At 39.9% G+C, this 72,089-nt stretch overlaps 3 protein-coding genes and 1 long non-coding RNA gene across 5 annotated transcripts in view; 2 read left to right on the forward strand and 2 right to left on the reverse strand.

Moving 5' to 3' along the window:
* LOC145413390 (sulfotransferase 1E1-like) overlaps positions 1 to 5,246 on the forward strand; it is an 8,638-nt gene extending 3,392 nt beyond the window's left edge. The window contains exons 5-8 of the mRNA XM_080283077.1: positions 113 to 239; positions 570 to 706; positions 4,324 to 4,465; positions 5,073 to 5,246. Coding sequence (XP_080139203.1) covers positions 113 to 239; positions 570 to 706; positions 4,324 to 4,465; positions 5,073 to 5,194 — 528 coding nt within the window. The 3' untranslated portion in view covers positions 5,195 to 5,246. The remainder of the gene's footprint in view (positions 1 to 112; positions 240 to 569; positions 707 to 4,323; positions 4,466 to 5,072) is intronic.
* Positions 5,247 to 28,794: 23,548 nt separating this feature from the next.
* Positions 28,795 to 39,371, reverse strand: MAPk-Ak2 (MAP kinase-activated protein kinase 2). Its single transcript, XM_080283060.1, has 7 exons — positions 39,180 to 39,371; positions 36,594 to 36,733; positions 35,811 to 35,983; positions 34,449 to 34,547; positions 32,794 to 32,869; positions 30,261 to 30,471; positions 28,795 to 29,040 (listed from the first exon to the last, which is right to left on the reverse strand). The coding sequence occupies exons 1-7, from the start codon at positions 39,369 to 39,371 to the stop codon at positions 28,837 to 28,839; spliced, it is 1,095 nt and encodes a 364-aa protein (XP_080139186.1). The 3' UTR covers positions 28,795 to 28,836.
* An 18,885-nt stretch (positions 39,372 to 58,256) lies between these two features.
* On the reverse strand, positions 58,257 to 65,459 carry LOC145413541 (uncharacterized). 2 transcript variants are annotated; one of them, XR_013899733.1, is made up of 4 exons: positions 65,432 to 65,459; positions 63,130 to 63,187; positions 62,860 to 62,923; positions 58,257 to 62,595 (listed from the first exon to the last, which is right to left on the reverse strand). It is a non-coding gene; the product is annotated as an uncharacterized LOC145413541 (long non-coding RNA). The 2 variants fall into 2 exon arrangements; XR_013899734.1 differs by lacking the exon at positions 65,432 to 65,459 and adding an exon at positions 64,006 to 64,028.
* A 2,437-nt stretch (positions 65,460 to 67,896) lies between these two features.
* Positions 67,897 to 72,089, forward strand: part of LOC145413374 (prenylcysteine oxidase 1-like) — a 10,541-nt gene continuing 6,348 nt past the window's right edge. Inside the window, exons 1-3 of the mRNA XM_080283053.1 lie at positions 67,897 to 68,064; positions 68,312 to 68,427; positions 69,025 to 69,231. Of these exons, the coding sequence (XP_080139179.1) occupies positions 68,325 to 68,427; positions 69,025 to 69,231 (310 nt within the window). The 5' untranslated portion in view covers positions 67,897 to 68,064; positions 68,312 to 68,324. The remainder of the gene's footprint in view (positions 68,065 to 68,311; positions 68,428 to 69,024; positions 69,232 to 72,089) is intronic.

Raw genomic sequence — 72,089 nt, forward strand, 5'->3', positions numbered from 1 at the left:
CTTGAAAATACTGATAGGCATGTCATGTAAACCTCAGAGGGGATAAAAAGAGGTACCATTTTATTGTTTCATTGCTGTTATATAATAATGACAACTGCATTTTGCTTTGCAGCTGATTTATATATGTCGGAATCCCCGTGATGTGGCTGTGTCCTACTACTACTTCATGAGGCTCCTAACTCAGTGTAGCTACCAGGGCAGTTTCTCCAGCTTCATCAACATGTTTCTGGCCGACATGGGTAAGTGTTCATATTCTCACTAAAATGATAACTCTTTGTAGTTTAGCTTTTCCTGCTGCTGCCATATGATGTATTGGAGATCTCTGAAGGAGTGATTATCACTTTGACTCTGGCATATGTCCTGTTTAGTTTATTCTTTGAGCTACCAGATTAAATTATCTAATGTACAAACAGCTGCTCATATTGAAAGGGTTTATTAAGGCTAACCCTTGTTGAGAGTTGCCTCTTTGTATTAAATGCAGTAAATGTTATCTCACAGTGCTCCTCCCATGTGTAGGTAAGTTGACATCTATTACAACTCATATCCATAACAAATCTCTTTTGTTGCAGTGATGTACAGTCCTTTCTTTGAGCATGTTCTGGGATACTGGAGGGCTCGACACAACCCAAACATCCTCTTTCTGTCGTACGAGCAGCTACATCAGGATCCTGTGAAAGTTGTTAAGGAAATTGCAGAATTTTTAAATGTAAGCACAGTATTATTTTATGAATTAGTACCTGGGATATAGTTTCTGCCTAGATCTACGTTGTGTTGTCATCTATTGTGGCCTGTCCATTATGCAACAAACTTACTGGTACAGTACAGCATTTGTTTTTAATCCCTTGACTGCAGTTAAGGTAGTGAGATTGATACCCCTATTTCAGCAGTCCACACAAAAGTACCCTTTACAGTGCAATAATTATGATATTAAACACAAGACAAAAAAAAAAATAATAATAAAACTTGCACAAGGAAGCAAAACCTTTCTTCTTCTCTATGAGCACATCAGTGAATGTTTAGGTGCTCCTATGATGCTGTAGAGAGAGGTGGAAGCAACGCCATTGTTGGTGTTTTTTTGCATCGGTGTAGTTGTCCGTCACACTCCACCACACTGCCGCTCACCACATTTCATTTCCTGACCACACACCACTATATGCATCATTTTCTTTGCATTATCTTAAATGGTTCACTTAGCATTTCCAAATCATTATTTTACAAACATTATACCGGTACAATAAAATGGTGTGATACTAAACCGTGAATAGCTACTCAGTAATAGTAAAATGCTAAACTCAAGAAAAGATATATATACATATATATATATATAGATATATATATATATACATAGCTTACACCAGACACTTTCATTTGCCTTATATTTTAGTCACTTACACTTACTCTCTATCACTTACATACATTTGACGAGTGTGTGAAAGTCATGATGGTGGGTTGGTGTCACTTGGAGCATGGTGTGCTGGCTTGTTTTTTTAGAGGTTTTACAGTATATTCCACACTAGAATCACTAGAATCGCTGTCACTAATAGGTGCATACTTCCTTTTCTATGGAATATGACCTCTAGCACCTCTTTTCTTGGTAACACCGAGCGAAGTTGAGGGCTGGGGCAAACGCAGTGGACCACTTGGAGACCCCGTGACTTCTTGAAGCAAACTGGACTCATGTGGTTACGTAATGTGTGATGCAGTGTGGAGGATGCAATAAGGACGAACCGGCAACCTCAAGCATGGGCGGATGAATACACAAAGTTATCATCATCATCATCATTTGGACCTCCTTTCCCACCCTAGGACAGGGTGAGGGGTAGCAACGTCCAGACAGCCTAGGTTTGCCCAATCCAATGGGCCACGCATCCATTCACTTATTATTCAAGCACCCAGAATCCTGGCTTTATCCGATAAACCAAAAACTTTCACTGCATTCTGTAGCTTCACATAAACGTATCCGATGGAGTCACTCCGGACGCTGTCACGTTAAAAAGGGGTGCCAAATCCGTGATCATGCACTTCTCGCAGCATTCATTCAGCCAGCTCGATCTCTTGTCAATTCCCCAGCCTCACCGACTTCCATACCTCTCTTCCTCACACATCCACCATACCCCTTCACCTTCTCCTTGGCCTACCTCGCCTTCTGTCTTCTTCAGATTCACCCAGATATACCTTTTTCACCACTATTGTTATCCATTCTCTCCACATGCCCATACCATCTTTGTACACTCTTCAGTTCTGGTATCCACAGACTTCCTCACTCTGCATCTTTCACAAATCACATTACTTTGTATCCCATCCACCCTCTCTACTCCAAATACATTCCTCAGCAGTCCCATCTCCACTGCTCTTACTCTTGACTTTTCATTTTCATGCCACACCACAGTCTCTCATCCATTTGTTAAACTTGGCACTAACACTCCAACATGTAAGCCTCGCACAGCTACGACACTCAAGCCTTTGTTTCTTACCAAGGCCTTCATAGCATCAGCTATGTTCCTTCTTTGTGTCACTCTACTTTCCACTTCTTTTGCACATTTTCCTCTCTTTTCTGTCACTCTACCCAGGTATTTGAACTCTCTCACCAATTCCAGTCTCTCTCCATTCATTGTAACATCACACTGGGAGTCACCTTTTCTCTCAGTTACCATCACTTTACTTTTCTACATTTACTCTCAAGGAACAACGTTCACAGACATCAGCAAAACTCTTCACTAGTCTACCAAGTTTTTGTCCAGTATTTGCAAGTAGCACTGCATCATCAGCAGACAACAAATTTGAGATATTCCATCCATCGCCATTCATTACCAATGCCATCCCTCTCTGAATTACTCATGTTTTTACTTATCACCCCATCCTTATATATATATATAAAACAACCATGGGGACATCACACAACCTTGTCGCACCCCCACATTAATTGTAAACCATTCACTTAGATGCCCATTTACCCTTACACATGCGTCAATGCCATCATAAAAATTCTTGATGGCACCTAGCAGCTTACCATCAACACCGTACATGTGCAAAACCTTCCTCAATCCTTCTCAGTCAGCTTTGCCATAAGCTGTTTCCAGATCCATAAATGCCATAAACACTTAAAGTCCTTCTCACAAGCCTTCTCCACTTCTGTCTCACAGCAAATATTTGATACACACAAAAAGTGCACAAAGTACAGTACTCACACCAAAATCCAGGGTGCAATTTTTGAAATCGATTCGTGGATTTTAAAAGCAACAACGCAGCCCCCCAATTGGACCTTTTAAAAGGAAAGTTGCAGCCAAGGGGTTAAACCCTTAAATTTAGCATAATGTTCTTTGATGATCTTGCTACTGGTACCTCCAAACTATTTTATTTGCCTTTGTAAAGGTTAATAATTGTGAAAGGATTTATTAGTTTTATGTCTTTCCTACATAGGCCCAGCATGGATTGGACAGATTCACCTTGCAGCAATTTTCCACCTTGCTCTGTTCTGTCAGCTTATTAATTATACCATAGACTTGAAGGTGTATCTGTCCTATCTGTACAAAAAGTTTCCCCTAAGCTGAATGATCAGTATAGAAATAGGAAGAAAAAATATGTACAGGTATACCCCAGTTTAACGATGCAATTTGTTAGGTAAAAACCCATTGTCAGGCTGGGTATCATATATTAGGGTAGATTTAACATGTAAAGTAATGGGATGCTTTTTTCAGCCTTGGGCTTCCTCCCCAACCAAGTCCCAAACCCACCCAAATGAGCCCAAAAACAAGCTTAAAGCCAATCTAAATGGCCGAACAGCTGTAAAACAAGCTAACCTAAGCTTATCACATGTAAATAACTCACTAAAACCAACAGATCTGAAAATCATCAAATATAAGTCTGGAAAAAATCAGGCTTAGTAAACTGTACCCCAAAATGACTATGTTAACCTTGTCTATGGCTGAAACACATTATATAATCAAAGTCTAAAAACAGTTTATAAATCAACATAGACACACAATTTTAGTCAAAAATACCATCAGAATCGGTTTTAAAAAATCAAAATGCATGGTTAAACCGGGGTTCAGACATCATTAGGCAGGGTATGGTGATATATCTACCCCCATCGTTAAGCCGGCATATTGCATCTAGGGGTATCGTATTTCAAGGTTTACCTGTATGTGTGTGTGTGTGTGTGTATATATATATATATATATATATATACAGTATATATATGGGATTTCAACTCACTTGAGGTCAGTGGACTGAAATATGTATAGTAGTACAGTACTCTGTCTGAATGTTATAAATTAGAACACTCACTATTACCTACAGTACACTACTTTCTTCTCTTACCAGGTTGATGCCAATAGTGATGAGGTGAATTATGTGACAGCCTGCACATCCTTTGGCTCCATGTCAGCAAACCCAAGTGTCAATTATGAGCACTGGAAAGATCTTGGATTTGCTCATAAAGATCAAGGAAAATTCTTGAGAAAAGGTAATGCCAACTAAATATGTATGGTTTTAGTCATCACTTTGGCATAAACAGAAAACATTTTACATCCATCCATCAATGGGTGATGGAAAACATTTTACATTATCAAAAAAATATACTGTATATAATTTTGAATACCTTGCCAAAGTCATCTCAGAATGTATATATATCTGAAGCTGTTGTTGTGGCCCCAGACTTACTCATCTGAACATGAACCTGATGGACAGAAGGTTGACGTTGCCTATCTCCTGCCATCTGTCATCCACCATTCAGGGGACAGGGAGAGAGGTTGTGGGATATTGTACAAAAGGATGCACTGCCTAATTTTATCAACTGTATTGTGTGAAGACATTCCTTTTCAGAACTAACTGAAATAGAGGATCAGTTGTGAAGATTAGGTCTGGTTCTGTAGCAACTTTTCTAAGTAGAAAAATTTGATTCCATAAAACTCCATCTTTAAAATAGTATGCTGTACTTAATTTTAACTACATAAATGTGTTATGTTTCACTTGTTTTCAGCCACAAGTGATGTGTATTCATAAGTACTGGTTAAGGATGTACATTAACTGTTTTTAACAGAGTAAACCTTATTATTTCTATCTTTTCACAGGTGAAGTTGGAAACTGGAAGCATCACCTCAGTGACGATGAAGTTGTAGCATTTGAGAAATGGGAAAGGAAGAATTTACTTAATACTGGTCTTGATTTTATGTATGAAAAATCTTCAGTTTAAAACCAAATTAGTTTTGTATACAGTATTTAGTTAAATTGATTATTGTTTCATACTAACTACAGAAAGTGTTTGGAGAAATACATTGAGGTGGTTTGGCCATCTGGAGAGGATGGAGAGCAAGAGACTAATGAGGAGAACATATGCAAGTGAGGTGAAGGGGGGGCGAGGGAGGGGGAGGCCAAGGATGAGATGGAAGGATGAAGTGGAAAGGTATATGAGAAAGGGGGGTGTAAGCTGTGAGCAAGGCAGAGAAATGGTGTCAGACAGGGTGACATGGAGATCATTTGTTTGTGGCCACCCCTTACGGGATTGAGGCATATGGCAACAGATTTTGTGTGTGTGTGTGTGTGTGTGTGTGTGTGTGTGTGTGTGTGTGTGTGTTCTTACCTAATTGTTCTTACCTAATTGTATCTTTACAGGAATGAGTCAAGCTCGTACTGTCCCGTGTCTTAAACCATATTTATCGTACATATCCTTAAATTTGTGAATTGTTTTGGCACACACTATTTCATTCGGTAGTGCATTCCATTGATCAATTGCTCTGTTTGGGAAACTGAATTTCCTTACGTCTTTATCACCTCTCTTCTTATGCAGTTTTTTGCAGTGTCCTCTTGCTGATGCTTCTCCATATGTTAAGTAATCATTTATGTCTATTTTCTCCTTTCCTGATATGCACTTATATAGCATTATCATGTCACCTCTTTTCCTTCTCTCCTGTAGTGTTGGTAGATTCAGTTTATTTAGTCTTTCTTCGTAGCTTAGGTCCCTTAAGCTTGGTATCCATCTTGTAGCGGCCCTTTGAACTTTTTCAATCTTGTCTATATGCTTTTTGAGATGAGGACTCCAGACTACTGATGCATATTCCAGGGTTGGTCTAATGAATGTTATTATCCTTCTTAGCATGTCTTCATTTATGTATATGAATGCTATTCTCATATTTGCAAGCAGTGTATACATGTTACGTACCTTCTCGCTGATGTGGTCAGCCGGAGATAGTCTGTTATTGATAATCACACCTAGGTCTTTCTCTCTTTCTGATGTGTATAGGGTTTTATTTCCTAACTTATAATCCCAATCAGGTCTTTTTCCACTTTTACCAAACTTGATTACATGACACTTGTCCACATTGAATTCCATTTGCCATGTACTACTCCATTCATGAAGTTTATTTAATTCTTCTTGTAGCTCCCTACAAGAGTCTGTGCTAGTAATTCTCCTTTGTATTTTTGCATCATCTGCAAACATATTCAGATAGCTCTCATTTCCAGTGTTACTGTTTATATCATTTATGTACACTAAAAACATGATTGGTGCCAGCACCGAACCCTGTGGTACTCCACTAGTCACTTCTTTCCATGATGAGTAGTTTCCTCTTAGTACTGTCCTCATTTCTATTTTTATGAGAAAGTCTTGCATCCAACAAAACAGTTTGCCTCGAATTCCTCCTTGATGGTACAGCTTCCATAAAAGTCTTTGGTGTGGTACTGTGTCAAAAGCTTTCTTGAAATCTAAATAGATACTGTCCACCCATCCTTCCCTTTCCTGTATTGCGTTTGTTACTCTGTCATAGTAGCTCAACAAATTAGTAACACATGATTTTCCTTTTCTGAAACCAAACTGTCTTTCTGTTATCATACTGTGTTCTTCTAGATGATTTACCCAAGCTTTTCTTATAAGTTTTTCTAATACCTTGCTTACAACACTGGTCAGTGATACTGGTCGGTAGTTGAGAGGATTTTGTCTATTTCCTTTCTTGAATAAGGGGACTATATTTGCTTTTTTCCAAATATCAGGTAGTTTCCCTTGACTCAAGGATTTCTTGAAAATTAAAAATAATGGTTTACTTAACTCCTTTGCACATTCTTGTAACACCCAACATGAAATTTCATCAGGACCACTTGCTTTTCCTCTGTCTAATCTACTTAACTCCTCCTGTATTACTTTTTCTGCTATTTGTATATCTGGTAGTATGTGTGGACATGTGTGTGTGTGTGTGTGTGTGTGTGTGTGTGTGTGTGCGTGTGTGTGTGTAATTCACCGGGTCGGTCAGGATCACTTGATGGTTGTGATCGTCAGCATTTTACCCTCCCGGAAGGGAGCTGAGAGCTCATATAGTCTGATCTAAGGGCAAGGCTGTGACCTTCACACACCCACACACCCATCCCCTTGCTCAAGGGGGACAATAACCACCCACTTCGTCAGTGAAACTTTTCGCAACCTGAGCGAGGCACGAACTCCCGTCTACCAGATGGCAAGCAAGAACGTTACCACTGCACCAGCGAGCGGTGTGTGTGTGTGTGTGTGTGTGTGTGTGTGTGTGTGTGTGTGTGTGTGTGTGTGTGCGTGCATGCTTGCTTGCATGTGTGTGTGTGTGTGTGTGTGTGTGTGTGTGTGTGTGTGTGTGTGTGTGTGTGTGTGTGTGTGTGTGTGTGTGTGTGTGCGCGCGCGTGCTTGCATCCGTGCATCCATGCATGCTTGCTTGCATGTGTGTGTGTGTCTGACTTTGGGCAAATGCTTCAGGGCCTATCCCAAGGCACGGTAGTCCTCCTACACACCTCCACATGTCACCACTTAGGTGCTAACACCCACCATTCATATTGAATACATGCTAGGGCTGTCTCATACAGGACTGGTGTACGGGTATTAGCGTGGGTATTTTGATGACATGGCGGGTCTTCTTGTAGATCAGTACAGTCTCCTTATACCTTAAACTGTTCCCTGCCCCAGCCAGGATTCGATCCTGGGTCCATTGGGACTGCAGGCTGCCTCTCTACTGATTCAGTATTATATTGAAGCAATATAGTAGTCTTTCAGATTTGCTTGAAACAAACTATCCATGTCAGTCAATGATGTGGGAGGTGTGTGCAAGATATTCACAGAAGAAATCTGTGCAGCATATGAGGTGATGTGTGGGGTGAAGAGAAGATGAAAAGGGATGCAAGGAACAGCATGGTGGAATGAAGAGGTGAGACAGGCTGTGGCACAAAAGAAGAAAGCAGATAGTGAGTGGATGAGAAACAGGGGTGTGGAGGAAGGTGAGAGATGGAAGAGAGAGATATATATGTAGAGAGGAAGAGAGAGGTGAAAAGATTAGTAAGAGTAAAAAGAGAAAGGATGAGGAATTTGAGTGTAAAGTGGAGGGAATGTAAGAAAATGTTCTGGCAAAAGGTAAAGAGAGTTATACAGGGTGTTAAAGGAGTTAGTCGGGGAGTGAAAGATAAAAATAGATTAATAGTGGAGAAGGGAGAAAAAGTGAGCAGATGAAGAGAACACTTTATGGAATTGTTGAACATAGAGAGATGGTATGGGGCACAAGGGTTTAAGGGTAAATGCAGATAAAACAAAAGTGATGATATCTAGGGTTGGTGGTGGTACTGTCAAAGACGAGGGAGAGTGGCCATGTGCAGTTTGCCACAAGGGCGTTGGAAATAATTCCATCTTGTGCTGTGTGTGTGATAAATGGGTGCATAAGAGATGTAGTGATATCAGAGGTAGACTGCGAGATAATGCTGATTTTATGTGTATGGCGTGTCGGGGTGAGCAGGTGGAGATTGTCTGACGTGAAAGGATTGAACTTGCTGGTGAATCTCGTGAGTGTGTGGAAGAGTTTTGTTATTTGAGAGATATGTTGTGTGCTGGAGGTGGGGCTGGAGCTAGCTCTGTGGCTAGGGTGAGAAGTGGTTGGAAGAAGTTCAGGGAGCTCTTGCCTCTCCTGACATTGAGAGAACTCTTCCTACGGGCTAAGGGGTCTTTGTATGCAGCATGCGATAGGAGTGTAATGCTGTATGGTAGTGAGACCTGGGCAGTGAAGGAGGAAGATATTCGCCGGCTCAGACGTACAGAAATGACAATGATTAGGTGGATGTGCAGTGCGTCCCTGCGTCCAAGGCCTGGAGGGGCTGGGTTTATAATGGAAGAGTTGAGAGGTAGGATGGGACTGGAGTGTATTGGTGTTGTGATGAGAGGTAGATTGAGATGGTTTGGACATGTGGAGAGGATGGGGGATGATAATTGGGTGAGGAAGGTGAGAAGTGTTAATACTGGGGGTGGGGTTATGAGGGGTAGACCAAGAAAGACATGGGACGAGGTCATTAAGTGTGACCTCAGGGTTAAGGGACTGAACAGGGAGGCTGCAATGGATCGTGCAGCATGGAGAGCCACCATTAGGTGACCAAGGCCGACACATGCAAGTATGTTGGAGCCTTTAAAAACGAAAACGAAGAGAGTGAAAGTAATGTGAGTATAAGTGGCTGGTGAATGGCTGGGAGATGGAGGCATGTGAGGAGAGGAAGAAATCAGTAGGATGGACATTGTGGAAGCAGTAACTAAAGTCAAAATGGGGAAAGACCCAGGAATTGATGGAGTGTGTGGTAAAATGCTGATGCATGGGGGGAGAAATAGTAGTAAAATGGATGTGGAAGATGTGCAGATTGGCCTGGGAGGAGGATAAAGTCCCAGTCCCAGAGGATAGGAAGTCAGGTATAATTATTCCCCTGTACAAAGGAAAGGGGGGGGGAAAGAAGTGTGTGGTAATTATAGGGGCATTTGTCTTCTTAGTGCAAAAGTATATGGTAGGATACTTATTGACAGAGTTAGGAAAATAACAGGAATTAGTTGCAGAAGAACAGGGAGGTTTTAGGACAGGAAGCGGTTGTGTAGATCAGACATTCATAGGTCTTTAGTGGAAAAGTTTTAAGAGGAGGGAAAGAAGTTGTATGCAGCCTTCATGGATTTGGAGAAAGCATATAACAGGGTGGATAGAAAAGGACTGTGGAAAGTATTAAGAATATATGGAGTAAATGGGAAGTTGTTGAATGCTGTGAAGAATATGTATGAGGATGCTAGGGCTGCAGTGCATGTGGATAGTGAACTGAGTGAATTTTTTTTATATTTGAAGGTTGGATTGAAACAGGGATGTACCATGTCTCCATGGCTCTTCAATCTGTAAATAAGTGGGGTTATAAAAAAAGATACAAGGTAGGGCAGTGGATGTTGGAATGGCCCTAATGAGAGGGGGCAGTGTGGGGAAACTCCCTGTACTCTTGTTTGCAGATGATACTGTGTTGTTGAGTGAAGATGAAGAGGAGCTGCAAGGCTTGGTGAATGAGTTTGGGAGAGTAAGAAATGGAACCTAAAGGTGAATGTAGGGAAGAGTAAAGTTATGGTCTTCGAGAGAAATGAAGTCACTGAATGTACAGTGAGGTTGGATGAGGAGGAAATGAAAAATGTGAGTGCATTTAAGTACTTGGGTAGAATGATGAGTTATGGTGGAAATTTAGAGGGTGAAATGATTGAAAGGGTACAACAAGGAAGAAAGGTTACTGGTTCTTTGAGAGCAGTGATAAGAAACAGGGAACCGAGCATGGAAGTGAAAAAGTTACTACATGACAGTGTTGTGATACCAACTCTGATGTATGGAAGTGAAGCTTGGACCTCGTTGGAGGGACACAAGTCAAGAGTGAGAGCAGTGGAAATGAGTTATTTGAGAGGAGTATGTGGAGTCACATAGAGAGACAGACTGACAAATGAGGAAGGAATTAAGGGATTAATCCCCGAGCTAGACCTCATCAGATCATATAGCCCTGCTAGGGTTACAGGAGAGCGCTACCCCTCCTAGCACAGCAGCCACTGGGCTGGGCGCGAACTCGCAACCTCACGATTACGAGCCCGACACCCTACCACCGAGCTACCGTGCTCCCCTGACAAATGAGGAAGTGAAGTAGCATTGTGTTGTAGATGTGATAGGAAGCATTAGGGGAAACACACTGAGGTAGTTTGGCCATGTGGAGAGGATGGAGAGCAAGAGACTGGCAAGGAGACTGTATCCAAGTGAGGTGGAAGGGGGGAGGCCAAGGATGAGATTGAGGGATGAAGTGGAGAGGTATATGAGAGAGGGGGGTGTGAGCTGGAAGCAGGGCAATGAAATGGCAGGGGACAGAGTGACATGGAGGCAATTTGTTTGTGGCCACCCCTTATGGGATTAAGGCATCTGGCAGTAAATAGATAGGGATCTTAAGTTACATTACCTTAATACAAGAATACTGGTGCTTTTTGTAATAAAATATTGATACTGAATATGGTATACATTTGCAACGTATAACCAATAATTAGTGCTCCCTGTGCAGTGGAGATTGTGTGGTTCAGCAGATAAAGGATAATAATGTTTTTTTTTTTTTTTTTTTTTTTGCTTTAGTGTGTGTACAGTATATGAATTTTGAAACACTAGGGTGATATAATTAGTACAAGGGGGGGGTGTTCATGTGGTTGCAAGAAATTTTGAACTGTTGGCCCTACTGGCAACAAAGGGAGTTTGTGTATGAAATACACAGGCAGGATTGGATGAATCAGAGAAAGATAGATTTTGGGATGATTTAATACGTGTAGTGGGTGGTATGCGGGATGATGAGATAGTGATTTTGGGAGGGGACTTAAATGGACTTAAATGGTCATGTAGGTGAAGCAGCCCAAGGTTATGAAGGAGTGCATGGGGGATGTGCATATGGTCTAAGGAATGCAGAAGGGGAAAGGATACTCGAGTTTGGGGAGGCAACGGACATGATTGTGTGCAACACATATTTTAGGAAAAGAGACAGTAGGTTAATTACGTATGAGTCTGGGGGAAATAGCAGTCAGATAGATTATTTTCTGGTTAGGAGGGCCGATAGGAGGTTAGTGAGGGATGTTAAAGTTATAGGAAGTGAGGAGTGTGTGCAGCAGCACAAACTATTGATTTGTGATATGGTGCTTAAAGAACAAATGATGAAAAAGAGGACTTATGTACCTAGGAGGAAAATATGGAAGCTGAAAAACCAAGTAGTAAGGGATGCCTTCTATAGCGAGTTGAGGAGAGTGGTGGCTGAACAGGGAGCTGTAGACAGAGGCGTTAATGAACAGTACAGAGCCCTCAAGAACAATTTCTTGAGAGTTACTAATGTAACATGCGGTTGGACAGAGGACCACCAAGACATAAAGTAACTTGGTGGTGGGATGAGGGTGTAGAACCTGCAATTAAGGAGAAAAGAAGGCTTTTCCGGAATGGAAGAAGGGTGGTAGCAAAGAGGAATATTTGGCTGCCAAGCGTAGGGCTAGGAGAGAGGTATACAGGGCAAAGTCTGAGTCACAGAGACAATTACTTGATAACCTCAATCATGGGGAAAGGAAAAATATATTTAGGGTGGCAGGTCAGGTGAAGAGGGATAATCGGGATATCATAGGTGAGCAGTGTGTGAAGAATGATGAAGGAAGGGTAGTGGTGAACAGTGAGGATATTAAAGATGCATGGAGAGAGCATTATAACCGGTTGTTGAATGAGGAGTTTGACTGGGACAGGGAAGGTTTGGAGCCAGCAGATCCAGTGTCTGGCCCTTGGCCTTTGATTGATACTGCTACTGTGAGTGAGGCAATAGGCAGGATGAGGGTGGGGAAGGCAGCAGGTGTGTCTGGGTTGACTGCCGAAATGTTGGTATGGGGCCTCAGGCGATATAGGGGTGAGTTTAGTCACTGACCTGATAAATAGGATTATTTATGAGTGTGTTGTCCCAGATGATTGGCTGAAGAGTGTAATTGTAAATGTGTATAAAGGAAGGGTGATGCCCTGGAAAGAGGGAATTATAGAGGTATAAAGCTTTTAGATCAGATAATGAAGGTAATGGAGAGAGTTTTAGAAGGTATGATTAGAGAAAGAGTGAATATTGATGAGATGCAGTTTGGGTTTATGCCAGGTAGGGGGACCACTGATGCCATATTCATTGTTCGACAGCTTCAGGAAAAAATATATTGGTAGGAGAAGGGATCTTTATTTTGTTTTTGTTGATTTGGAAAAGGCCTTTGACAGAGTCCCTAGAGAGGTGGTGAAGTGGGCAATGAGAAAGCTTGGCTTGGAGGAGTGGCTGGTTAGGGTGGTTATGGCCATGTATGTGGGTGCTCACACCCAGGTGAGAGTGAATGGAGATTTGAGTGATGAGTTTTCCGTGAATGTTGGTGTGCATCAGGGGTCAGTCTTGAGTCCCATGTTGTTTATCATGGTACTTGAAGCCCTTTCACGTGACTTTAGAAACGGACTCCCGTGGGAGTTGTTGTATGCTGATGATTTGGTGTTGATTGCAGAGAATGAAAGGGAGGCGGAGGAAAGGTTTAGGAAGTGGAGAGATGGTATGGGGCAAAAGGGTTTAAGGGTAAATGCAGATAAAACAAAAGTGATGATATCTAGGGTTGGTGGCGGTACTGTCAAAGACGAGGGAGAGTGGCCATGTGCAGTTTGCCACAAGGGCGTGGGAAGTAATTCCATCTTGTGCGGTGTGTGTGATAAATGGGTGCATAAGAGATGTAGTGGTATCAGAGGTAGACTGCGAGATAATGCTGATTTTATGTGTACGGCGGCCGGGGTGAGCAGGTGGAGACTGTCAGACGTGAAAGAATTGAACTTGCTGGTGAATCTCTTGAGTGTGTGGAAGAGTTTTGTTATTTAGGAGACATGTTGTGTGCTGGAGGTGGGGCTGGAGCTAGCTCTGTGGCTAGGGTGAGAAGTGGTTGGAAGAAGTTCAGGGAGCTCTTGCCTCTCCTGACATTGAGGGGGCTCTCCCTACGTGCTAAGGGGTCTTTGTATGCAGCGTGTGTTAGGAGTGTAATGCTGTATGGCAGTGAGACCTGGGCAGTGAAGGAGGAAGACATTCGCCGGCTCAGACGTACAGAAATGACAATGATTAGGTGGATGTGCAGTGCGTCCCTGCGTCCAAGGCCTGGAGGGGCTGGGTTTACAATGGAAGAGTTGAGAGGTAGGATGGGACTGGAGTGTATTGGTGTTGTGATGAGGAGAGGTAGATTGAGGTGGTTTGGACATGTGGAGAGGATGGGGGATGATAGTTGGGTGAGGAAGGTGAGAAGTGTTAATATTGGGGGTGGGGTTATGAGGGGTAGACCGAGAAAGACATGGGACGAGGTCATTAAGTGTGACCTTAGGGTTAAGGGACTGAACAGGGAGGCTGCAATGGATCGTGCAGCATGGAGAGCCGCCATTAGGTGACCAAGGCCGACACATGCAAGCATGTTGGAGCCTTTAAAAACGAAAACGAAAACGAATAAAAGTCCTGTAATCCAAACGGCAGGGGACCACGGGTCTTTCAAACTGTTTTTTTTTTTTTTTTCCTTTTTTTTTTAATGCGAGGAAGAAGGAACCAAAGGCCATGAGCCTGCAATAACAGTTCCCTCCAAGAGAAAAACAAAATACCAGAGAGAGCCAAATTCAAGATCCATTCATTTCGAGATTCCTGGACACACTGCATTTGAAAGACTGGAGATCATAGGCAGCAGGAAATACAGACAGAGGGAGACAGTTCCAGAGTTGACCTGTTGCATAAATGAAGGACTGAGAGTAATGGTTAACTCTTGCATTAGAGAGTTGGACAGAAAAGGGATGAGAGTTTGCTGCTGGACGGGTGCTATGCGCACGTCGTAGAGGTGGAGGAATGCATGCAGACAGTTCAGAGGAGCAGTGACCATTAAAGTAGCGATAGAAAAGAAATAAAGGTGCAACAGTGCGGCGAAGAGACAGAGGTTGAAGGGAGTCAGTAAGAGGAGGAGAGTTAATGAGACGAAAAGCCTTTGACTCCACCCTATTGAGAAGAGCTGTATGTGGGGAGCCTCCCCATACATTAGAGTTGTACTCCACACAGGGGTGGATAAAACCCCTGTATAGAGTCAACAATTGTGCAGGGATAAAGAAAGAATGGAGTCAGCTTAGCACACCCAATCTCAAGGAAGCAGATTTTACAAGAGATGTAATATGATCTTTCCAAGATAAGTCCCGAGTAAATGAAACCCCAAGCATGTTCAAGGATGATGCAGATCAAGCTGAATATTATTAAACATTAGTGGGTATACCTGTGGAAGATTTTGATGGGTTGATAGGTGTAAGAACTGAGTCTTAGATGCATTAAAAACAAGATTATTTTTACCCCAGTCGGAGATATGAGCCAAGTCAGACATTAGGTGTGCCATAGCCTCATCCCTTGTTTGCTGAAGTAACTGCTGAGATGGGCGTTGCGGGAACCGAATGGAAAGGTGAAGGGTGGAGTCATCAGCGTATGAGTGGACAGGGTTAGATGCACAGCTTAGAAGGTCATTGATGAATAAAAGGAAGGGACCTCTGAAAACATTGGAAATATGTACATGATCATTAAGTAAAAACTTAAAATGATATGGGTTATTGTTTTACTCACCAGAAATGCATAGAAGTGTAGCTAAATAGTTGCAGGCAGGTACATCCAAGTCCAGGAGCAAGTCCAAGCCATATAAATCCATAGATAAATCCCAGAGAAAAAAATCCACTTGATTCACTTAGTTTTCATTCAATTCACTCAACCGTAACATACTGTAATTCACTTAATTTTCACTCAATACACTTAAATTTGTTACTGCACTTAAAATTATCTTATTATTACAGCATTCTTTAAAACTACAGCGGTGTCTCAAAAAATTTGGAGTACTGGGATATTCAAATTATTGGTGATCATATTAAAGGACTTTTACTGTATTATACTACGTGTGAAAGGTATGATACTGTACGATAATGGAACATGGGCAGTTAAGTTGTAAATGTGAATGTAATATACAGTACCGGTAATGAGGCTGGTGATATGGATGTGCAATGCCAAACTGAGAGAAACCTGGATGATGAGTGTCAGTAAGCTTGTGTGTAGGGGGTAAGCTGAGGTGCCATGTGGTGATAAAAACACATGTTGAAGAGCTGTAGAAACCTGAACATGGAATGGGAGAGTGCCTGTGGGTAGACAAAGGAAAAAGTAAGATGAGGTCCTAAGAATGGATCTCAGATTATGAAACTTAACTGGAAGGCTGAATCACATAGGCACAGAACACAGCCTTTAACAATCTTGAGTAACACAATGTCTTTTTGATTGTGTTCTTGGTACCTTCAGACAAAGGTATTCAGCTCTGGGGCAATATTTCATATTGGAGGGGCTGAAGAGAGACCCCTATAACAACAGATATTTTTCTTAAGTAAAACAAAATCATTTGACTGTAGCAAGAATAAAGTACAAGGAAAATGAATCATCAGTCTGGAGGGTGAAGGTATATAATTACCATGTATCAACTACCCCTATTTTTAAGTACTGTAAATAAAGTCAATACATTTTCCTATCATGCTATTTTCTTAACAAATACTAATAAGGATGGGGAAGTAAGAAAAACAGCACCAGCTTTATTTACTAAATTTACATAATAACATTACAAGATTTAACCACTTCTATATAAGGTAATGGGTACATTGTTTATGATGACATTTAAAACAAGTAAGTCGATGGAGAGAAGACTAACGATATTTCAACTATAGAACACATTTAACACCACTGTAGATTAATGAGAATGAGGGAGGGATTTGGGTCAAAAGGAAAGGTTTCATGTTAACACCAATACATAAACTGATAGTGTAGAAATATTATCTAAATTCACTGTACCCACAATCATCATTAACAGCAACTGAGGATACCTGGACTGAAATACCAATAAATAAGATCAGGAAGCATTTCATTTACTGTATGATACTGTACTGTAAGTTTTACAAAATATCTGAATGCTGATTTCTTAAGATACAAAACATGAGTGTTGTTTACTTATTAAACCTTACTAATGATGAGGCACCCTAATAAAAGAACTGGTAGGTCTAGTTTTAAACCATATATGAAAGTCAGTAAATACTTTAGTATTTACTGTTTATATTAAATAATACATATTAGAATTTAAATGATACTTCACATTATGATCATACACAACAGGGGAAAGTTTGCAGCAAATAATATGCAGCTTCTCACCTGACTTGCATCCATTATTTCAGATGCATGTACCCTGCAGTTACTGTTGTATGTAATTTCATTAAAATACATTCATTATTTAACAAGACAAAGATAAGCTCGGAACTGGACAATAATTTCAAATTCATTACCAGCAGCATGTTTGTATGACACCACACAACTCTTGTAACTTATTACAAAACATTATTATTATAATTACCTTTTCAGTTGACTATTACCATGTGTGTAAAGAGCAAACAAACATTTAAGCATAATTCAGAAGTTTAATTACTGCAGAATGTCCATGTGTCAAGAAATAAATTCAGCTTCTGCTGCATATACAGGGTTCCAAATACTTTAACTAAGTACATCTACAATTCAAACGAAATTATAGTGAACACCAATCAATATTATGTATCTGTAATTAATAATACCAGTACAATGATTAATCCGGTGTGTCATATACAGCTACATCTGAAAATTCCAATCCTCCTCCTGCCCTTCAGTAACTTATAAAATTATATCAGTTTGGGTTAAGTTGCCTGTAGTCACTATGATCTGTTTGGCTAGTTACAGTTAATTCTAACTCCCCTAACCACGATAATGTTTTGAAACTAAAGGGTAGGAGAAGAAACAACTTTTGGAGGCAACAGCAATAGTGCATGCCTATGCAAGATGCCTGTACCACATGTAACTAAATCTGATTTTATACATCATTAAATTTTATTCATAAGGTGTAATCCTGAACACAGATAGAAAACCAGTCCATTACACTTATGACATTATTACTGCTAAGTATTGTAAATAAAATCTATATAAATTCAATGAACTTTAACCCCTTCACTACAGTTATGTCTTCTGAAGTATATTCATGCTGCATATGTACTACCAGACAATTTTACTCAGCTTAAGAAAGCTGTCTGGTGATGAACAGGTTAATGAATGCTATAATTAATGCCTCCATTTTGAAAGTCTCTCTTAACCTCAGTATAACTGGCAAGAGATAGCATGAATAAAATGACTGACATCCCAGAATAAATGAGTTAAAGTCTCAGAACTAACTGACACTACTATTTAAAGCAACACTATGGATTTTATCATAATAAATAAAGTCTTCAGAAAAAATTGTCAATTACCTTACACTTCCAATTTCTGTTGAGACAACCAACACTCCACCTAGTCTGGCTAAGTGAGGGTTTGCTGTACAGAGTAAAGGATGTAATATATTTGCCCACACATTTAAATGGTAAGTAGAATGTTGGTATACACTGTACACATAAAATAATGTAATTTAAAAAAAATACACTTACAAAAAAAAAAAAAAAAAAAAAAAAAAAAAAAAGGTAGTTATTAAATATGTGGCTTCTTAACCCCTTTAATCCTATGATATCTTTTTTTAGTTTATTCTTCCTACTAAAAACGTTTTAGTCAACTAAGGACTTCTACTAGTGAAAGGGCTAATAATGTCTGTACCTAACTCTTCAAGTTTAAGCAGTCTACCCTAAACTGAATAGAATTGTCTAATGGTTGAAATAAGAAAATATAAAATACAGGTACATCATCGGAGTGAAGGGGTTAACGAGATCGTGACAACAGCAACATGTACCCTAGAGAGGTGGTGACCAGGGATGTCTTCACACAGTGGCACAGCACAGACATTTGTAAGGAGACAGTATACAAGAAGTCATACACCTTCCCTGCTTCCCTGTACAGAGGTGGTGGACTGTGACAATACTGTAATTTTGACAGCAGACCTTAAAGTCTAAGGTCTTATCTGGTTATTATAATTCATCCGCCTTAATCTGGTAGCGAATTTTATCCCTTCGCAGCCAATTTCACACAGTGTAAAGGCAGAATGTGGTTATATGGTGGATTTACATTATTCCACAGTACTTCTTTGTGTCTAGTATCATATTATAGTGTTCATATTGCTAAATCCCTGCATTTAAGACAGAGAAATGGCAATTTCAGGCCCAGTTAAAGTTTGAGTACAGTGCCACAGTCCACCAGCTTCACTCTCATGTGAGGCTGGAAACTATCACTGAAAACCCCACACTCATCAGACATAACTGAGGTATAAAGAGTATTTGTTGCTGCTTAAATATTGCAAATCTAGTTGCATACAGGGTGGTCCATGTATTACATCCATCTGTACGGTAAACTCTGTGCTGCAAGGATGGCTGTCAGCATTAATTATGTCTACCTTCTAGTGATTTCTGCTTCCCATAACCATTTTTATGCTTTATGTTATTAATGTCCCCTTACTGCTTGGTTGATTAGTAATACAGCTCCTTTCCCTGGCACTCTGAACCATCCCAACAACACATTAGGTGTTCCAGGCTGAGATGCAATGTATTGACCACCCTATTCTGTATACTAAAAAAATATCTCCATAGCCTATTCATTATGCAAGCACCCAAGTAAACTCCATAACGAGATACACAGGACAAGTGTGGCCAAAATTATACTGTGACATACATTGGTTATATAATGATATCATCATCCTGACCAATTTTCCCACCTGAAGATAGGATATATTGTTGTTGTTACTCAGCTTTAGGGTTAGAATGAAAACTGTTTATGTGCCCTACCTTACCCCATTCATAGGTGAGATTTAAGAGTAGGAGATGTGATTTAAGATCAGGAAGATGATGATACCTCAAGAATGTCATAATGTATTCTTAGCCACCCGTAACACTCATAAAGTATTCAACACAAACTATACATAAAGGCTTTCTTTTTGAGATGTGACAATAAAATGCACAAGACTACCCATTTGAGTTATTTATTCTATATTAGTTAAATTTTTTTAAAGTCACAAATAATACTTTTCCCCTACTTAAAAGTTAAACTACCCATTAAACTTACGCATAATATAGAAAATCCTGAAAATTCTTTTTTACCCCTTCAGTCCATGGATGTACAGTACAGCACTTTTATATTTCATTTTTTCTATTTTATAGATGACAGAAGACCTGGATTTGACATGGGCCGGTGAAGCTGACCGGCAGTTGCAGTAATGGACCCAAGCCATCAAATCAGACACCGTTAGCTTGCTTCACCGTGAGTTTCGTTTATTTATATTGGCTACGAGCTGAGATCTCGAGGTTTCAACTTAAAGGACCATTTTCCGGCTTTGGGTCCATTACTGTAATGCAGCCATTTTCATGTTAAATCCAGGTCTTTTGTCATCTATGTCGATTTCCAGATGATTATATTCAATTATGGGAACATCTCTCACACAGAAGTGGCAAGGAACACCTCTCATACAAAACAGGCAACTGGGTAATGGAATTTGCTTCTTACCACTCCTAAGCTGAAAACAAAAGTCTGAAGTTAGTGAGAATGAGATATAAAAGATGGCACTGCACTGAAGGGGTTAATAAAGCCTACAACTTGTTTCATTAATACAAGCCAAGTCTCTGCCTGACAACAGTATACATCACAGGTGAGCTATATTATATGGACAAGTACAGGTATCTCTCACTCAGTGCTGTTCTAGTTACCATTATTTTAGCTTTACATTACAATTTCTTACACCCTTTTCTAGTTAGAAATGTCTCAGATGTGGGAAAGTGATTTTTCTTTTTCCTGTTGTAAAATGAAAATAATTAACTCAAGCATAAACTACTGCTGGAAATAACTATAGGTGTAGCTTGGCCTGGTAAGTCTTCACTGTCACATTATTTGGTGTCTTTTCCATTGTTTTACAAATGATAATCATATATAACAGCTTATATGCAGTAATATGTGGTGCTACATGTGATTATACTCTTTATTTAAGCTGATCTGGACTCAGGTACTATAAAAATTTCCCTAAGAGGGTCAACCTTGTGACTGCTGGCAATGTATTTCCACTGAACCAACATTATGAATTTTCAGATGACATTAAATTGCTTAACATTACTGTTTTCAGTAACAGAACCTCATACCTAAGCAAGGGATACCTGTGTTTTATTACATGTTACTGGACCATACAAGCATACATTGGACCTTATAATACATCAGCCAGCTTCACAGCACTTGCCTACAAATCTATTAGGAAGATGTCTATTGCTGACCTTAAATATGTGAGTTTCAAGGAAATCTTAGAAAATTAGGCAGTGTAGTGGAGAATAATGTTCTGAAGAGTTTACCATAAGGAAAGCTTTGAAAGTTAGGCACTGTGAAATGGAGGAGGATATTCTGAAGAGTTAACCATTTTCAAACAACAGTGTCTGTTTAATCTATTCTTGATATCTCCAGATACTTTTATAAATGTATGTTTTAGATAGTAAAAACTCTCCAACCACCTCTGGATGTGATGCACAAACACAGTTGTCTCTGACCCAAGGCTTCAACCACCAGGCTACTGAAGTATCCAACAGTAACAAGAATAAACTATATAAGACACCACTGTGATGAAGAGATTATGCTAGGTGAATCAGTATGACAAAGTGCACTACTGACTGAGAGAGTGTTCAACACAAGATATGATGAATGGAGAGGAAAATTTCAAATGGGACAAAAGTATAATGGACACAACTCACTGTGGTTTTGGATGGAATGATGGGATGCTGTGTTGGGAAAAGATGACATTCTCCCATATTCTTAAAAATAAATGGGAAAGGTGGAGGAATTCCCCAATTTCTGACAGTCTTTTATGAAACTCAAGATGTGGGATGCAGGCTAGCCACAGTTATGCTTGTTACTGTTCCAAAATTACTGCCAAAACTTGGGATTTAGCACCTATACCCTCTCAGTTTTAGAAATATGGATGTCAGATGTTTTATTGTCAGGAACATCCAGGGTAAATGGTTAACGGTCAAAGAGGCACATCTATTTACGACTGTTTGGATGACAGGATATGGAAGTAAAATCTCACTGTGTAATATCCATGCTCAGGTATTTGATCAGACAACTCTCTTTCAACATACTATCTACTGTATTTATCATCCAGACTTTAACTGCCTTATCAGGTGCATGGGGGGCCTGAGGCTGGGCTACTTACCATAGTCCAAAAATTTACAGCAAGCCACCAGTCACTCATTCTTGAGTATCATTATGTGAGCAAAAAAACTCCACCCATCACTTGAATATAAACTCTTTTGGGCCTTACCCAGTTGGAGTGCCTTAACACATTAGATCACCAAGACCTTATCATCATGCTTCACCATATGAGATCTACCATTATATATAAAGAATCTCTCCTCAACATTGCCTACAAGCACATATAGTATCATGTACACATTAGCACAATGGGATATTTTTGAAACTCTAGTGTTCTTTGCAATCACCCAGAATGATTTGGTGTTAAATTACCAGTACAGTACTACTGACCCTGTACCAGTTTTTAACTCCTCAGCTGTGACATGCTGTTCTGAAGATATTTCTAGTAGTCTGTGGTGTGCTTTCCAGAATCTGAACTAGCTTTTCAATTTTTCTGCATTTCCTTAACAAACAGAAGGCAAGTTTATGCCCAGCAACACAGGCTGACACAGATTTTGTTTTGTGCAGTGGCTGTTAGTAGCTACTGTATATCCAACCAGCCTGGGTACCAGTCTGCCAATACATGCTCCAATACCCAAAATACAAAATGTGTTCATCTCATCATTATATATGAATGGGAACACCTAGTCTTCCACTATTCTTCACTTGCAAATAAAGACTGATTTCCTTCTGAATAGATGCTAAGTATATATATATATATATATACAGTAAATGAAAAAATGTTTATATGAAATCATCCGCAATACAGGCATCAAGTCTAACAGGTATTCCACAGCCTATGGGTTAAAATACAATTACCAACTATTACTCTGACCACCAAAGTGGTTTGAGACTGAAGAGCAACACCTGACTCAGTACAGAACCATATGATTTCCGGTATAATTTACAATATGCACAAGTAAAATGAAACCCAATGCTACACTACAGTACTTCCCCGAGATATAATACCGTATCCGTATTGCTGCCATAACACAATGGCAATGAGCTGCACTAATTACTGGCAGTGCTGGATGCTTTATGGCAATGGCCTGTACTCTTAAACCTTAAATTACGAAGGTGAAAGCAAACCCCCAATTTTTTAGGGATAATTTCTGAACCTAGTTATGAAGACAGAATGTTTCTGGATAACTGTACTGTACTTTGTAATATTTGTTGTAAGCTGACCTAATCTAATACCAACATGCATTCCACATACATTCATCACAAGTTGGATGCCTGCCTTCCCTTTCATAAATTCAGCTTTAAGAATACTGTAAAACAGGAGAAATGTTCTAACAAGTTTAACAACCAGGTTTTCATCCATAACCATATAAAATATAATATTACAAAATTAAAAATTTTATGCTTTGTTCGTTACCTGCCTTATAAAAATACCTCTTCAAAAAGAATCGGTTTAGCCCATCACCTACCAGGCTTCAACAAGAACATGCAATTGTCATCCTAAACTACTGATACGCAAAATTACTTTCCTATACATTAAAAGTACAGTATTGCAAAAACAGACATTATGAAAAAGTGACTCAGTATCACTTAGTGCTGCATCCAAACTGGGACAGTGTTGTGGCAAGGTCTCAGATTTGTGTTATATATAACTATTAGTATCTTTTCTGACAAGATTTAATTAAATATGTCTGCACTTTGCTAACCCTCTTCATCTGGTTCTTCTTGCAATCTCTCCCTATTTTTTTTTTTTTTTTTCCCCAACATATCCAGTCTTAGTTTCTCTTAGGCCTTATTAACTGCCTTACAATATAATTAAAATATTTAAAAATTAAATGTTTATTTAACCTCATCTAATAATGAAGTACTGTACATAACTTCTAAAATGATAAATAATACATGCATCTGTAAATAGTAATAAAACCTTCAACTCATCACAAACAGTCACACAGTCCTTATATTCTCTGTGTCATCCTTGATTCAAAGCCATATAATTTTCAGTTTATTCTTGCAGCTGTCAGACCATTTTATTCAGGTTAGGGAAAGGCCTCTTGTATTGAAGGTGTTTTTTTTTAGAGATTAATTCAACCTTCTTGGTCTGAAATATCCATCCCCAGTTGAAAATTAACAGCAGATGGCACGAATAAAATAAATAAGATGTTCGCCACCTAAATGAGTTAAGAAGTGTGAAAAGTATAAAGGTAGGATTCCCTGCCCACTATTCAGTACTTATGTTGCAGGCATCCTTATTTAGGTAGTGTATTTATACTGAAAACAATTAGCTAATTTTAAACTGATCATCTGATTGTGTGAATTGCTGAATCTATGTCATCTGGCCTAAATCAAGCAATACTCTTCAGCTGTCTGAAATCCTAGCAGTCATGGCTTGAAAACTGGCTATACGTTATCAAATTCCAACAGTTCGCTGCATTCTCAATGCTATGATTTAAATGAAAAACAGTGTTAAAAGCCCAGCTACAACAGTAAATCTAAAGTACTGCACTGCACTGTAAAAGACAGGGACAACTGATGAAACACAGCATTAAATAAATAATTAAAATCACAAGAAATTTTTCTGGTCACACTAGTCATTACCAGTACTGTAACTAAAGATATGTCCAGATATCAAACAGCATCATTTAATGTATGATAACTCTTTATAATTTACCGTTTATCTATGTAGCTGATAACTACTTAGCACTAAGTAAAAATACACCACTGGAAATTTATATAATACAGTACACCGTAACACATCTTCCACCTCCAGCCAATATATCTCAAGGCTGCAATAAAAAGATTCATTTGACATAGAACTAACAATGTTACTGAATTCAATAAGAAGTACAGTAAGTTAAAAAAAAAAAAAAAAAAAAATCACTGTTGAAGCAGTCCATGAACAAAGCCATTAACAATAACCAGCTCAGTGTTGGACAGGTGTGATAGGATTCATACAGCTGATTCTGATTCAGCACTCAATTACCTTGCCACATTATTCTTTTTACCTTAACTTGACCCGGATTTTCATCTTTTTGTGGTTTATTTCATATAGCTCAATAGTAAAAAATGACAATATTAAGTGCTACATCCTCCTCATGGCACTCCTTGCTAGCAACATAGTCTAGGGTTAATCTGTTGTTATACATGAGCATTCAAGACAGACAGATGTCAACTTCAGGCCACGTTAAAGTGACAAGTATACTGCATACAAGGTTTATTTGTCAACATTACTCAAGACACAGCCTACCGTATCTCCCAACAAAATTATAATATGCCTTATGAATCATGTTATTCAAACAATATTTCAACATGATATCCACTTCCTTCTGGTTATATGTTAAGCTAAACAACAATGTTCCACATGCTTAACAGATATCCACTGTCATATATGAAAAAAAAAAAAAAAATCAAGAAAACTGTTACTTGATGGATATTCAAGCCCATGCAACAGTTTCCATATCCAAAACTGTGCTTCTTCATATTGCACTGGCTTACTCAGTTTCATGGACAGTATAAAGACCTTTTCCCTAGTATACTCTTAACTACTGTGTTACTGTGTTACTCTTTACCGCTACGATGCTGTTGCTATAAAGAGGAAAGCAACATTCCATTCTTTTTTCCTGAATGGGTAAATGTAGAGACCATACAGAAATACAATAATACTGGCCTGGTTTTTAAGTCAAAATAGTTTTTGATAATAAGAGTGTCTACCAGCATCAGATGGTTTCACTGTTGACCCTGCTGCATGGTATCCATGCACATAATTTTACCAGATTTTTTTTTTTCCATTTTCAATGCCATTCAATTAACACCCATATACTGTAATTAAAATTATAATATTCACAACTATACAGCACACTTGAAGTGTAAAGTACAGTACACAAAAATCATATTAAAAAGTGAAAAAAAAAAAAAAAAGGATTTGCTCATCTGACAATGATGATATCAACATTCAATGTATTAATGTACTCCCTCACTATTCGGTACCTTCACTCTGTACCTGAGTAATGAGAATATGATGATGAATGCATGTGTAGTACAGTAAACAGTAATGAAGTGCTTTTGTCAGTCCTACATACAGTACTTAATATCTGAATTCATACTGTAAGAGCTATTGAGTACTTGTGTCAAAAGACTTACCAATACTCCCTCATTATCAACAGGGGTTAAATTTCTAAGATGTCATCTACATGCAAAACCCACTGATACTGATTTTCAGATGGATGCCTTTATGTATATTCACTATACAATTCTTACACAACCACTCATATACTGCTAATGTGATTTTTAAAATTTTAAAGCCTTTCCTTTGTACATATCATTCCACCACTGGCCTGTCTCATCTGTATTGAATACTTTTCAGCTACAGGCACAAAGAATATTGTTATTATTACAAGTGAGAGACGGATGTGTAAATGGACATGAGATGAATCAAAAGCAGGTAACTTGCTATGTATGTAAGACAAAGGAAACAGATTGGCATTGCCTGCATGCATGTTTATGTAAAAATTTTATTATTTTCCACAGAAGGAATTACAGGAACTACGAATATTTTATCTATTAACAGTGAGAGTGAGATGCACAGAGGGAAATGAGTAGAGACAAAAGCAAGCAACTAACAGGTTGGCAGGAAGACGTTGCCTGTGACACCTGGCAGATAGAGTGGAATTAATTTTTCAGTCTGCCTAGAAAATGTTTAATAAATAATTCCCAGTTTTTAAAAATTCACCAGTAGTTGACACTGTCAAAAAAATCCCATCAACAACAAGGGAGCACTGTACTATACTGTACTACTCCACACACACCACTGAAAAACACCAGAGTATTTTGTTTTATCACATACAATTATTAAACAAAGTTAAAAAAGCAAATTTACTTCTTTACACATACATACACGATGATGATGATGGCTTCTTTGCACATACATAATGCACCAGGTAACACAATTTCATTATTTTTCTCCTTAATATCATCAACAAGTATCCAATATAATTATATATGCCACTTGATTATCTTGTAAGGTATGAAGCCATTACGACAAGGATTCTTAACCTTTTTCATCAAGTATCCCCCATTCCATCTTCCACAGGTGGTATTTCTGCTTCCCACTCTGAATACAACACATAGAAACTTGCCAGCATTTACTCACAAATGACCATGAACAACTGAAATCTGGGAGAGTCTCAGGTGCTACTACCATAGCTCACAACTCACTGTTACCACCAAAAAAAAAAAAAGGGGGGGAGGGGGGAATTGTAATTTTTTTACTTAGTGTATATTCCCAAATGTCATAAACTCTTCATGTAGATGTTATATGGCTGACCCAAATACAGGAAAGAGAAGGGAGACTCCCATCTTGAAGAAATGATCAAATGAACTTTCCTCTCCTCATCTGTTATTACTGTTAGTACATCACAAAATTTCTCTCCAATGCCCAAATTTCACCCCAGGGGAAAATTCTACCATGTTAACAACCCCTGCATTACAGTAATGATGACAGGAGTGAAGAGGATGGAATAAAGTGAGACACAACATGATAAGATGTCAACAGAACATAAAGACTGCACACAAAAATAGGTAAGGAATGGATGAATGTGCCACAGAAAAAAAAAAATGAAGAAGCTGAACCAGGAGGCAGAAAGAAGGAAAGGGACTACAGTCTAAGAGACAACAGGGAAGGAGGAACAATAAGAAACTAAAAGAGAAAGGACTGTTCTCTGATCATGCCCGCTACATTATAGTTAATCTTGTATTTTGCCCACTTCTCTCAAATTCTCACGCATTCTATTCTACACTACACTCCAGACACCTTATACCACATTCTCATCTTCTATCATTAGCATGGAGAGTTTAAAATGGGCCTTTTCATAATATGTCAAGAGCTGCATTTTAAACTGTAAAATGGTAACATCTGTTTTACATACAATGCCTCATGCAGTCTTGTAGGTTACATATAAACAGTGAAACAGTTAATCATTAAACGTAAAGCACAGCATACACATTCCTTCATTTACCTAGCAAATACTTTTCATGTAAACCCTTCAGAACTGACAGAGCACCCCTTTGGAAGCTGCTTCAGTCACACATAATGATATGGATTCAGTAACTGAGTGCGCACACCTTCTTCAATTTCCATATTCATACCAAAACTTATGCTCAAGGGGATGCATTCTCATCCCATCTACTTATGAGGCCTTCTTGCACCTCCTCATTACCTCTTTATTTCTGCATTTGACATGTAAATATTCTCTTTGATGTTAAGAATGAATTTTAAGCCTGTATTAAAGAGATATAAACAGCATAGAAGAGCACACTACGTGTAACACTCAAGATAAATCACTAAAACAGAGGTGCCACAGAGCCTCCTGACCCCATCATAAGACATACTTCTTAGTTTACTCTTGCAATTGCCAGATGACTTTACTTAGCTTAGGAGACCCATTTTAAATTAGGGAAGTAAGACATAACTGGAGCCAAGTTACTCAGCCCGGACAGTGATGGCAAGAGTGAAGAGCTGCTTGCCCCAAGAAGTAGGTCAACGTCAGTAGTAAACCTCAACCACTCCTCGGAAACAGACCCACCCCCACCCCAAGGACCAAAGCCAGTTGGAGCATCTTAACTCACTAAACCATCAGGTATCTAAAAACCTATATGAGGACAATGATGAGACTAATGCACTATATCAGTACATCGCATAAAGGTCCAGAGGCCTATCTCTGATCTTACTTTGTGAAATGGAAAACTGTCTCATAAAAGAGAAAGTACCTGTACTGTATTTAGGTGTGACAGTGGATTACACTAAAGGTTCTTCCATATTTGGATAAAATCATCTGGAAAGCAAGAATAAAATAAAGTGACATACCTGGGATACAGGGGCAAAGCTCAAGTGAATACACGCTTGGATGTTCCTCAATTGTCGGTAGCCCTCTTACGGCGCTTGCTGAGAAGTGAGTTGTTGGCATGGTCAAGTGTCTTGATCTGAAGTGTGTCATAGTCAACCCGCATGGTGGCCAGAGAGCGGGTCATCTCATCCTGTACCTCCTGCCACAACTCTCCCTCCTCACGCAGCACCCGCGACGTATGCAGTGGAGTCTGGGGCACCTCAGTGTATTGCTGCAAATGGTATAACAGTGTACAGTATGTCCTATTTAGAAGTTATATTTAGTACTGCATTTCATACCTTGGCAGCCCTCCTCATGCAGCACCAATGATGTATGCAGCAGCATCTGGGGAACATTTGTGTACTGCTGTTGAGGGTACAGGACAGTATGATCTTTAGCGATAGTATTCTCATTAGCTTAGGAGACTTACTAACATTTCTTCCTTATCCACTTTATTTCTGCATATGAAGCTTGAATGCTATACGTTATTTTGGAAATCTATATCAATATTACAAGGGCTTCAACATCACACATGAAAACAGTAAGGTGCATAATACACAATAAACTGCTCAGATAAGGGCATTAGCAGGTTTCCTAACCTCACAGGAATACAACCTCAAATCCTAACTATCAGTTTTTTTGTTTTTTTTTTAACTAAGTTTTTACTATGATACTAAGAGCTTAGAATACTCAAATCCCACTAAACGTTCAGGTTACATTCAAGGAATATCAAATGCATAATGACTGATGCTAAATCAAACGCAGGAATTACACTGAGAGTATAAAAAACATGGCAATCATATAGTGATAAAACAAGAGCACTTGGCAGGAGATTGTAGCAATCATATAACTGATAATGATAACTGTACAGTAAACTCTAAATTATATGGTGTAATTCAGCCAAGCCCTTGCCAGATATTGCAAAACATCAGATACTGCATCCAGCTCAATATTCAGCACTGAGCCAGATATTGCAATATTATCCGTCTCAACTTTCTATCCTAAAAACTTTCACATGAGTCAAAGATGAAAATTAAGCATAAAATATAATAACGATAAAATACAGTAATACAATAATACAGCACCGACTGGCTACCATTTACAAGCCAGGTGATATAAAGTACCTCGATGCTGGATATTGCATTGAACTGCCGGTTACCGTTTCAGAACCGGATATTGCATTAACAGAGCCAAACTAACAGCGCCAGATATTGCATTAGGCCAGATAATGCAATCACAGATAATTGAGAGTTTACTGTAAAAACAAAAAGAGGGGCTAAAATGTTAAGATCGTATAAGGGATTGATCACGTAACAGGATTGTATAGTGGGATCTGTGTGAACAGAAAAACTGTTAATTAATGTTCCACTGACATCCTCTGACCCCAGACCTTTAAAACCATATCACAAAGGCAAAAAAGCAGTGCATACAAAGCAACACTCCAGTGCCTACCACAATCCATTTGTTCTTCATCACATCAAAAATGGTAAAGCGTTCCTCAGGGTCAGTTCGTAGCATGCCCTTGATGAGATCCTTTGCATCCTGGCTCACGTTGACCCACTCAGGCTTGGGGAAGGTGTACTGGCCAGTGCGGATCCGTTTCTTCATCCCAGGAGATATTGCATGGCCGTGATTACTGTAAAATGGGGGGAAGCCACACAGCCTGCAAACAATAATATATCACCACCACCATCAATGTCATTGTACTTGTCGCTTTTATCGTCGTCATCATCACCACTTGTCTAATTCAACACTCAAAATCCTTTAGTGCCCCTAAATGAGTATGAGTGACTAGCTGTCACCACTGAGCAGATATGAGCAATAAAACTCAAACATTTAATGGATGAAAATCCTTACTGGCCACATTTGGTTGGAGCACCTTAACTTTACTAGACCAGGGGTTCTCAAACTTTTTCAACCCATAACCCATTTAGTGCTTGCTCAGAACCATATATAAAATTTAAATTATTATCTCCTTAACTTCCTTATGAAACTTTTCCGTCTAAATGCAGCCCATCAATAAAGAAAACTATTTAATCCAGCATTACCCCATATTTCTGTTAACTGTCTTGTTATCTAAAGATGGTCTCCTACTTTGACAACAATATCTATACAAATCATCATCTTCATTTTGTTCAGGGACTGGGAAAACAGAACACAGCACTCCCTACATATTCCCTTGGTCATGAAATATGATTTAAAGGAATGTGAGAGGTGGGCTGAAAGCCCGTCTTGTACTGACATAGTAATATAGCAACTCCACTGCCCTGCACGTGTGCTGTAAGCAGCCTCGTACTTCCTACGGCAAAATCAGAGGGGGACATAGTGCAATACTGTACCTGGGGCTTCCTTTCTTCTGTGATTCATCTCCCCAAGGAAATCACTCAACCATGTTCATGATCTGGTCATAAAATGCACAGCAGATATAGGACACTTGATTAGAATGATCATATTTGGGCAGACAAATAACTTTTACCCATATCAAGGTCATTGTATGTACGACTACTGCTAAGTAAACATTCAAAACAATTATCATATTTTAATGATTATGATGTATAACAATGGTATGCACTCATAACATGCAACATAAGATTCAGCTATGATTTAATATAACTGACATGATTTGCCTTTTTAAGCTTCCAAATGACTGCAATTTAAAAGTTATCCAGCAAAACACCTCAGAATTTTTTACAACTCACAATTTGAATATCTGTTAACTAACCCACCAAGCATACACTTGCTTATGTGGTTACCACCCAACACAGTAAATGGTTTCCTGGGATCCCCTCCCCCCCCCAAAAAAAAAAAAAAATTGTCTTCCAGTGTAGACTGAGCTGCCTCAAGGCAGTGCTGTATCAAGGTAACAGACTAAAACTTTTATCTACCCAAGCACTTGCTTTGTTACTATCATATATACTATAACAATATGTAAAACAAATTATATTACAAACATATGACAGCAGATTATAAATAAGAATCTGTAATTCTATAATTCTAAATCCCCTGTACCTGTAAATCCACAGGCAGCCCTCATTACTCATAAAGGTCAGGGATATATTTCCAAATGTGACATCTTTATTTATTATTTTACAGATACTTTTATGGCAAATGCTCAGACGAAGTTGTATCCATTATGCCACCTCTCCATGCCTTCCACTGTGCTACGTGGGCATCTGGTAGCGCTCGTGACTGGACTGTCACACTGCTATATTGCAGAACATCTGCCTATCAGAACTCTTTCCTTCCCTGAACTGCATTGCTTTGGAACTAACTTCCCCTGAGTTGTTTCCCTCCCAAACTTCAACCTATAGCTGTTCAAATCCAACTGTTACAGATTTTTTAATGAATGAAGGACACCAGTGATCCGGTGTATGGATTTCTTTTTTTTAATTCATTTGTTTTTCTTTCCTCTGTTCTATTACAAAACAAAAAAAAAAGTGCACATAACTGGTACCATAAACTAGGGGAAACTAGCATATCAGCTTTTGAGGTAGCAGTGAAACTTTAATAGGTATTACTATTTATAATTTACTGTGGACTTAAAAGCAAATAAAAAAGGTCATCAATCCATCCATCATCCAATCCTACACTGCCCCATAAGAAGAGTAGGAGCCCGGGGCTAGGCAGTTGGTCCCGACATTTAAGATAAGAGTGACCTGCCTCACTCATCCCTGAGTGGCATTACATGAGCAATCAACCCCAACCACCCCTTGGATATAAACCTTCACGGGCTCAATCCAATTGGAGCACAATAAATACCCACTAAACCACCAGGCGCCAAAATTTGGTTATATGGTTACCACCCAGCGTAGTAAATGGTTTCCTGATGTACAGGAAACCATTTGGCTCGTCACTCAGTGTAGAGTCACCCACAGGTAGAAGGAAGAGGAAAGAATGAAGGAAAGAAAGACAACTTATAATAATAACACAGTAAATGAATTATTGACTCTTATTGCCTCTTAATACAAAAAGATGGTATACTCACAAGATATACATTATAACACCTAAAGACCATATGTCACAGCTTTTGTCATACTTCTCAGGTCCCAGCACCTCAGGAGCTGAAGGAGAAAGTCACTCTTGTAACATCAAGAGACTTATACTGAAGGCATTAATGAAGGCTACACAATGTCTAACTCCTCCACTAAAAAAAATAAGATAAAAAATCCAAAACTGAATAAAATCATCTCACGGTAAAAATAACCGAACATCATCTTATTAAAGGGATTATTGAAGGCTATATCTAACACCCATATATTCGTTTTTGTTTTTGAAGGCTCCAACATACTTGCATGCATCGGCCTCGGTCACCTAACGGTGGCTCTCCATGCTGCTAAACCTCTGGCAGCCTCCCTGTTCCGTCCCTTAACCCTGAGATCACACTTAATGACTTTGTCCCAAATCTTTTTCGGTCTGCCCTTCACAACCCCACCCCTAATATTAACACTTCTCACTTTCTGTACCCAATTATCATCCCCCATTCTCTCCACATGCCCAATCCACCTCAATCTACTTCTCCTCATCACAACACCAATACACTCCAGTCCCATCCTACCTCTCAACTCTTCCATCATAAACCTAGCCCCCCCCAGGTCTGGGACGCACTGCACATCCACCTAATCATTGTCATTTCTGTATGTTTGAGCCTGCAAATATCCTCTCCCTTTACTGCCCAGCTCTCACTACCATACAGCATTACACTCCTAACACATGCTGCATACAAAGATCCCTTAGCACGGAGGGAGAGCCCTCTCAATGTCAAGAGAGACAACAGCTCCCTGAACTTCTTCCAACCACTCCTTACCCTAGCCACAGAGCTAGCTCCAGCCCCACCTCCAGCATATAACATATCTCCAAAATAACAAAACTCTTCCTCACACTTAAGACATTCACCAGCAAGTTCAATCCTTTCATGCCCGACAATCTCCACCTGCTCACCCCGGCACACCGCACACAAAAATTCAGCATTATCTCGCAGGCTACCTCTAATACCACTACATCTCTTAAGCACCCACTTATCGCAAACATTGCACAAGATGGAATTATTTCCCACGCCCTTATGGCAAATTGCACATGGCCACTCTCCTTCTTCTTCGACAGTACCGCTACCAATCCTACATATCATCACTTTTCTTTATCTGCATTTACTCAGAAGCCCTTGTGCCCCAAACCATCTCTCCACTTCCAAAATCCTTCCTCCGCCTCCCTTTCATTCTCTACAATCAACAACAAATCATCATCATACAACATCTCCCACAGGAGTCCATTTCTGCAGTTACGTGAGAGGGTTCAGTTCAAAAAGTCAAACCTAAGGTGAATAAAATCATCATGGGACATCAAGAATAAAACCATAATTATGTCCTTTGACTGTAAGGGTTGATATACTAAAACAAATTACAAATAAAAATATTTCTTAATTCGGACACAATACAGAGTCAAAAGCATCACAGGTGATCAGCATCTCCCTTGAGACGTCTAACACTTTCCAATGTCTTCCCCACTGTCTCAGTGAACTCACTCTCACCTTATTATCACCTTTTAGCAAATGGATTTATCACTTGTCCACATTTTAGTGTGCTGGAGGTTTTTTTATTATTGCTTTCACGTATACCAAAAACAATTACATCAACTATTACTTACCTACATAGTACGGAGTGTAACATGGAGTTTGTAACGATTCTTTGGAAAAAGTTTCTTTTGCAAATCCAAAGTCTGTCAGTTTTAGTTTTGCATCATCACCTGGAACATAATATTTTAAGGCATAAATCAACAACAAATACATCATACCACATGCTAAAATCTGTTCTTGTGGTCTCAAACTGACTGAATGCGAGCCTGGTAAACTGTAAGCAGAAGCTGTCCTTCTCTTGCAGTCCACCATCCCCCTTAGAGATTTGAGATTTGAGGGACATTTGTTTAACCAGGCAACAAAGCTGCTTGGCTATATTGGTGGTACCACATGTTATTCCTTCCCCAGCACCAAAATCTTATTAAATACACTACTGTATATCATAATTTATTCAAACATGTGTCATGCAAAGCTTTACCGCCATGATGAAGTTTTTTATATTGTCTGAATGCAGCACCAGGCTGAAGGAGTTAAATATAATCTGGTAACATACAAGGTAGGGCAGTGGATGTTGGAGTGCCCCTAATGAGAGAGAGCAGTGTTTGGAAACTTCTTGTACTGTTGTTTGAAGATGATGCTGTGTTGTTACGTGAAGACGATGGGGAGCTGCATGGCTCGGTGATGAAGTTTAAGAGAGTGTGTAAGAAACGGAATCTAAAGGTGAATGTAGGGAAGAGTAGAGTTATGGTTTTCAAGAGAAATGAAGTCAATGAATGTATTGTGAGGTTGGATGAGGAGGAAATAGAAAATGTGAGTGCATTTAATTTCTTGGGCAGTGTGATGAGTAAGGATGGATGTTTAGAGAATTAAGTGCCCAAAAGGGTACATCAAGGAAGAAAGGCTGTTGGTTCCCTGAAAGCAGTGATATGAAACAAGGAAGTGAGCATGGAAGTGAAAAAGTACACTGCATGACAGTATTGCATTGTGACACCAACTCTAATGTATGGAAGTGAAGCTTGGACATTGTTGGAGGGACACTAAGTCAAGAGTGAGAGCAGTGGAAAAGTTATCTGACAGGAATATGTGGACTCACATGGAAAGACAGACTGACAAATGAGGAAGTGAAGGAGCGTTGTGGTGTGGATATGATAGAAAGCGTTATGAGAAACGCACTGAGGTGGTTTGACCATGTGGAGAGGATGGAGAGCGAGAGACTGATGAGGAGAGTGTATGTGAGTGAGGTGGAAGGGGGGAGAGGGAGGGGGAGGCCAAGGATGAGATGGAAGGATGGAGTGGAGAGGTATATGAAAGACGGGGGTGTAAGTGGTGAGCAGGGCAGTGAAATGGCTGGGGATAGGGCGACATGGAGGCGATTTATTTGTGGCCACCCCTTACGGGATTAAGGCATCTGGCAATAGATGGATAGAACATACTCATGCTGGTATACAAGAGGTTTTCCGGCTTCAGGTCCCTGTGTGCAATGTTGAGGAGGTGGAGGTGCTGCACAGCCACACAAATCTCCCGCATAATACATGCCGCCTCTCGTTCAGTGAATGCCCCATCTGCTCGATCCTGAATACGCTGAAAGAGCTCTCCTCCCTCCATACTGAAATCATGAGACATACAGTAATTATTATCACCACCATTATAACATTACTTTCACCTGACTCCTAAATACATTAGAAGAGCTCTCCTCCCCCCATCAAGATCATCATCTTTCAATACCTTGCTCTCTCCTGGAAACCAAGACAGGAGATGGCCCTAACTGAGCAACCTCCAGGCAACTTTACCCTCACAATTCTCTCTTACTGTTTCAAACACTCCTCAACCACTTCCTTCTCTTTCACCAATACACTGCTCCCCCTCCCCCATACTGTATTAACATTATTGTAACCATCATAAACATAACTCTATATCCCACTAAAACCAGAATTCACTGGATGAGCTCTCCCTTCTCCATCACAATCATCGCTGTCAGTCATCATCATCATCAACATAACGTTAATTCCACTTGAATCCTAAACACGCTGGAAGAGATCTCTTTCATACTGAATTATTAGGATATCATGTACCCCTCACGGGATTATGGCGTATGGCAATAGATAGATAGATAGATAGATCATCATCATCATATAATAAAAAAGATATTCCTATGCTGAATGCATTCAAATAAAAAAAATGCATCAACACAGACTACTGATGAGGTTAATACTTACCACTCCATAACAACTAGCAAACACTTCTGATTATTGTACACATTCTCATAGACATCTATTATAGCCACCACATGGGGGCAGGAGGACCCTCGACAATGCAGATCCACCTCACGACGAGACTTGGGACTGTCACGCAACACCTGCAATTCAGGAAAAATTATTCAATGCTAAGGATATAAAGTCTGTGTGCGAGAGTAAACTGCTTGAATTCCCCCAACTCATGTTATATATTTTTCACATACTGTACTGTAAATCTTGCTACTACAAGATTATTTTATTCATCTTAGGAGGAACTTTATCTACAGTACTGGAGATGTTAAATACAGGATAGCCTCCATCTACCCCTTGACAACAAGATGTCTCTCCTTACAGTGAATAAAACTACGGTACTTCAGTAGCAAGACTAAATTTTAAAATATAAATTTATGTCAAAGGAGTTAAGTTAAAACCACAGAGGAAGAGTTAAAGAGTAGTTCATAAGGAGAATTTAATAAAAGGGGGAAATAGAAAGAAGAGTCAACATCACAACAGTTCTTCAGTATGAAACCTACATTGGAACAACATATAGTACATACAGATTGGCATATACTGTACACTGCATCAGTTACATATGGTACACTAATATACTGCATTTCAAATGCAGTAGCTACACAAAATCCTTACCATATGTTGATGTCTTTCAAAATACAGATATGTACCAAAATAATTTCCATATACCACAACTGATACTGTAATGTAAACTGGAGGAAACCAGCAAATTGGCTCTATGGGTAGCAACAGAATTTCAAGAGACATTAATACCTACACTAACAAAGGTTAGACTTTGGTGTGCATGAAAATGAAAAGTCATGAGCAGTGGAAATGAAGTTAAAATGACAAATGTGTGTGGAGTGCAGAATGGAACGGATTTGGAATAATGTGATTCAGTAAAGGTTCAGAGTTTGGAAGTCTGTGGCCATCAGAGTCAGAGAGTTTGCTTAAATGGTATGGTCATTTAGAGAGAGTGGCTGTGAACAGGGTGGTAAAAAAGGTCTCTGAGGGTGCTAGAAGGTGAGAGGAGGTATGCTCAGCCAAGGAGAAGGTTGATGGACATGGGAAATGAGTGTGTGAGTAAGCAAGGTGTGGAGGTTCATGAAACTTGGGAGCTGACAGTGGGTGGAGCTGCACAAAAGAATTTTGTGCGGATGAGCACATGACTAGAGTTTGGCATGTCTTTTTTACCTTCACAGTCACTGGAATGACCCTGTTTGATATGTGTGAAGCACATATACATGGAAGGGTTGCCTGTGAGGTGGAGCCAGGGCTCTTAGGCTTGAATGGTTAGCAACTGTGTGTGTGGCCCATTTAACCGAGCAGACTTTGTTCTCATTCTACACACTCTAGGCCCTACCTCACTCTGTCCTTACGTGAAAAAAAGAGCTCTGGATGATGATATTTCTTACAATACTGTGAACTTAATAATATAACAGAAGGTTGAAAAAAAGGTGACACAATGACGACTCTCTGTACTATACGGTACTACTATTTGCTAGAAAAGTGCTCCTGTCATATCCATTTAGATACACAAAACACTCTAAAAGGTTATTCCTTGACAGAATACCAAAGACACACTCAAGTCCTTGGTCTGATTTGCTTTCCTTACTTTTTTTTTTTTTTTCCAGCAGCCAAATATAAACAACAACAAAAACTACCTGTTAAAGTTCCACTACCACCAATAAAACTGGTTTGCAAGTTTCCCAATTTATATGTCCAGTTGTATGAGAAGAGAAGGTAAGTTGAAACATCCCTGACCAATAATTAAGACTACCCATATCATTTCTGACTCAATCACCTAAAAATTAACTAATGTCCTGTAAGCCAAGAAACCATTTACAACACTGGGTGGAAACCATATAACCAAACCATACGTGCTCCCTACGTGTCAGCAAGTGGGTTGGTGGAGGGTTAGTGCCCCTCACCGTAAAATACATAACTCAAAGTCAACTGGCCACCCCTTACGGGATTATGGCATCTGGCAATAGATAGACTGATATTTTGCTAAAACAAAGTGTGAATATCTGTATGACTCATTTCATTCTGTACTCAGATGCTGATTTCACCTTCTTTACCAGGTGTTTTCTTGTCCATTTCAAAACTTTGCCCATCCCATTTACAACTATAAGAAATGGGTGAGTGAATCAGAGAGGGTAGCCTGTTAGCGAAGGCCAGGGTGAAATGGAGGCGATTCATCTGCTGCCAACCCTTGCATGATAAAGGCATCTGACCACAGATATACAGTAGATACCGGTAGTTTATGTAGGAAATACAATTATGATGATGAAATGCCTATCGGTAGTGATTCAGTTATCTTTCTTGCTGTCTCTGTTATAGCCTTGAGAAAACCTAGTATAATCCTTGATTGCTACACGTGACACTTTTAAGATAGAGTTATGCCACAACACTACAACTTGTCCGTCAAGGTGAGTAAGACTGGCAAAAAATTATTACATGAGCTCACGTTGACTTGCCCGTCAAGGTAAGACTGGCAAAAAACTATTGCATGAGCTCACGTTGCTAAATGGAACAGCAAACTAACCTTACTCTTACCTTCAAGGCATATTTCTTGTTATCCGCCTTACTGAAACACTCCACCACTTTACCATTAATGCCCAAGCCAAGGACATTGCTGGATATCAGGTAATCCTCCACTATGGGTTTAGACTTTGTGTTAAGGACGCACACCCCCGCACGCCCCCTGCTCCCTTCGTCCACTTGGTCCACCATCATGGGCTCCTCCATAGTGCCCGCTTTATTGCTGCTCACACCACTGGCCTCTCTAGCATGTCCACTGGTTCAAGGAATCTCAGAACCTCACGCAACCACAGGTAAATACACAGACACAACACCTCCACACAACCCGCCGGAAGCTGCTGAGAGACCTGTCCCTTCACGTAATCAGGATTATTAACTTTAGCCGTTGTCATTTTGAGAGACACTAAAATTTCAAAAAATGTATATTTCTGTTGTCAGATATAACTAAATATATGCAACATTGCAATATGATTGTAATCACTATTTTTAATCAATTTCTTATTATTGTACCGTATACCATTAGATTTTTTCCTCCTCTCTCGCAATCTTAGGTTTTCTTTTTTTAAGGCAGGGAAAATTGGACATTTTGTTAAACGCTGAGTATAATCAGGCTAAATATGCCGACCAAGTGAAAATACTAGGCAAAAATCTGTCATTATTCGTCACCGCAAGAGTCATGAATATCAAACAGGATGAAAGGGTATAACAAGAGTCTTTCTCCGTTTCCAAGAACACCTTATAAGGGGAAACATGCCTGTATTTATAAAATCAAATATTGTCATGAAAATTATGAAGACTGCAGTTTCTTAAGACACTACCCACGAATCGCATCAAATGTTTGTCTTTATGGTATTTTAATGAAATTTCAAGGTGTTACACTGACTAAAATGCAGGTGAATAGCAGAGTTTTCGCGTTTTTAACTTACGATGATGCTTATTCCCTCTGCCGCATAAAGTAATATAAAGACATCATAAAATACGAAAGAAGAGCATTAAGACGAGGCGATATGGTAAGTCTGATATATGTGGCGTTAACTAGACCAAAAATGAGCACCAAACATTAAGTTTAATCAGTGTACCTATCACAGAGATGGGTGAGATGACATTATCTGTTCACAGAGGCCAAGAAAACAACAGAGTGCAAGAGAATTTGGTCATAAGATAGTGGACCCAGTGCGATTCATCAGTTTTTCATGGTTATTCTGCTACGTTAGTTTGCTGACTTGCGTCACGATTCCTTTATTAGGAGTCTATTATGTATCCAAGGTAGGTCTGTGCTTTTCTAGCCCTGTACCCTCTTTGGCCAAAAGCTTCCGAACAACATATCTTAGTCCTAAACCTTAAACGTCCAGAAAAATATGAAATACGGTATTTTAACCTTGCTACTGCAAGAAAATTTTACTCGGCACTGAGCAAAACCCTATTAAACTGAGTTGATTATCTTCACAGCAGGAGGCACAAGCATTAGCTGCAAGGCGCACGTACTGTACTTCTTGGGCGGATCCTGGAATGCCTAATCTACGAGTAAGGGCGTTGCCCTACACCAGGCCTCCAGTCCTACACTATGCCATAATAAAAGATATACATATGGTCCAATAAAAGCAAAACATGCAGTGGGCATGCAAGTTAATAAAAGTAAATTAGAAGAGATAAGTTACTCTTAATACATCATTCATCGATGCACGTACGTAAGTTGGTAAGAGAGAATGCAGTGTTATCAACCACTTACAATCAGTGTTGTGGAATTAGTTACGATACTTCTTTTTCTGAAAGAAGAAGCTCTCTGGAGACTGCGATAATGAAAGTAAATTTAATATAAAAACTGTTGCACAACCGTATTCAGAGGCGACAGAGCCTGAAAGTCATACAACTAGGCTACCTTCTAAATGTGTTTCGATCGACTGTATTCATCTCTCTCTCTCTCTCTCTCTCTCTCTCTCTCTCTCTCTCTCTCTCTCTCTCTCTCTCTCACACACACACACACACACAGAAACTATTTCCATTCCTGAGCCTATGAATTTTGCTTTTTTCAGCCACGAGATGTTGACCTGGCAACCAGGGCAACAACTGAATCCACCTGTACTTGATGAATGTAAAAGTGGTTGTACTCTGTTAGATTTATTGTATTCAGGCATGTCCTTTCATAAAGTATGTTGGGATAGGTTTATGCTCGCACGCTGTTGGCTCGTCGGTTTTTCTTAAGAGTTAACTCTTAGATGGCATATTCTCACCGATGAACACATGCATAGCCATTACAGTTGGTTTGTTTTCATCTAACAGAAGGGGGTCACTTCCACAACTTGAATACCAAGTCGCTGTTGCATGAAAATCGACTAGTTGTGAAGCAGGAATTAATCTCCTTGGTTATCGGCTCACTAATCTAACCTGGAAGGGGTCAGAAGTCTGTCAGATTAAACTTTGCAACACATGACCATATTGTAGGTGGCATGGGACTGGGAGGCTTCGTAGCACCTCTACTTTAGTGATTTATTTTGCATATTATGCCTTAACTTCCTTTTTGTAAGTCTGTAATATCGTTTTAAATACTACGTAGGTTGCATCAGTAACATGCAAGAGGTAATTAGATGTGATTAGTAGAATAAATCGCAAGGGAGTACGTGTTAAGTTTAAAAACCACAGATCTAACATACGATCCATTCACATGCATCACGCACGCTACACACTCCCTCCTCATTCGTACTTTGCCAACATGGGGGAAAGAATAATTTGGACGATTGCCCAATCTGCTCACACCTGGAAAACTGGATATTGAATCATACAACGCTTGCAGTCCTTCCTAGATCCTTTTCAAATATGAAGAGACAAATGTATGCATGTATGGCGAGGTGAGGAGGAGAGGAAAGGTGGGGAGGTAAGAAGAGGGGAGGAAGGGGCAGCGGGATTAGATGTAAGGAGCTAGATAGAGAGCAAGGACGTTAATTAAAGAGACAACATACTTTGCAGGTGAACTGGATCGATAGTGACTGATAAGATTACTGATAAGGCAACTTAGAAATCTAAACAAGGAAACTGTGTTAAATGAAAATGCTAGATAAGACAACGGCGGATGGGGGGGGGGGTCAGAGTACACTCTTTAATTTTAACCCTTTTTAGTCCCATGATTCTCCCCCTCTTTTATTCCAGCTCTTTCCAGGCTACTGTATGCAGTTTAGGAGACTACCACAATACTGAGGGTGTTACTGAAGGCTTGATTCAACCCCTCAAGTTCGAACAGTCTTTCTAAAGTGTATAAAATTGTCTGGGGTGTCAAGAATAACGTACAGTGAGCAGAGGCGAAGATGATTTAGTGTTCCAAGTCATCATTCACGATAGGAAGATGGCAGTTTTGGGACAAGTTTAAGTGAAATAGTAGACTGAAGGTGTTAGTAAAATCTATTTATAACCCTGATGTTTGAACGGTCACTCCTAACCTGAATAAAACTGGAGGTACCAATACTAATAATAAAAAAAAAAAAAAAGGCCTACTTGACCGGGTTGAAGGGGTTAAAATTGTAGAAAACTGCCCAGGCGACGATATATATATATATATATATATATATATATATATATATATATATATATATATACTTTGCAAGCGAATTGGATCGATAGCAACTGATTAGGCGGAGATCTAAACCGGAAATGGGTGCTAGAAGAGAGAGGGAAAGAGAGAGAGCGGTAAGACAAAGGGCAAGGTCACATGACAAGGTCAACTGTACATTTTTTAGACCATACATTGTGGAAGGGTTGAAGATAAGGCAAAAATAAACAAATTCTTTAAAAAAAAAAAAAAAAAGCCATGGCTCAAGGGAAAAGAGAAAGATCAAAGGCCAAGGTCTCAAGGCAAGGTCAGCTCAGAATGAACCAACCTTGGTGGAAGGGTTAAGAGCCAGGCAACAATGAAGGAACTATGTTTTGAAAACAATAAGTCAGAGGTCAAGGTCACATGATAAGGTCAACTTTCGGCCTGTGTGTAAACAAAATAACTAAAAGAATTTTGAATTGATTTGAATCAAACCTGGCGATTAGTTGAGGAACTGTGAGACTGACCATCAATTTTGAGAAAAGTAAGTCAAATGTCAAGGTCATATGGCAAGGCCAACTTAAGCTTTTTTTTTTTCCATGTAGATTAAATTTTGTGGGATGGTTCGGGTTAAAACAATTATAGAAACATTCGATTTAGGGAACACTCGGTCAAAGGTCAAGCCACAGGGAAAGCCCAAAGGTTAAGTCACTGACCAAAGTCAGCTTAAATAATCTGGGTCTGATATGAACCTCAGTTGGTTACAGGGGCGCACCCAGAGGGGGGGGGGGCCGGGCCCTTCCCCCCTTAGCTCTCTGGGTCCATTAACAATTTATATATATTTATTTCGATAACAGCAAAACATGAAAAATTGGCAAGCACAAACAAAGAGTAACACATGAACCAGCAGTTCTCTGACTCTAAACCTGCACATGACCTCCCTGTAATTATCGGATTACCTGACCTCACCTCACTACGCCCCCCTCCCATTAGAAAATTCCTGGGTGCGCCACTTACGCAAAAATCAAGTAATTAGCCTAGATATGGAAAGTAATCTGTCGAAGGCCAAGGTCACAGGGCAAAGTTAAATATTTGGTCCTTAGATCAGTTGGTGGACAAGGTTGCTGCACTCTCAGAGTGCCTCTTTTGTTCTTTATTTTACTCCAATTACCGAATGACGATTTTATTCAGCATAGGGGACACCACCTATCGAAGGTTAGAAACTATCTACATTAATCCCTTCCGCACTTTGACCCTTCTAATATGTAACTAGCAACTTAACACCATGTACGGCACTGGATTTGAATCATATGTGTTACGACAATGAATGCTTGTAATTATCGTAGTTTTGCCTAACCTCAGTAGGGTGCGTGCGGGCCGATGCACGGCTTTCCCACCTCCCTTGCAAGTAATCCCTCACATCGGGGTTAATTATCGACCTGTGAGTAGCCTCCATCTAGGGATTTCCCTCACCTGTGAGTAACCCCTACCTGAGGTAACCACCAACTTTCCATAGCCCTTACCCGGGGTTACCCTTGCCTAAACCTAGACCCCGACTGTGCGTAGCCCCCACCCGGGTTAACCCTTGCTTGAGAACAACGTTGAAACTTTATATGCTCCACCAACCCGCCCACCTAACCACTGTGTAAGAATGACGCATCGTTTACTCGCATCTTGCAGGTTTAATTTTAATATGCCTTGCCAAACCAGCATATCCCACCCACTTACCCAGTGTGTCTCGGCAGTATAGGGTATCTCGTCTTTCACACACGGACAGAAACGGAGACAACACAAATAAGATTATGACAACTGACAAACGATTAAGTTCATCTTTAGGAAGAAGCCCTCATAGCGAAGAGGCTTGAACACAGTGTACAGTATATTACCAGTTTCCGTACGATGACGTCTTATCTAACGTCATTCTTGCTGCCCCGAGACGATTTCACTCACCTGATGATACACCACTGGCACGGAGGGAGTTAATCCGTTGAATCTGGTGACTTAAATTTATTCTTGTTTCCTCCAAACTATTTTATTCAGCCTAGGGAGGAATAAACGCTGTATCTGCCCCCCCCCCTTCCTTGATAAAACTGCTCGTAAATCTAATAATATCGTCCGAATGTAGCAAGTCAAATAAAAATAAGTCATCTGATTGAAGGGGTTCATGAAGATAATATTGGTTTATTTATTTATTTATTTACTGCTTGCTCGGTTGCCAACACATCCACCCATCAACTTGACAAAATACTGGTTGATAACATCAAATCCCCAGCAACATAACCACACTGATCCCAGTGACGCTTCAGAATTCGTAGCATGATTATTTGCAAGACATCAGTCCCAAGGCAGCCTTCAGAGCAGCGCGCGCGCGTGCGTGCGTGCGTGTGTGTGTGTGTTTTGCTACTGTCACCATTTAGTCGGCTGAGGGAAATCATGTCCTTTGAAAGGTTAACCCACTTTTCGGTATGCATCATCTGATTATGTTAGAAATAACTGTAATTATCCCTTTACTACGACGAAACATACCAGACGATTCGCTTCATCGTTGAAGAGACCCCTCGCAGTGCAGTCGAGATTTTAGGTGATGAAGGCTGAAACAAAAACGAACAGAACCACCAGCCCCATGATAAATACATGTAAATATCCTGAGGTGCGAGGTAGGATCCAAATGGACACCACAGAAGAACCATCGTAAAACAATGTGTCCAGTGGAATGGACAGTTCATGGGCACAACCAAAAGTAATATGCTGAACCAGGAAGTCACATTATAATTTATTTAATTTTCTATTTATTTATTCCAATATTAATTACTGTTTGTGGGTTTCTTCCTTGACTATTCAAGAGTAGATACAGTTTTCTTATAAGACCATAAGAAGAAAGGATGACTGCAGTAGGCCAGTTGGCTCATGCTAGGCAGCTAGGCATCTCACCCCCACCCTCCACACATAAAATCCTGGCCGCGTTACTGGGACAGCACAACCATTTCACATTATATAGCCTTCGAAAACTAAGTGCAATTTCACAGGCGATCAACCTCCCGCACATAATCGTTTATATTAGTCTGTTCGGATGCACTCCACATATAGGGGAGAGCGGTGAGGTTTCGGACGGAGGAGGATCCGGACATTACTAGTACTGAAAAACGTATGGGTCCTTCAGTTGTGAGAAACCGCGTGAAATTGCGAGACTTTTGTGTAGTTTCGTCACGTGGATTTTCATAAAGGGCTGCCGCTTCTTTTGAAATGTAGGTTACATTTTGTGGTTTTTCGTATTTCCTATGTAATTTTTCGACTTAATATCGTAAGCTGTGGTACTATGAATATACTGAGGAAGTGAGTATTCAATATTAGAGGTGAAACTGCATCGTATACCCGAGATATTGCAGCTGTTGTCGACTTGAAAGCTGCCAATAATTTTGAGCTGAGGCCATTAAAAAAATATTTGTATATGTGGGACGGTTCGGACACTATGGGAGGGTGAGGATTCGGACGTGTCCGAATCCTCCCACCAATTTAATTGATTATAATCACATAAATAAGAGGCGTTAACAAGCAATCATTAAGTAATTTAGTATAACTATATTATGTCTAATATACTATATACTATCGTAGGCTATATATTATAATATAATTATATACTACCGGTAAGTATATATTTATATACTGTGTAGCCTACTGTAATATAATTATATTTTGTACTAAGCAATATTCTTGATGAATTATTCAGCTTTGACTGTGGACACCCTTGAGTTTGTGTGATTCTATATATTGGAAATAATTTTCTCTTTTAATGTTATCAACCCCATTTGAAAATGAATGAGGTTGAATAACCTTACAAATTCATTTCAACTAAGGGACCCATCTGAAATCTCATTATTGCAAAATTTGCCTATATATTGTTTCAGGTGTACGAATTCTCACAATGGGACGCAAATATAAGAAAAAAACTAACAGGGAGAGGGATGCTGCTACTCTAGAAGCTGCTGTTAAGGAAGTGATCGAGAAAAATGGCTCAATAAGAAAAGTGGCTGAGAGGTTTGGAATCTCTCGCAGCACTCTTCATGATAATGTTAAGAGGGATAGAAACAGGGCTGATGATGAGGGATTTCAGTTAGGAAGTTAGGCCTACCAATTTATTTTGTGAGGAATTAAAGCTTTTCATTTCAAGAATGGTTCACATTTTGACTTATTCTTTTTTTATTGAAGGCAAAAATATCTTAGTTATGGTCTCATTTTGCATATGAATATAACGAATTAAATAAAAGGATGTTCCACAAAGTATTTACTTTTTATTCATTATCTAACATCCCTAGATAAGTTGCCGACCAAAAGTAAAAAGTACCATCTGCATTATACATTAGAAAAATATTTCATTACACGTCCAGATCCTCCCACCCTCATGTCCGTATCCTCACCACAAGTGGGGAGGATTCGGACAGTTTGGAAACTTTCATTTGACGAGCTATAGCTTCAAATGTATTAGAGGTTTCTTCTTGGCCTATTTACCCCAGGTACATCAATGATGTGGCTACATGTTGAGCTGCAAAAGAAAATCCTACTGCATCAACTCTTGGCTCAATACAGTAAAAAGTAAAAAATGTCCGAATCCTCACCGCTCTCCCCTACCCGTGCGACAGTCAGATTCACTTATGCAAACTAACTTTCTCGATCAATGTATGGTTCCTCAAATCCTTGGATCCCTATGTATTGATGGCAAATTACGATTAAGATGATAATTATGACGACGATGAATCTGTGGTAGGTGGGGACGTCCACCATCCATTCACTCGATATAGTGCTGCCTGCAGGTAACTTTACACTGAGTGATATAGGCCAAATGATTTACGGAAACCCAGGAAACCATTCACTTAGGTGAGTGGTAGCCTTATAACCAAATGACGCCTTGCGGTCTGCTGGGCTAAGGCGTTCCAGCCGGATGGGTCCCGCAAGGGTTTGGATCCGAAGAGTGGGCAGGGTTTATTGCTCACTTAGCCCAATGCCGTTCGGGGGATGGCAAGGTTGGTCACCCTCACCTTACAGGGACAGAGCTATGGAGTAGCCTAATCCTGAGCCCGACCCTCCCGATGGATGATGGATGGAAGAAATGTGTAGCCATTCCAGACGAATGTGTAGCCTACTCGTGTATGAATACAGATCTTCGTGTTTAATGTGTTAGTCAGACCGTTTCTGTTCGTACCGCAAGTAAAAACGATACTTTATCATGTCAATATGAGACTGAATTCTAAAGAGACAGAATGCTAATTAGGGACGGGTTCCTGGTGGCTTGGGAGAAATCATAGTACTTATTCCATGGAGATTATTTCTGTATATTACACCATGCTATTCTCTCTTATGTTACTGACATATCTGCATCAGTATCATACAACTTACTGTTACATGCAAACTTAAATGCTAGACAAGGGTCGTTACGATACGGCCTCACAAGTGGGGAAACCAAAAGGAACTCCCACTATTCTGGGTGGGAGGGTGCGACTGAAGAAGTGTGCACATATTAAGTGCTTTCACATTTCAAAAAGTAGGGGGGGGGGTGAATGGAGAGTCGAACGCCCCCTGCCGTCCAGTTACACCACAGTCGAGAGTATGTTTTATACCAGAAAAAATAGGTTCATAAATAGTCGGTAGGTGGTGCTTAAGAAAGAGTGAACGGACGAGACCGTTATAAATAACGTAGCATAATGGCAGCGGGACAGCTTCCCGATGAATCATGCTTTCCTCCCCTGACATTTCGACGTTCTGACTCCAGCAAGGCAGACAGCAGTTTACATCTTAACACTTAGGTTCCTAAGGTTCACTAAATAAAATCTGGTGTTTGCTACAACAATACCAGAGCTTTCCCCAACCTCCTCTAACACAGCTGGATAAAATCGTCTAACAAAGAATTGTCCCAACCACGAAAGGGTTAAGGGATTAAAGGCCAAGCACTTTTCTTGGCATGGCTATATGCCAGGTCGTCATGACTTCTCACGTTAGCCAACATTATACAAATTAAAGCCAGACGCCTTTCTCCGTGAACAGAACACTCGATTTTAATTTTTTATTTTTACCTTTAGTGATCATAAAGTAAGCAACGGATTCAATCTTGTTTCCTAATAGTTTTCACATATAAGTCTAATCTCTCTCTCTCTCTCTCTCTCTCTCTCTCTCTCTCACACACACACACACACACACACATATATCTCATCACGTCCGTTCTCGTCTGGTGCTGACCTTTACCAAAGGAGCTCCCTTTATCATTTCGGACTTCGTAGGGATATCACACAGCTTCACTGCCTGGCGCTTGCAAAACCGGACTAGTTACCGAGGGAGAAAGTAAAGTTCAGCAGTCATGGAGTGTAATATCATTTTTGAAAATTTCAAAGTAAATTGATGTACCTTTACCTGTAAAATCAACTACTGTAACCTTGAAAGCCAAGATGACGTCCAAGATGTCTGGCAGACACTGGACTGGCAGGCATCCTTTCTAACTCCAAAGCATGTGCCGAATGGGTTTACACCAAAGCTGACATCACAGATAGCTCTAAATTGTAAGGTACATCGCAACCTTTAAACTGAAAACCCACATTATGAAGCTGGTATAACTCAGGTCTTCAGGGACAGTGATCTAGTCATAAACTTGATGACAGCTGCTGAAACCAACCCATTTACAGAATATTCAAACCACCTATTCGGTATTGTTATTAGTGAACATACTCTTGGAATGTATATGGTGATCTGACACATGTGGAAGAAATTGGCTTGCAGGCACTTGAAACTTCCTTACACAAAGAAGGCAAAGTTCGAGCTGTCAAATGGAACACCTTCTTCACACAAAGCCAGGCTAAAAGTAGCAAGCAGAGAGCTCAACCCCCAGGAAAATGTGATGAAATAAGAGCCCTTCATCGTATGACAGATTATTGCAAGTGGTTGCAGTTTTGATGGACAGGAGACATTGGAAACCATCATTGTAGCAATTACCCCCATCCTTATTTAATGAAAATGGCACAATGCGAGCATGTGGAACAAAACTGTGAAAGCCATAAAGGAGGATACAGGCATAAGCAATCGTGAAATGTCGCGACTGTACAAATAATGCGCATATATAGTGATCGATGTCATGCACTGGGTTTATCGTTTGTCATTTGTGAAAGATTAACAGTTCTCTGCCATTGCACTTAGATACTAACAAGCAATTCTTAGGCATCTTCAATATATATATATATATATATATATATATATATATATATATATATATATATATTATATATATATATATATATATATATATATATATATATATATATATATATATATATTCCTAACTGTTTGGCATTGTTGTTTTCTGAAAAATTTCCTGTTAAGTCAATATGCTTCAAAGTCAGACATCATCTGAAATGTTATCACGGTGTACTGTTATTTGAACAGGCTTCAAACTCAGGCAACATCAGAAATGTGATCAGGGTGGAATATATGTTGAAGTTACCCGTCTCTTGCGTTAATCCAACCTTCTATGGGGGATTAGAGTGGAGCAGAAGGATGTTTATATAACTGCTGCCAACCCAAATTACCCATAGAAATTAAAGCAAAACATGGCATAAGACAAACTTTTTTTTTTTAAATCACACAGACTAGCAGTGATGAAGCTTTTCACTTCTATGCATATGGTATAATACTGTTTAAGGATAACTTATTTAGCACCATGTATAAATCATGTATTTCAGTGCTCACACTCTTGCACGCTATAAACATTTTGCATATATTACTGTGTTACTGCTCTTGCACACACTTCCCGCAGCTTTTATCAAAATGAAATTAGGCCACAGTAAGATGAACAACATTATATGAAATTTCTTTCCTTATATTGCAGGTGTAGCAGATGTCCAGCAGTCTTCCTCTTTTGCTCCTCCTTCATGCAGTTCTGTGAACTTACTGTCAAACATTCCTTCTACTTCATTTATACCTCCTTTCACTCATCTCCCCCAGGCTCAGCTCGCATACAACACCATGAATACTCCTGTTTCTAGTTCTAATTTCTGACAGCCTTCCCTCTTTGCTTCCCTTTTATGCACTTCTTTGAACCTACACTCTAACATACTTTCCATTTCACTTGTAGTGTAACTCCAATGAGTCATCTCTCCGAACACTCATACAGCACCATTACAACCCGCGTTTTATAATCTCTTCACAGTATTTGCACAACTGCTCTAACAGATACTTCCCATTCAACTCTGTATTTCCTCTAATAGGCCTTTTACTGGTCCCCCAACTACATCTTCCCCACCTTTGTTCACTTCCACTGCTCCACGGACAAGTGCCCAATAGTCCAGTGGGTCAAGGAGGCTGTCTGAAGAATATGCTTCCTGTAACCAAAGGCAGGAGCAGCACCATGAATTAATGACTGCCTTAATGAAGGAGGCTCATGAGGGGCAAAAAGAAAGAACACGAGGCAAAGATGTTAAAACATCAACAGAAAATGTCGATATTAGAAAAACAAAAGGAATTGCTGGACACATGTTGAGAACATACGCTTGAATCATTCCATAAATTGCATTCATTTTTAGAAAGTGCTACTGCAGCACATAAGCCCATGAGTAATTCATATGAGTAATTATTTTCATTTCCCTTTTAAGGTCTTTTTTTGTGTGTGTGATTTATGGTTTCTTTTCAAAAAGAAGTTCATATCTATCTGAAGAGTACAGGAGTATATTTCATTATATGAAAACCAGGTTTACTGCAGATTAAAAAGAACTGAGTTTTTATTGGCCTAAATATTATTTTTTTACTAGTATATTTTGATAGTTCAGCTGTGCATGATTCCATTGAAGAATAGCTCTCATTTCCCAAATAAATGTCTCAGGAATCAAGTGCCATGATAGTTGTAACTGTAGGGGTAGTTGCAACCCCAGGCTCATCTGAATGTGGACCTGGTGGACAGTAGGCTGAAGTTGCTCTTCTACAGCAGTTCACCATCCTTGTTTTAGGGGATAGGGAGGGATTTATTGTTAAGTCCATAATCTGGACAAACAGTTGCCCCTGCAGGACCTACCCATGCAATGAATGAATATGTTCCATTAATGTATGGTTGTGCATGGGAATTGTCATCACAGGGATCAGTTACCATTATCAATTTTCACAGTCTGTTTCTATATAACTGATTTACAAAAAGTCTGCATGGTAGTTTATGAGTGCATGTATGTGTATTATTTTCCTAACAGTATACACACAACATAGCTAAGCATTTTATTTCCTCCTCACTGATTCTTTGTTTAATAGGTGTGTGTGGATGGGAATTTTTTTTTTCCTATAAAAGTATTTTAATGTAATTTTTTTTACTTTGCTTTTGAATACTCTTGTCTCATGGTTCAACTGTCATTTTCCTTTTTTACATGTTGAAAATTATAGTAATGGTTTATAATGTACATTAGGTTATGCATGCATGTATCAGCATTGTTATATATTTTTTTCTTTAAATAAAGATCCTAGTTATTTTTGCATTCAATCTTTTTCTTCCTATGAAACTGTCAGAATTGGGTGTCGATTGAGGTAACCTATGGCTAGTGGCCAAATGTTGAAAAATGATGTTTTTTGATTATCAGTATGATTACAGTCATACACATTATGTATAGGCCTAGGCCTATATATATATATATATATATATATAATCATCATTAGCCGTTTGAGTGTTCGCTGCAGGATTGGCCTATCCCGACCGGAGTGGGGACAATACAGCCTATGTATCTCTACCTAGTGGCTTAGGCTGTCTGGTAGAGATTGTACGTAGGGTGAGAAGTGCTTGTAAGTATAACTGTAGTGTTGGAGTGGCTTTGGATGTGTGTGTAGTTTGTCAACCAAGTGTAATCGGCCAGCACAAGCCAACTGGGTGAAAGCATACTTTACAGTATGCGACACTGATTCAACCACAGCACCCCTTATGTCCACCAAAGCAGTATGGTACGTGGCCGGAAGAACGCTCCCAAAGCTTATTACCTTGGCGGGGTGCAAACCCTCGTTCTTCCATGTACGAAAACGCACACTATACCACTGTACCTCAGAGGCTCATTTATATATATATATATATATATATATATATATATATATATATATTGTTACGGAACAGAGAAAGATAACGTACACTCTAAGTGAGAACGCTAAGAGTCACTACTGTCCCGTAAAGTTCCAGGTTCAAAACAAAAGAGTTAGGTAAAATTACAAGTTAAAGTTTAATGCTCAAACTAACAATAAAACATTCAGGACTCATAAGGATAATGTAATGGCAAAAACAGGTTAAATATATGGTTAACTGCAATAGCCTCTATTAACACGAAATTAGCAAGAGTAAATTTATCTAAGTCAGCCCTGATAAAATGAGATACCAGATAATACTCAGTGAATGCCAGATAAATAATTACAGATACAAACTATTATCAAAAATGACTGACATAAAGAACCCTACATGAATTACAAAAACTTCACTAGGCCTACAAATTAAACTTATGCTACACAGTACAAGAAAAAAATGCAACAACAGTTATACTCAAATTACACACAGCTGCTAGATGGTTGGAGACTTCTTGAGCACTCACAATAATAATATCTGTACAGGGGAGGACAGAGATGTGAAGAAAATGAGGAGCAGATCTAAGTGGCAATGATGCAGAGACTGAGCTCATTATATAGGGGCCAGCAGAGCCTGATACAACTTGTAATAAGGACGCGCAAATGAAGCGATGGGGACAAACGGTCGACAATCCCGCACTGAATAACAGAAAGGACGACTTACTCTACTATAACGGTAGAAGGGGGGGACTGAGGCAAGAACACGCTCGTGATCAAACATGCAGCATACTGTGCGTTAAAATTACACAAAGGATGATGAAATCATAGGCTATGTAACACCTCCCCACAAAGAAAAAGAAATTTACAAAGGAAATTTCTTATTACTCTAAAACAATCTGTCTAAAGTCTAGATAAGCAATCTGCAATAACATTCTCTTTCCCCTTGACATGTTGTATGTCTAATGAATACTCCTGAAGAAGTAGACTCCATCTTGTCAATCTCTGATTTTTATCTTTAAACTTACTAAGGAATTTCAGTGGGTTATGATCGGTAAAAATGACTATGGGGTCAAAACCAGAACACAAATAAAATGAAAAATGCTGTAAACCCAAAATCAAGGCCAAAAGCTCTTTCTCAATAGTTGAGTAGTTCTTTTGAGGTGGAGTGAACTTCTTACTGTAATAAGATACAGGATGTTCAATACCCTGATCATCCTCTTGCAGCAAAACAGCCCCAGCTCCTGTATCACTTGCATCAACAGCCATCTTAAAAGGCTTAGCAAAATTTGGAGTAGCGAGCACTGGCTGACTTAATAGAATAGCTTTAAGTTTGTCCTAAATTTTACTCTATAGGCTTCAGGAACAAGCTCATAGGCCTTAAGAATCAAGCTCTTAACTACATCATAATTATCAGATTGATCCTGAGGCAAAGATGCATAAGTTACTTGAGCTTTACCGGTGAGAACAGTTTGAAGGAGTACTGGCCAATACTCCTTAGGCCAATTAAAACCTGTAGCTACCCTCTCAAACAACTGAAAATACTTTGTTAAATCAGATTCATTAAAAGGAGGGACAAGTTTAACATTTTTAGCCACATCAAAATCATCAGAGCTAGATGATCCAGTTCCACCTTGTTTCATGCGATACTCATGGTCTGCCTGAATCCTGGCAAGTTCAACTTGTGCCTGTATCTGTGCCTCCTGAATCCGTGCCTGAGATTCCGCCTCCTTAGCCTGAGACTCAGCCTGCTTAGCATTTGCCTGAAATTCAGCTTCTTTAGCACGAGCCTCCTGCAGAGCTAGCTGTAACTTAGCTAATTCAATCTGCGTTTGCTCATTTGGAGGAGTTACATTGAACAAGCTTTCATTAATCATGGCAACAATCTGATCTTTAGAATGATGAGAGCGAACAGCAATTCCCAATTGTTGAGCAACAAGCTTAAGTTCATTCTTTGTTCTATTTTCTATATCACACACTGTTTGCACATTTGACAAAAAATCCCTGGCTTCATCAAGTGTAGAAATAGTAGCCATCATGAATATATCACAGTCACAAAATATCAAACAATATCCTTATGATAATATCCTGAATATCCTGATATGAGGTCGCCAAATTTATGTTACGGAACAGAGAAAGATAACGTACACTCTAAGTGAGAACGCTAAGAGTCACTACTGTCCCGTAAAGTTCCAGGTTCAAAACAAAAGAGTTAGGTAAAATTACAAGTTAAAGTTTAATGCTCAAACTAACAATAAAACATTCAGGACTCATAAGGATAATGTAATGGCAAAAACAGGTTAAATATATGGTTAACTGCAATAGCCTCTATTAACACGAAATTAGCAAGAGTAAATTTATCTAAGTCAGCCCTGATAAAATGAGATACCAGATAATACTCAGTGAATGCCAGATAAATAATTACAGATACAAACTATTATCAAAAATGACTGACATAAAGAACCCTACATGAATTACAAAAACTTCACTAGGCCTACAAATTAAACTTATGCTACACAGTACAAGAAAAAATGCAACAACAGTTATACTCAAATTACACACAGCTGCTAGATGGTTGGAGACTTCTTGAGCACTCACAATAATAATATCTGTACAGGGGAGGACAGAGATGTGAAGAAAATGAGGAGCAGATCTAAGTGGCAATGATGCAGAGACTGAGCTCATTATATAGGGGCCAGCAGAGCCTGATACAACTTGTAATAAGGACGCGCAAATGAAGCGATGGGGACAAACGGTCGACAATCCCGCACTGAATAACAGAAAGGACGACTTACTCTACTATAACGGTAGAAGGGGGGGACTGAGGCAGAACACGCTCGTGATCAAACATGCAGCATACTGTGCGTTAAAATTACACAAAGGATGATGAAATCATAGGCTATGTAACAATATATATATATATATATATATATATATATATATATATATATATATATATATATATATATACATGTATATAAATGTGTGTGTGTGTGTTTGTGACAGGAAACAATATGACAAGTCCAGGCAACATGACTTAAATCATCAGTACAGGTTTTGTCACAAATCTGCTAGGCTTAATTACTGTATGTAACTACACTTTCAATAGAAGAACTGTTGGTAGTTCAAAATTTTCTCTACCACTGGAGGAAACACATTTACATGGGAATTTGTGCATGTGGACTTAAAGCTTTTTGACCACTACTCTCAAACATGGATTTAGAGTAAAAGAAATAATCAATATTTACAAGTGCCATGTGCAAAGCAGTTTGCATTGAGCAGTCAAACTGACACATGTGCAAAACAGTTTTCAATGATGTCATACTGACATGAGATTACCATGTTTCAACATATCTTCCAAAAGAAACGGTCAGCAATATCTGGCCTACGTTGCTGACCTGCCTGGTTATTTTCTGTACTGATTTAGGATCCTCAAGACCCAATGCACCAAATTTCTGTGGCTCATCAACAGGAAGGCAGTTCATTATAGCTTTATTATGCAGAACCGCACAGGCTAAAATATATATACTGTGCGATTGCTAATTTGGTACGGACTGGCTTCGATAATACAGCAACTAATATATATATTGTGCGATTCCTAATTTGGTACGGACCGGCTTTCATAATACAGCAAGCCTTCTTCCTGAGATCCCCAAAGTACGCTCTTATTAAGTTTCTTGTTCGAGCATGGGAGGCATTGTAACGTTTTTCCGTATCAGTAGCAGGAGCCAAAAATTAAGCTAATAGAAAGGCAGGCATAGCTACTGTCGATTCCCAGAAAGAAAGTATCAGGAAAAAAAGTAACAGTAAAAAACGTAAGGGAAAAAGCTAGTCTAGCCTAACCTAATCTAACCTAACCTAACCTGACCTAATCTAACCTAACCTAACCTAACCTGACCTAATCTAACCTGACCTAACCTAGGAAAAGTTGTTACTTTTTGACTGTTACTTTTTTTCCTGATACTTTCTTTCCGATTCCCGCTACTGTCACCTACAAGAAACCCTCTGTAATTACCTGTCTCCAGCATGGTAGTTGGTCTGCTTTTGGAAAAAAATCCTTGAATCATGTGCACTGCCTGCCCAATTCACTGCTAAACTGTAAATTTCATATTAGCATCACAGACACCCATTACATTCATGAGAAAAAAAAAAATTTCTACAGCTATACAGCATTTAAAGTAGTTTTATTTTTTCCTTCTGCTATGTGACAAATTTTGGCCCCTGGTTGATACTAGAGAAAGTGCCCACTGCAATAATTAAATAATGTTGGAGAGCTCATTCTTGGAGACAAGCGTATTTTCTTGCCTCACAGTTAATTCTTTAAGTGGTCCTGCTCTGCTTAGATTTCGTACTTGGCTAGTAATAGTAATATTTGGTTGCATGCTAGGGCAAAAAATCGAGAGCAGGGTAGCTGTACTTGGCTACTCATGATGTGAGCTTCACGATGGTATTACTGTTGAAAGTGCACTATCAGATGAAGTATTGCCATATAAAAATGATGCAGATAAACAGTAGATGTTACAATATGCCTTCAACTTATGCTTAGAAGGTTGTCTTATTCAAATATGTACGCCATTCGGGTGGAGGAATTGTTGTTATGGTCGTACATTTTCATGGGTATCCACATATTCTTCAAATATAATAAATACTTCCCTCCCGATGGTTATTTGTTGATCCATTGGTTAATCATTATTTTTTCTAATAAATGGGATTGCAACAATTTCGTCTTGTTTACATAACAGATAAAAATAACACTACTTTTTTACTTCGGGAAGTCACCTTCGGGAGGGGGGGGGCCTCCCGACGATACGCACACTAAGGTTCCAACAATTCATCGGGAAAACGATGACGAGTAATACCACACCATAACCTTCCCTCCCGAAGGTGATCGGATTTGACTTGTAATATGGCCGATAGTCCTATACTAACTTCCCGAGGTCCTTTGCATTCATTTGCATTACACCGTCTTGTAGACCTACTCAGTATCACACCTAAACGATTTGCTGCATTACATCACTTGCATGGCATAATGATAGTAACAAACCATGAAAAATACAAACGTGCCATACATACCTGCATGATTTAAACAGACTCCAAAGCTATTACAGCCTATCGGTTGTCTTCCGCCTGCTTCAATGAACCTACTCCAACCTGTAATAATGGCATACATGAAGTGCCTAGTCAGTACTTTCTATCCTACCCACAACTTCCACATATGAACCAATATTCACCATTACACACCGAACTGGCCAAAACCCATATCCATTCTCTTTTGACACAATTTTACATTTTCTGTTCTCATTCAAATTTTACTTTCTAAATGTATTAACATGTTTTATCCCAAATGCCAAAAGAAACGAGACTCCCCTCGCTGTCCTCTTAAACCAAGCTACCAATTAATCCCAACTTTTCAACCTCAAATTGCCAGGGCTTGTCTTGCATCAGCCAAACCACTTGCAGAGACCATTCGGTGATTGGAGTACCTCACTAAAACACCAATAGGGTATATAAATACAGCATCAAATTCCAGTTTATTGAATCAATCAGTATGCGTTTTAAATTAATGGTTGAAATTATTAAGACTAATTCGCGAGAGTACTTACACATGAAAGGTGCTTTAAACCAAAATTTTAAAGCATAAGGGATTTAAGCAATATTTGTGCTATACTGTACATACTTCAGTACTAGTAACTGGACTGATTAAAATCCAACTATAAACACTGTTTAGCACTGCATCAAATTAATACAAATTGCGTTCTGTACAAATTATACAATTCCAATCCAACAATTCTTAGTTACAGATGTGCAAATGCTCAAAAAATTATACAATTCCAATCCAACAATTCTTCGTTACAGATGTGCAAATGCTCAAAAAATTATACAATTCCAATCCAACAATTACGTTACGAGCAAACAGATTACACCAATGTTACGTTAATGATGAACAGTAAGTGCTGCCCGTATATGATGCTGGGAAGTGTTAAAACACACAATGAACAAGTTACAATGTCACACATTCCTGAGTTTAACGAAATTACTTCAGTATCCAACAAATGCAAATTCATATTTGACAAGTTACATTAATACTGAATAATAATCTGTCCGAAGAAGCTGTGTTCAAACTGATCACATACTCCCACAGATAATGCAGCATATGGTGTATCTGAAATACATACACATACTGTATATACCAATGAAACTGAGTCTGTCCAAATACCAATATTATATTCCCAGCATCACTACACAGGATATTTAAATTCAGCTGCTCTGTTGGTGTCATCATCTTCAGTCTTGAAACCGATGGCTTGAGTCTTGAGCCTACCTCATGATGATGACCCTTTTCCCCACCAACACCACAGCGATAAAGTGTATATCTCAGTGGTTTTGGTCGAGATTACAGCTAGTCCTCAGTGAGTCAGCAATGTGTTACAATATATCACTAACCTTTTGATAAAATCTGTACTGTACACTTGGCAGGGTGCAATGGAACTTTAACGGGCAATTATTTGTAATTTACTGTGAATCTGAGGGGGGAAAATAAAGTAACAAAGTATTCTATAATAAGGACTCGATGCATAAAAATTCTCAGTAATTTGTTTAGTTGCTTGTAACTAACTTCCACTTCCCCAATCGCAGTTAACTAATTTTACATTAAATCCTTACAATCTTCCTGATACACTGCACACTACCTCTTCCCTAAACCAGTCCTCATTTCACAAGGCGAATTTATCCCCCAAACCTTATGTAGTAATTAATCCCTAAACCTTTCACCACGTAGTCCCTCTTCCTTGCACGTTTCCCTAAATACTTTGCTTTATTTCAAGTTTTTCACATACACACAACCATCTGTAAATCTTTCCCCACATACCGCACTGGGCTTGTACCAACCTTTCACCACATACTTCATCCCTGCACCTTTCCAATTGTACTCTACTGTATCCATACATCTTGCTCCATATACTGGACTTACCTATTTCCCCGAATATTTTACTTTTCTTTATCCCTACAACTACCCCTAATTCCTTTCACCTTCCCACATGTACTCAATACACCTGTCCATCTTTCCCCATACACCATTTCATCCCAATATACTTCCCTCATACTGTACACAGTACACTATCCCAACACCATTCCTCATATGCTCTTGCCCTATAGGAGCCATCCCTTAACTGAACTTCAGGTCATCATAATCAAACTGCTACAATTGATATCACTGAAATTTCCAACTGTCAACTCAGTGCTGTGAAATGACTGGTGGATTTCAGTGATCCTCATGTTGTAGCATGTTACTAAGGTTCTCTGATCTTCCATCCCTCAAGGGAAGGGTGTGGAGAACAGACTAGTATAGGTATGTGTCTGCTCCCTTGGACAGAGCTCAGACATCATACAAAGGTTGGGGATGGGGAGGACAGTAAGAGAGAAAGAGAGGTTCAGTTGGTTAGCCAAACACGCAGTGAAGACATCCAACTGAACTTCAGGGCTCACTATAAAATGAAGACTCGCACCAAAAGTTACACAAGCCACACATGTATGTGCTAATCTTAAAACTGCATCTGAACTTACGTGAGGTAACTTACCGGAAACTACACCATGCAGAGTGATTTCAAGTGCAACTTACCTCACTGTACAAGTTCAGTGGCAATTCAGACATGTAGCATACACACAGTGTGACTCCCATAGCTTCTAGGGTGGGGCTGCATTTATAGATAACCAAGAACAGAATAATAAAGCAGTAGGAGGCATTGTCAGAGTAGCCAGAGAGAGACTACTCTGGAATGGAAGGATAGTTCATAACCATTCATTCACCAATCACACAAGCCACCTAGGATGGTGGGAAAAGTTCCTTAAACCTAGTTTCATCAAGAAAAACTGGTTCAAATGCAGTCAAAACACGTTAAATATTTAGGGTCAAATTACTGGAAATTTCTTAGGTACAAGGGATTACAAGCCCTAACCCAAACTAAAACCCATCTTGGTCTTCATCCCCAAAAGGTCGACTCAACCAACCTCAAGTAAAACACGTTAAATATTTAGGGTCAAATTACTGGAAATTTCTTAGGTACAAGGGATTACAAGCCCTAACCCAAACTAAAACCCATCTTGGTCTTCATCCCCAAAAGGTCGACTCAACCAACCTCAAGTCCTCTCTCCATCATCCCTCTTCCATCTCCACTTCTCTTTTCCCCTACTGTAGAATTAAGGCCATCCTAGTATCCCTGGTAATCACATTAACTCATCTCTCCCAATTCTTATTGCCACCTGCCCAAACTCCAACCACTTTTAACTATAATTATTTTCCAAACCCTTCACCAGTCCCAAATTATTAACCAGCAGTCACTTCCACCTACCCATTTCAGCCAGCTATTACAAAATAAACCCACAATCCATACAATCTAATTTCATCAGTCCTTGAATATTAACCAGATGTTATTCCCACCTATGTCTGCCTGCTCTCATTTCCAAACGTCCACAATCTTACCACATGATTTCACAGTCGATTATTGTTCCTAGCTGTTCCATCAATGCCTCTGCCAGCTCCCATACCCACAAGCCCAAATTTTACCATCACCACCAGCCATTTTCCTTATCTGTGTTCAACATCAGGTCACTGCCTCCCTCCACCACCAGCCTGTTACTCTCCATCATCTCCCTAACATCCACCAACCTTCTCCTCCCCTACCCACTTTACCTCTCACACCACTTACACCTGAACAGCAAGTAATATATCAAGTGATGTGCCCATTTCCCTTGTACAACTTAGTTTTATAAGGACTACTTTGGTCGCCGCATGTACTGTTTATTGCATGTGTAAGGTACCACCATGGACAGCTTTGTCAGTCAAGTTCAAGTACTACCAGTATTTAACTGAAATTGCTGAACTGCATTTGAACCCAAATTATATTATATATATTATCCATATATATAATAATGCACACCACTCATAGCCATCACAAAAAACACCCATTATAACTGAGGTGTGGACCCCCCCCCACCTAGTTATACTGAATATTTCATGAGACAGCACAAACTTATCAAAGTATATACATTGATTGAAAAAAAAAAAAAAAAAAAAAAACTAATCAATTTCAGAATACATCTTGTCTAAACTCAAAAATATTTCACTGCAACACTTGATCCCTTTAAAATGACCCCACTTGCCACTAGTTTGATGGCTTTGCAACTTCCACAACCCTCTCTAGTGCATACATTGTTACATGATGAATCTTTAAGGTTGACAGGCAATTATGAGGAAAAAAGTTAATCACCACACGGACCTGGTGTTTAGTAAATACAAGCTTTAAATTTAGTTCAAAAACTTAGGACTTCATATCTGCTCTAAACTGACTACTTGCAATGACAGCTGCCAGCCCTGCAAAATTAATTCCAACCCTTAATAGCAGTGCCCACAATCCCACACGCCTTTCCCACAGCACATCAAGCCATCAAAACATGTGGACACTGGAGGAGGTAAAGGTGTGGGCTATGACTCACATACAAACTTGCAATCAGTTCCACATTATAGCAAAGATCTTTTGCAGCACACGATGGGTGGGTGTTCAGCCCTCCCATACCTTGTTCCGGCAAAAACAATCTTAGGAATAAAATTGGATTTGATCTTAAGTTCGTTTGTGAATCCTGGCCCATCTAAACTCAGTTCTTATTTAACCCTCAATACCTACGAATCTAGCATCCCATAAGTCTCCTGGCTGATGTCTGGCAAGTCCTTTCCACTTGACGATGTACAAAGCTTGTCATGGATACCACTTGACTGCACAGAGCTCGTCATGAATTCAACCTGATGTGCAGTGCTCGTCAGTTTCTGATGACTGGATGCAGAATGAGGGAAACCTTTGGATTCTGGAAGAAAAAAATTTACATCAAATATGCAGTGGTGCATTCACACATCTTAATATCTGCACAAGGTTCCCTCTCCTATTCTAAAAGCTAATACTGGTCGTTTAAAAAAAAAGCTCTTGGGCATATGTACTGTAGTACTGGAAGAGAAAAAGAATCTTAAATAGTAAATACACAATGGGGTACTGATCTCAACTTCACAAACATTTCATTTTAAGGCATCACCTAGGAAAAAAAAAAAAAAAAAAAAAAAAAAAAAAAACTCGCCTGCTATGCCCATTATTCAGTCTCATCTGCTGGGCCTCCTTTCACTGGCTGAACAATCAAATACCTGAAAAACATATGGTTTAATTAGAGCCACGTTATGGATACCTTAACCCTTCATTTACATTTTGCCTTTATCCAACTTCCTGAAGGCAGTAAAAACAGTGATGGGGTAGAAAAAAAATCAATACATGTACTGTACAGCACACTGATGTTGCCAATCATATGCATGGTTTTAACACACTAGTTACCCTTATACACATCAATACTCACCTTAAGAACTAAAGTAACATCTGCAGTACATATTTCTGCTACCATCTTGATCATGATTCTGAAACAAAAAACACAATTAATGACAGCTTTTACCAGCAGTGTCACATACTAAATGGTTACACATGATAATTTTAATTGTAAAATTAACTGCAGTGCATGGATGGATACGGTGGCAAATTGTACAGGCCAAATCAATAAAAACAAATATTATACTATTCTAATATCCAGAAAATACTAGCCTCGTCAAAGAAATTCAAATCAGCGCTCCTATCACTTACGAAAGCTACAGTACTTCAAGAATTAACTAATGCAAGTGACACGGATTCTCTAAGCGAAAGGATGTCTAAAAATCGACATGAGCAGCAAGGTTCCTCTTTCTCCGGGAAGGGGCCTCAGCAATGGTGACGCACCCAATCCACTTAGGTGGCACCACCCACAGAGGGGCACAGGATTCCTTGCGCTTCGCCCTCATTAAGCTCACTCCCTCCCAACAACACGCACAGATTACAGCTTACCGACGCGTGTATAACTCTGGAATGCTTCATACATTTTAAATGCACGCAAATTAGAGTAACTTTAAACTTACGTATTGGATCATCCCGAAACAGTAAAGCTGGGAACAAAATGAATATTTGACGAATACAAATTCAATCGTGCTTGGTACTGCTTGCAGTGCACGGATACGGTGGCAAATAAAGCCACTTGGTTACAATTCATTAGACTGTAGCTGTACCCAAAATACTAACCCCATCAGAGAAATTCCACACGTCAGCGGTCCTCAATACTTACAAAAACTACTATACCTTCATGATGAACTGTTGGAAGTAGCGCGGATTCTATTAGTGTAAGGATATATACGGAGCGCAAGTTTCCTACCTCTCAGGGAGGACGCCACATCAATGGTGACGCACGTCACGCTGCTGCACCCATCCACTCGGGTGGGGGTGGGGGTGGGGGTTGGGGGGTAGCACCACCCACAACGGTGCTACGGGGTTCCCTGCTCCTGCGCAACCCAGGCTTCTCTCTCAAGCCCACCCCCTCCCAACAAGCAGCACAGGTTTTAGCTTACCGACGTGTATTTGTGTAAAGCTTCATACACAAACGCCTGCACATTATGTAACTTTACTGTAACAAAGGTATTGGACCACCCCGATAACCATTAAGACTGGGAACAAAATGAACATTCGACGAATACAAATTCAGCCATAAGAACATAAGGAGAGGATAACTGCAGTAGGCCGGTTGGCCCATGCTAGGCCATGCCTGGTAACGCACAAGGATGATATGTACAGCAATCAACAAAGTTCCTGTTTCGCAGTGAAAGAACGAAAAATAAATGTACGCTTTACCTGCGGCAGTAGAACCACTTCACCATTTCATATTCCTCGATTTACTGAATTTTTGTTTTCAGTGGTAAATAACCATTTAAAACTGAAAATTTTACGTTTTCATTAAGTTCCTTTACCTACGGTTGTTTCCGGATTAATGGAAGAATCAACGGTATTATTTTACAAGTGGACAATATGCAGTTTTGGAATTTTAGCACCATTATCGTATAGTATAGTCCCTAAGGATCACAAATAACCATTACCCCATTCGGAAACTGATTATTACTCCCCTAAGATAGGTTAGGTATGTTGGGTTTGGTTTGGTTAGTTTTACTGTGTTCGGTGAGGGTGAGGGGCATTTCAGACAAAAATGAAGGTCAGAAACATTCGAATCGCATCAAAAACTGCCAGAAAAATATATTGCACTACCTGGGGGGTGTATTGTCCACTTGTAAAAATTTACCGAATCAACGTGCTGAAAGGTGGATTTCATTTCCCAACCGGATTCTAGGCTAGGTTTGACAAAGTAGGTTTTCATTTAAACGTTTACGCAAAGACAGTCCCTTCCGCTAAACACGCAGACAAATGAGTTAACGTGGCCAAACACGGGGAAATAGACTTCACACGAAACTTTACATCAGAAATAATCATAAATATAACAGCCTATCAGGATGAAACTGATTTGGGAAGACGCTAACACTGCTTCAAATGAAGCGCATGTTTACCCAAAATTATGATTCTAATGTACTAAATCCTTACTTCACGCCAGTCATTGTATGCCCGTCACACCCTAATAAATACAGAGTTAATGCAATACTTCAATTTCTCGACAAAAATCCATTCCTATTCCACTTATTACTATCACCTGTCGTAACTTACACTTTCAAGCACATCACCATCTCAAGATATGATGAAAAAAGATGCCAAAACCTACACAAAGAAATCGATAATGTGAAACACATCTATCACCCTACCTCTCTCTGCAGTGGCTGGAGCTAGAAAGGACGATTAGGAAGGCGGCGCTGGCTTCTCCACCCACAGTGGCAGGGTTGCAATATCGATTCAGAAATACCGCTAAACCTACTCGAAAATCGCTTGAATATCACTATATTAAAAAAAAATCTATAAAATCACTAAAAAATAACGCAAACTATCTAGAATTTCGCTAGAAGTGTTTGAAACTCTTCAGAATACCGACAGATACAATACTGCTAGCAGTAAAAAATTGTCGCTAAATGTCAGTCAACGCCCCTAACTCGAGCAGTAAACTTGGCAACTATGATCAGCAAGCTACGGGGTTTACACACGTAACACACGGCGTCCCACGCTACCTGCTGAATGGTTCCCTTTAATATTGTACTGGCTTATTATCCGATGATAAGTATTATAATTAAAACTCGTTAACCGTATGATATTTTAATAGTGAAGTATGATCATCAGAGCGACGTAATAACATCAGATCCCGGGATCTCTAATCCAGACAGCAGACTCAGAGAGGACTCGATCAATACGCAGCTTTCCTGTTAACCCTTTGCGTAACATATCTGTATATCCGACTATTTAATCATGTATGTCTACCAGTCTATAGCTAAACGCCTTAATCTCGGAAATGGTGGCCACAAATGAATCGCACCAGGTCACCTTGTCCTCCGCTATCAGGCTGCCCTTCCCCCAGCTCATATCGCATATTTCTCCATCCTATCCCTCCATATTATCTTCGACCTCTACCTCCCTCCACCTCATTCGCACACTCCTATAGTCAGTCTCAACTCTACGTATGTTAGGGCGATTTTATTCGTTTTGGAATTACACTACCACTCAAAGGGTCAAAAGGAATTCATCTTCCTTATCCCATTGTGTAACGCTGTCCATCACCTATAGATGTACTTCCACCTTCAGGTAAATTTTTCCAATATAACATGCCAAATGGTTTCTTGTAACCCACAATTAACTATATTGGGTGGTAATCTTGATGATCCATATAATAACGTCTGAGGAATAAAAGGTAAAGGTGGCAGGCCACGGTGTTCAACAGGCCTTTGCCTGAAGTGGGTTGCATATTCCCGTCACTTGCGAGTCGCTGAGCCGTGGGTGATGCTCGGGTCGTAGCTCATAAACAAACCACATGATTCTCTTTTAACTGTTCTCAGTGTATTTCCCGGCAAAAAGTCCGCAGTCAACCATTTTATCCAACTCCTACCCTAAACCAGAGCAGACTCCGGGAATATGCCCGTGTTTTATTCACTCAATATCCTGGGACACAAGGCCACTGCATCATCCAGGTTGCCACTGTTACCTCTTAACAAGAGTAAAATGAAAGAGATCCCCGGGTTCACTGGAGTATGAGATAAATAGAAATATATCGTCCTGAGGGAGGGAAAACAGACAAATGACTGGTATACTTCGCATTTTATGTGGCTTTGGAAATTTCTTAACCTCTTCCTTAGCGATTTATTCTACACGTTACACCTTAGTAGCCCTTTCTACGTTGTTAATGCGAATATGTCGATTATAAAAAGTAAAAAAAAAAAAAAAGTTCGACTGTTGATGAATAATATGCTAACTGTAGCCTACAGCCTTCACTAACTTCATTATGGGCTCTCTCAACTGTAGTCTATTCATTTTCACAGGGTCTCTAGTCAAAGGGAGACTACACAAATTAACTCAGTCGCTGAAAATTAAATAAATCACATTAATTGTAACCTAAGTCACGCATGCATCAACTAAGTTGGCAGGATATGATTGTCCACGTTATATTCCAACATTTTAAATGGGAGTCCAGCACTGAGCACGCAGGGGCTATCTCCGCAGCGAGCGTGTAACTTTGGCCACCACACTGAATCACCCGCGCGCATCGCTTCCACCATGGTAATGCGTTCGCTGTTGCTTACATAAGCTGAGCAGTGGGCCATGGCACTATGGGTGTAGTGCATAAACATCATCTCAGTGCCACACCCTTGGCCCCTGTCGGTGGGCACACAAATACACGGCTCTACCCATGAGAATGTCCCCCCAGATCCCCGGCACAGTAAAGGCAGCATTGTTAATGGTGTATGAGGAAGCAACCATCAACATTTTAAAATACATTTGAATTTCTCTAGCTATACGGACTATCTTGACAGAAAAGTTACCAACTTCTCTGAAACCATGTCAAGATCAGCTGAGTCAAGGTCTAGCTACGGAATCGGACAATAATTTATGATGCCATTTGTCCGATCGTGTGGGTCCGGGTAAGGGTTGGAAGAGGATTAACTTATTCACCCATCCACGTTCATGACAACTTTTCTTACCGTCACCTGTAAAATTTCTGGCAGGCCAGTGAGAACCGGGATGCCTGGAGAGTGGTCTAATAAATCGGGAGTTCGTCCTCCAACTTCTCTTACCCACACGATCGCACAACTTAGGTCAGAGTGTACGATTCCGGCACAGTGCAAAGGGGATAGTACTGTTGCCAAGTACAAATAGCTGAATACTGATAGTAAGGCTCGTTGAACCCAAGTGAATGACGGATACCTTGGACACTGGCAGCATCTGATGCCAGCAACCTTTCAAAGCTCTCGAAGACAGCCTGCCTACACTGGCACCCACATTCTTGATCACTTCTAAGGTAAATAATGAGCTGGTGGTGATCTTGTTAATTTCAGTACTATGTTGAATACCTGGAAAAAGACGCAGTGTTAAGTACAGGCTCTCCACAAATTAGATATTTCGATTTTGATTGGGATCAAAAGAACATGCAAGAGGTAGATGATCTAGTTGACACTGAAATGACAATAATACCCACAAAACTACATGCCATAAATCCGTCTGTTACTCATAAAGACACTGAAGCTAAGTTGTGTTTTGCCTTCCAGCATCCTTACAGCAATGCTGCGGGTGTTTGTGGCAGCGGCAGGGTTGCTTACTCAGGCCAGGGTTGGTGCTGCCCTCCTTGACGCTGACGGGCCCAGTGTCGTCCCTCCAAAAATAGGTTATTCATCTCAAAATATGCCTTGCTGGGAAGAATACACAACACTTTTGACACAGTGACCATGTAATTTTACTCAGACAATTACAGTACATTCAAGCTAGGAACAGGGGTCCTTGGACTGAATAAGGTAAAAAAAAATCCAACCCAGTCAGCCCAGGAATATCTTTTTATAATTTACCTAGTTTACACACTTTAGGTTTATATTTATAGCTTACCTTATGAAAGTAAACTTGTTTCAAACCCATAATGTAGTTCATAATTATGATTCCTAATGAGTTGAATTTCCATTAAAGTTCATTTGGGGTCCAGAATATGGTAGTACTGCCCCAAACCTGACTGCAGCATTATTCTCCCAAACTTACATAAACATTCCAGTAACTACTCAGTGACCATTTCTCAAATTCCATCCATTGGTGAAATTGGATAAGTACAATGGTGGTTATGTTCCTGTTGCCTAGAAGTTTCGTAGCATCTTTCTCGGTGGTTTACAGTATTCTCTGGTAGGAAGGTTTCTCTAATATATTGTTGACTTAATAGCTGAAAAAAAGTAAGGGTGATTGATAACTTACTACAACACTTCCCAACCCTCCATTACAGCGGTGGTAGGGGGTGGCATCGGCGGGACCTCCGCAGCCTTCTTCCTCCAGGAGTTGTTTGGTGGGTCAGCAGTAGTGGATGTTTACGAGCCAGGCCACATTGGAGGACGCTTGGCTACACTAAACATTGCCAGCCGAGATTATGAGGTGGGGGGATCCATCATACACCCCAGGAATCACTATATGGTGGACCTGGCTGCAAAGTTTGGTTAGCATCCACATCTTGGTTTTGTTTTTAATTTTAGTCTTGCAAAATTCAAGCTGAAAGTCTTGTTACTCATCTGAGATTTTGTTTCTCCCACTAATTTCCAGCAACTATTGGGAAGTAATTAGCTGACATTAGCACATAGTTTATCTCCCATTCCACAGAAAGCTTCAGCTGTACCATGGCCATCCTCAGTATGGAGATTTCTGAAGAGAAAGCTTGGCATTATATGATTTGATCTGATTACTGCAGCTTTACTAATCATGATGACTGTAGACAGGGATGAATCAGTAGTCAATAAGGTGACTAGGCCAAACCACTTCATTATCTATCTATCTATCTATAGCCCGACGCCCTAATCCCGCAAAGGGTGGCCGCAGACAAAACGCCTCCAAGTCACTCTGTCACCCACCATTTGACTCCCCTCCCCCCAACTCACCCCCCCCTCCCTCATATACCTCTCAACTCCATCCCTCCACCTCATCCTCAGTCTACCCCTCCCTCTCCCTCCCTCCACCTCACCCACATACACCCTCTTAGTCAGTCTTTCACTCTCCATCCTCTCCACATGTCCAAACCACCTCAGTGTATTTCTCCTAATCTTTTCAACCACATCCACATCTACCCCACAACGTTCCTTCACTTCTTCATTCGTCAACCTGTCCCTCCATGTCACTCCACATGCTCCTCTCAAGTAACTCATTTCCACTGCTCTCACTCTTGACTTGTTCCCCTCTTGCAAGGTCCACGCCTCGCTTCCATACGTCAGGGTAGGGATCACAATACCATCATGCAGAGACTTCTTAACTTCCATACTCACCTCCCTATTTCTCATCACTGCTTTCAGTGTGCCAACAACCTTCCTTCCCTGCTGTACCCTTTCACGTACTTCATCCCCCAAAGTTCCATCCTTACTCATCACACTACCCAAGTACAGTACTTGAATGCACTCACATTCTCCATATCCTCACCATCCAACCTCACTGCACACTCTGTGACTTCATTCCTCTCAAACACCATAACTTTACTTTTGTTTACATTAACTTTCAGCTTCCTCCTCCTACACACTGTCCCAAATTCATTCACCAAACCTTACAACTCCCATTCATCTTCACTCAACAATACTGTATCATCAGCAAACAGCAACACCGGAAGCTTCCAAATCTCACCCTCATTCATTAGGACCACCCCCACATCCACTGCCCTACCTTGTACCTCCTTTACGACCCCATCCATATATATATTAAACAGCCATGGAGACATTACACACCCCTGTTTCAGTCCCACATTGAGATCAAAGAACTCACTCAGCTCACCATCCACTCGCACCGTAGCCCTAGCTCCCTCGTACATACTCTTCACAGCACTCAACAATTTCCCCTCCACTCCATATATTCTTAATACCTTCCACATACGGTTCCTATCTATTCTGTCATAAGCTTTCTCCAAGTCCATGAAGGCAGCGTACACTTTCCTTCTCTAGATACTTCTCCACTAAACATCTTAGAACAAATATCTGATCTACACACCCTTTTCCCTTCCTAAATCCCCCTTGTTCTTCTCCAACTAGCTCCTCTGTCATATGCCTGACCCTATCAATGAGTATTCTACCATATATTTTACCAGTCACACTAAGAAGGCAAATACCCCTATGGTTACCACATACTTCTCTCTCCCCTTTTCCTTTGTACAGAGGAACAATTATACCTGATTTCCAGTCCTCTGGAACCCTTCCCTCTTCCCAAGCCAATCTACACAACTTCCATATCCACTCCACAACAATCTCACCCCCATACCTAAGCATTTCACCACACACTCCATCAATTCCTGGGGCCTTTCCCAGCTTAATCTTCTTCATCGCTTCCACTACTTCCGACCTACTGATCTCTTCCTCCCTCCTCTCATCTCTTCTTCTCCCAGCCATTCCCCAACCACTTATACTCACACTGCTCTCACTCTCTACATTCAACAAATCCTCAAAGTGCTCCTTCCATCTCCTCAATTTCTCTCTCTTCTCCACCAACAATCTATTATTCCTATCTTTCACTCCCCTACTATTTCCCCTTTCACACTGCCTTACTTTCTTTACCTCCTTCCAAAACAATTTCTTACTCTGCCCTCCATTTCACACTCATATTCCTCCCAAACTCTTCATCCACTTTCTTCTTACTCTCCTTCACCAGTCTCTTAACCTCCCTTCTCCTGCTCACATATACCTCTCTCTTCTCTCTCTCATCTTCTCCCCTACCTCTACTCGCCAACCATTCACCATATGCCTTCTTCTTTTGTTCCACAGCTCGTTTCACCTCATCATTCCACCATGCTGTCCCTTGCACACCCTTGCATCTCCTCCTCACTCCACAAACCACCTCACACGCTGCGCTTATCTCTTCCGTGAATATCTTACATACGTCTTCCACCCCTTCCATCTGCTCTAGCTCATACCTTCCCAATCTTTCTTCCACTATGCTCTTATACTCTGTCCTCTTCTCACTATCTTGCAATTTCTCCACTCTTCTCACAGGAGCTGTTTCCTCCTGTCTTCCCTTTCGCCTCCTCAACCACTTTCTTTGCAGCTCTACCTTGGCCATCACTAAGTGATGGTCCGAGACTCCATTCCCCCACCCTCTCCACACCCTTGCATCCAACACTTGTCTTCTCATTCGCTCATCCACACACACGTAGTCTATCATTGCCTTTCGTTCAACAAGTTCACCATCCATCCTCCTCATTACTCTCCATGTATACCGGTGGATCATCTTATGACGAAAGTAGGTGTTGGCTATTGCCAACCCCTTACCAGCACAGATGTCCACCAAAGCACTACCATTCCCATCTACTTCTGCTGGCACACCCCACTG

The sequence above is a fragment of the Coenobita brevimanus genome, chromosome 96, assembly GCF_032717465.1.
Source record: "Coenobita brevimanus isolate Jiangsu-jjx chromosome 96, ASM3271746v2, whole genome shotgun sequence".
NCBI classification, from domain to species: domain Eukaryota; kingdom Metazoa; phylum Arthropoda; class Malacostraca; order Decapoda; family Coenobitidae; genus Coenobita; species Coenobita brevimanus.

Bases quoted from the DNA above. Each gene is read 5' to 3' on its own strand.
- MAPk-Ak2 (XM_080283060.1), bottom strand. From the start codon at position 39,371: ATGGAGGAGCCCATGATGGTGGACCAAGTGGACGAAGGGAGCAGGGGG. The intron at 34,548-35,810 runs GTATGTTCTATC...ATTATGTTCCAG, and splicing joins CCTCTTGTATACCAGCATGA to GTGATGATGCAAAACTAAAA. The intron at 30,472-32,793 runs GTGAGTATACCA...TATTGTTTGCAG, and splicing joins GGTGTTATAATGTATATCTT to GCTGTGTGGCTTCCCCCCAT.